The 71849-nt window shown below is 52.9% G+C and overlaps 2 protein-coding genes across 2 annotated transcripts in view; one reads left to right on the top strand and one right to left on the bottom strand.

Annotated features, from left to right (window-relative positions):
* Positions 1–2786, bottom strand: part of LOC143936254 (E3 ubiquitin/ISG15 ligase TRIM25-like) — a 3332-nt gene extending 546 nt beyond the window's left edge. Inside the window, exon 1 of the mRNA XM_077460690.1 lies at positions 1–2786. This exon is cut by the window's left edge and continues 546 nt beyond it. Coding sequence (XP_077316816.1) covers positions 1124–2695 — 1572 coding nt within the window. The 5' untranslated portion in view covers positions 2696–2786 and the 3' untranslated portion in view covers positions 1–1123.
* Positions 2787–18646: 15860 nt separating this feature from the next.
* AMZ2 (archaelysin family metallopeptidase 2) lies at positions 18647–59693 on the top strand. The gene is made up of 7 exons (XM_077458441.1): positions 18647–18731; positions 45585–45851; positions 51723–51896; positions 52200–52328; positions 54007–54167; positions 54270–54446; positions 59280–59693. Exons 1-7 carry the CDS (start codon positions 18647–18649, stop codon positions 59409–59411), a joined length of 1125 nt encoding a protein of 374 aa, XP_077314567.1. The 3' UTR covers positions 59412–59693.
* The last annotated feature ends 12156 nt before the right edge of the window (positions 59694–71849 follow it).

Raw genomic sequence — 71849 nt, 5'->3', positions numbered from 1 at the left:
ATGTATCAGACACCGTCAGTTCATGTCTACCCCCAGAAGATGTATCAGACACCATCAGTTCATATCTACCCCCCAGAAGATGTATCAGACACCGTCAGTCCATGTCTACCCCCAGATAATGTATCAGACACTATCAGTTATATCTACCCCCAGAAGATGTATCAGACACCGTCAGTTCATGTTTACCCCCAGAAGATAAATCAGACACTGTGTGACATAGATTTACTAAAACTGGAGCAGACGGAATCTGATGTATCAGACACCATCAGTCCATGTCTACCCCCCAGAAGATGTATCAGACACCATCAGTCCATGTCTACCCCCCAGAAGATGTATCAGACACCATCAGTTCATATGTACCCCCAGAAGATGTATCAGACACCGTCAGTCCATGTCTACCCCCCAGAAGATGTATCAGACACCATCAGTCCATGTCTACCCCCCAGAAGATGTATCAGACACCGTCAGTCCATGTCTACCCCCCAGAAGATGTATCAGACACCATCAGTTCATATCTACCCCCAGAAGATGTATCAGACACCATCAGTCCATGTCTACCCCCCAGAAGATGTATCAGACACCATCAGTCCATGTCACCCCCAGAAGATGTATCAGACACCATCAGTCCATATCTACCCCCAAGTAAATGCTAGAGAGATTGACCCTTTCGGATCTTCCAGGTCACCATTGTCACCAAGACTAAAAATTATATTAAATATTAAAGCTGCAACTGATGCAATTTTCAGGTAACAACTGTTTTAGATGGGAAATGCCCTGAGTGTAGGTAGATTTCCTCACATCTCCAGGATAGGAAGTGAAGGGAGATCTCCCCAGAGGGGCACAAACCTCAAATATACCCTGAGAGGGATTATTAACCCTTCCATAAGTTTTGGCGATGAATCCACTTCATAGGGGTAATGTGGGGGGTGACCCGATTGCCAGTCTTTAGTTTAGATTAAGATGATGAATCTTTGAAAACAATGTGAACCATTAAACCTGCCAAGTTCTACCTGCTGAAGAACCACAAAGCCCAGCATGTCTTGTAGGTGGGATTGTTGGTGATCACTGGGAGCTCCCACGGAACTGTCTGGGAGGGGATTGGGTTATTCCTATAGGGCCATTCCTAGCTTCTGATCCGTACCCACGACTTGTAGACGCTGAATGCAGCATGAAGGGGCTCGATGAAGGTGGCGGAGAAGGTGTGGAGGTGTCGGATTGGGTCACAGAGCTCGTAGAAGGACAGTTGCCCAGCCTCGTAATCCATGTAGATCCCCAGCAACTGGCAGGACACAGTGTGGGGTAACTGGATCCACTTCCCGTCATGTATGACGGAATATTGGACGTTATCGTATCTGCGCAGGCACCAAGACTTGTCATTGTCCCCGATCCATGACTGGCGCCCCTTTCTGTTGATAGTAGGGTAACTCACCCCTAAGAACCACACCCCAGAATCGCTGGTCTCCACCTCCCAGTAATGTCGCCCGGAGGAGAAGCTTTTGGTGCTCAGGACTTGATCGTACTGGAACCTCCCTGGCAGATCGGCGCGGTCCTGGTTGATATGTGACCAGGTGGCAGTTTTCAGGTCCCCGGATATGTGTACATCGTTCCCGGCGCTGTTCATGTCCAGTAATATGTCGGTGGCCCCTTGCAGATTGAGCCTCTTCCTGACGTTGGTGACTATACTGGACAGGCCCGTGTGTACGCTGACGGAGATCAACCCCTCATCTAGGCCTCTCTTCCAAATCTCTTTATAATATCTCTCTCTGCTGTCGTTTTCTTCCTCCGAGTTACAGAAGGCCTCGCTCTCCGATTCCTCTTCTTGGATGACCATGAAGGAGTCCGCCATGTCACACAGCTCTTCCAGGTGTTGGATCTTCCTGGACAGCTCCTGGTTCTTGACTTCCATCTGTTGGACCAGACTGGAGACGGAGAGAGACACCTGATCCTCCTGCCTGGAAATCTCAGCATGGACTCTCTTCTCCAGGGTGTCCAGCTGTCTGCGGATGTCTCTGAAGAGGGAGCTGACCCGGTCCGTCACCGAGGCCGCTTTCTCCTGGGCCTCTTTCTTACGCTCCTGCCCACTCTTCACTCTTTTCTCGGTCTCCTCTCTCTTGGAGGTCAAGCTTTTCAGAAAAATTCTCAGCCGCTCCTTCTTCTTGTCGGAGACCATGTCCAGGGTTTCCACGCGGTGACCCTGGTGAGGCCCGAAGAGCAGGCAGGACACGCAGATACAAGTATTGTCCTCCGTGCAGTAATACTCCAGGATCTTCTTGTGGGTGGAGCATTTCCGGTTGGCTAAGTGAGTGGTGGGCTCAAGTAGGATGTGCTCGGCTGACTTGCTGTGGACTTGCAAGTGGACCTCACACAGAGATGCTTCGCACATCAGACAAGACTTCACCGCCGGTACCTGACTGGTGACGCAGTAAGTGCAGAAGATCCCGCTCCGCTCGGTGGGAGAACTTTGGAGGAACTCCGACCTGCTCAGGAGGCTCACAGCCCTTTGCATTATAGGGTGCTGATGACTCTCCCCCTGGCACTCCAGGCACTTGAAGCCTCCGGAGCCTTTCTGAGTGTCCAGCACGCAGTCAATGCAGACCCAGCAGAAGTTGTGTTCACATTTCACCTTCAGCGGATCCTCGCTGGTGTTGTGGCAGTTGGAGCAGACGAGTTTCTCCTCGGTGTCGGTGGACGCCATGGCGGAGGAGAGACTGTGAGCAGAAGTGGAGGAAGAGCCTGCAGGGAGATTTTATCTGCTTGTACAGTTTCGATCAGCTGGACTTTAGCTTGTTTGGATAATGAGAAGTGAGCTGCACCTTTAGTCAAGTTGAAGTTCAGGGTAATATTTGTTTGCGTTTGTCGTCCCGGGATACGGAGAGGGAGATAAGGTCACCATTCTGCATCATGAAAATAAAATAAAAAAGAGTTGTCACTGCCAACCTGCTGCTGAATACATGTGAAGGACACGGAAAAACCTCAACCTGCAGGCTGCACAGAGGAGTAGAACCCGCCAGCAGCTGCCTGGAGGGGCCTTTCTCAGGGGCGTCCTTATCCTTCAAGTGTTTTGGGTGTTTTTTGTTGTTTGTACATGCGTTTTTCAGGCTCTCCCATTGAAGTTTATCAGGACCAAAAACGCGTGATTGCTCCAAACAATGTACTTTCCAGCTTCCAGTGACACAACCCTCAGGTGTGAGTGGGCACCATGTAGAACACGTGTATCATACACAAGATCTGCGGGCCAAATCCGGCCCTCCAGGCCATTTCATGTGGCCCTCGCACCTCTCCTGCAGCTGCTGCAACCCCTTTGTTTTTGCACCCCCATCTGTCTCAGCGGTCGGCAGCAGAGAGGAGGACAGAACTCCGCCAGACCCTGTGCTTCTCTGCTCTTGACTTTGCTCATCTCTGCCTCCCTTTCCCCTTCTCAGCAATCGGAAGAATAGAGGACAGAACTTCCCCGCCAGATCCTGTGGTTCTCTGTGTTCAGCCACTGAGAGGCTCATCTCTGCCACCGAGTCCGGGGATGGAGATGATTCGCTGGTCTCCGGCTACAAAGTGTTAATGTTCTGAAGATCAATAAATTCCACTGGAGAGGAGAGGAAGGAATTTCTACAGAACAAACAGTTCTCCGACTGACACGGAAGGACAGAGAGAGAGGAGGACCTGATGGAGGACAGAGAGAGAGGAGGACTTGATGGAGGACAGAGAGAGGAGGACCTGATGGAGGACAGAGAGAGAGGAGGACCTGATGGAGGACAGAGAGAGGAGGACCTGATGGAGGACAGAGAGAGGAGGACCTGATGGAGGAGAGAGAGAGGAGGACCTGATGGAGGACAGAGAGAGGAGGACCTGATGGAGGACAGAGAGAGAGGAGGACCTGATGGAGGACAGAGAGAGAGGAGGACCTGATGGAGGACAGAGAGAGGAGGACCTGATGGAGGACAGAGAGAGGAGGACCTGATGGAGGACAGAGAGAGGAGGACCTGATGGAGGACAGAGAGAGAGGAGGACCTGATGGAGGAAAGAGAGAGGAGGACCTGATGGAGGAGAGAGAGAGGAGGACCTGATGGAGGACAGAGAGAGAGGAGGACCTGATGGAGGACAGAGAGAGGAGGACCTGATGGAGGACAGAGAGAGGAGGACATGATGGGTGACAGAGAGAGAGGAGGACATGATGGAGGACATTATGGAGGACAAAGAGAGAGGAGGACCTGATGGAGGACAGAGAGAGAGGAGGACCTGATGGAGGACAGAGAGAGGAGGACTTGATGGAGGACAGAGAGAGGAGGACTTGATGGAGGACAGAGAGAGGAGGACCTGATGGAGGACAGAGAGAGAGGAGGACCTGATGGAGGACAGAGAGAGGAGGACCTGATGGAGGACAGAGAGAGGAGGACCTGATGGAGGACAGAGAGAGGAGGACCTGATGGAGGACAGAGAGAGAGGAGGACCTGATGGAGGAAAGAGAGAGGAGGACCTGATGGAGGAGAGAGAGAGGAGGACCTGATGGAGGACAGAGAGAGAGGAGGACCTGATGGAGGACAGAGAGAGGAGGACCTGATGGAGGACAGAGAGAGGAGGACATGATGGGTGACAGAGAGAGAGGAGGACATGATGGAGGACATTATGGAGGACAAAGAGAGAGGAGGACCTGATGGAGGACAGAGAGAGAGGAGGACCTGATGGAGGACAGAGAGAGGAGGACTTGATGGAGGACAGAGAGAGGAGGACTTGATGGAGGACAGAGAGAGGAGGACCTGATGGAGGACAGAGAGAGAGGAGGACCTGATGGAGGACAGAGAGAGGAGGACCTGATGGAGGACAGAGAGAGGAGGACCTGATGGAGGACAGAGAGAGGAGGACATTATGGAGGACAGAGAGAGAGGAGGACCTGATGGAGGACAGAGAGAGGAGGACCTGATGGAGGACAGAGAGAGGAGGACATGATGGAGGACAGAGAGAGAGGAGGACTTGATGGAGGACAGAGAGAGGAGGACTTGATGGAGGACAGAGAGAGGAGGACTTGATGGAGGACAGAGAGAGGAGGACCTGATGGAGGACAGAGAGAGGAGGACATGATGGAGGACAGAGAGAGAGGAGGACTTGATGGAGGACAGAGAGAGGAGGACTTGATGGAGGACAGAGAGAGGAGGACCTGATGGAGGACAGAGAGAGGAGGACCTGATGGAGGACAGAGAGAGAGGAGGACCTGATGGAGGACAGAGAGAGGAGGACCTGATGGAGGACAGAGAGAGGAGGACCTGATGGAGGACAGAGAGAGGAGGACATTATGGAGGACAGAGAGAGAGGAGGACCTGATGGAGGACAGAGAGAGGAGGACATTATGGAGGTCAGAGAGAGAGGAGGACCTGATGGAGGACAGAGAGAGGAGGACATGATGGGTGACAGAGAGAGAGGAGGACCCGATGGAGGACATTATGGAGGACAGAGAGAGGAGGACAGACAGTATGGTCACCCAAAAACAGTCCTTTTAATCTATTAATCCAGCAAAGTTCCAGCAAACGTCAGTATATTGTTCCAAAATAAAGAATCCTCATCCATGCACCCCTTGCACCCCCCCTGTGCCCCCTTGCGCCCCCCCCTGTGCCCCCTTGTACCCCCCTGTGCCCCCTTGTACCCCCCTCTGTATCCCCTTGTACCCCCCGTGCCCCTGTAGCTCAGTGAGCCCTGAGTGCCGCTAGAGTGCGTCTAGAGCGATCCTCCACCCTGCACTGCTGGTTTCTGTCCACTAGAGGACAGCACAGATCTGCCCCTCGCTGTCTTTATGGGTGCTGCAATCTGGATCTTGTTGGCTGAGCTGTCTGGGTTGGATGGAGGAGATCGTCCTGGGGAGGGGAGGGGAGGCCAATGCAGGTGTGTCCTCTCCGGGCCCCATTTTTATAATGAGTGTAAAGCCTCGCACACACGATCAGATTTTCCGCAGACAAAACGCCAGACATTTATCTGAAGGTGTGTGCCAGGAACTTGTCTTGCATACAAACGGCACACAATTGTCGGCCAACAAACGTGAACGTAGTGATGTACTACAAGGTTCTTCAGCTCTTGAGCGCCACCCTTTGGGCGCCTTCTGCTAATGTCATGTTTGGTGGGCATCGATTCCGATCATGTGTGTTTGTACTTTGGACTTTTGTGTGACGGACTTGTGTACAAACGATAGGAAAATCTGACAACAGACATTTGTCTGCGGAGAATCTGACAATTGTCCGATATGGAGCGTACTAAGCGGAAAGTCCGATCGTGTGTACGAGGGCTGTGAGTGGGGGCTCCAGCACACGGGGGGTCTGCACAGAGGGGCGATTTGTGAGTAGATTTCATATTTATTGCCCTGTAGTACTCTATGTGAGAGTTCTTGTTTGGCGGGGGTGGGGTGGTGGTGACGGATCCTCCATACACAGGCAGATGGGGATCGTTGTTCCTCTCTGGAGAGACGATCGCTGTCAGGTGAGTGGAGATCTGTGGGGATCCTCTGTGGATTGGGGAACACGGGGTGGAGGAGGGGCGCGTCACACGGGTCGGGTTGCTGCATTTTTGGTCACGTAAAGAAAAAAAAACAATCAAAAACGCAGAAAAACGCACCTCCCATTGAAATGAATGGGAAGTCGCGGAATTCGTTGATATTGGGAGATGAGAGAGAAATGGACACTTTGTATCTCTTATAAATGAAGATTTTTGCAGGTTTGATCTTAGGTGGGGGTGGGGCACCGGACACTATACAGGGGGGTGGGGCACCGGACACTACACAGGGGGTGGGGCACCGGACACTACACAGGGGGGTGGGGCACCGGACACTATACAGGGGGGTGGGGCACCGGACACTACACAGGGGGTGGGGCACCGGACACTACACAGGGGGGTGGGGCACCGGACACTACACAGGGGGGTGGGGCACCGGACACTACACAGGGGGGTGGGGCACCGGACACTACACAGGGGGTGGGGCACCGGACACTACACAGGGGGGTGGGGCACCGGACACTACACAGGGGGGTGGGGCACCGGACACTACACAGGGGGTGGGGCACCGGACACTACACAGGGGGTGGGGCACCGGACACTACACAGGGGGTGGGGCACCGGACACTACACAGGGGGGTGGGGCACCGGACACTACACAGGGGGGTGGTGCACCGGACACTACACAGGGGGTGGGGCACCGGACACTACACAGGGGGGTGGGGCACCGGACACTACACAGGGGGGTGGGGCACCGGACACTACACAGAGGGGGGGGGCACCGGACATTACACAGAGGGGGGAACCAGACACTATACAGGGGGTGGGGCACCGGACACTACACAGAGGGGTGGGGCACCGGACACTATACAGGGGGTGGGGCACCGGACACTACACAGAGGGGTGGGGCACCGGACACTATACAGGGGGTGGGGCACCGGACACTATACAGGGGGTGGGGCACCGGACACTATACAGGGTGGTGGGGCACCGGACACTATACAGGGGGGTGGGGCACCGGACACTACACAGGGGGGTGGGGCACCGGACACTATACAGGGGGGTGGGGCACCGGACACTATACAGGGGGGTGGGGCACCGGACACTACACAGGGGGGTGGGGCACCGGACACTATACAGGGGGTGGGGCACCGGACACTACACAGGGGGGTGGGGCACCGGACACTATACAGGGTGGTGGGGCACCGGACACTATACAGGGGGGTGGGGCACCGGACACTACACAGGGGGGTGGGGCACCGGACACTATACAGGGGGGTGGGGCACCGGACACTATACAGGGGGGTGGGGCACCGGACACTACACAGGGGGGTGGGGCACCGGACACTATACAGGGGGGTGGGGCACCGGACACTACACAGAGGGTGGGGCACCGGACACTACACAGAGGGGTGGGGCACCGGACACTACACAGAGGGTGGGGCACCGGACACTACACAGGGGGTGGGGCACCGGACACTATACAGGGGGGTGGGGCACCGGACACTATACAGGGGGGTGGGGCACCGGACACTATACAGGGGGGTGGGGCACCGGACACTACACAGAGGGGTGGGGCACCGGACACTATACAGGGGGGTGGGGCACCGGACACTATACAGGGGGGTGGGGCACCGGACACTATACAGGGGGTGGGGCACCGGACACTACACAGAGGGGTGGGGCACCAGACACTACACAGGGGGTGGGGCACCGGACACTACACAGGGGGGTGGGGCACCGGACACTACACAGAGGGTGGGGCACCGGACACTACACAGGGGGTGGGGCACCGGACACTACACAGGGGGTGGGGCACCGGACACTATACAGGAGGTGGGGCACCGGACATTATACAGAGGGGTGAGGCACCGGACACTACACAGGGGGGTGGGGCACCGGACACTACACAGGGGGGTGGGGCACCGGACACTACACAGGGGGGTGGGGCACCGGACACTACACAGGGGGGTGGGGCACCGGACACTACACAGGGGGTGGGGCACCGGACACTACACAGAGGGGTGGGGCACCGGACACTACACAGGGGGTGGGGCACCGGACACTACACAGGGGGGTGGGGCACCGGACACTACACAGAGGGTGGGGCACCGGACACTACACAGGGGGGTGGGGCACCGGACACTACACAGGGGGGTGGGGCACCGGACACTACACAGGGGGGTGGGGCACCGGACACTACACAGGGGGGTGGGGCACCGGACACTACACAGGGGGTGGGGCACCGGACACTACACAGAGGGGTGGGGCACCGGACACTACACAGGGGGTGGGGCACCGGACACTACACAGGGGGGTGGGGCACCGGACACTACACAGAGGGTGGGGCACCGGACACTACACAGGGGGTGGGGCACCGGACACTACACAGGGGGTGGGGCACCGGACACTACACAGGGGGTGGGGCACCGGACACTATACAGGGGGTGGGGCACCGGACATTATACAGAGGGGTGGGGCACCGGACACTACACAGGGGGGTGGGGCACCGCACACTACACAGGGGGGTGGGGCACCGGACACTACACAGGGGGGTGGGGCACCGGACACTACACAGGGGGGTGGGGCACCGGACACTACACAGGGGGGTGGGGCACCGGACACTACACAGGGGGGTGGGGCACCGGACACTACACAGGGGGGTGGGGCACCGGACACTACACAGGGGGGTGGGGCACCGGACACTACACAGAGGGGGGGGGGCACCGGACATTACACAGAGGGGGGAACCAGACACTATACAGGGGGTGGGGCACCGGACACTATACAGGGGGGTGGGGCACCGGACACTACACAGAGGGGTGGGGCACCGGACACTACACAGGGGGGTGGGGCACCGGACACTACACAGAGGGGTGGGGCACCGGACACTATACAGGGGGGTGGGGCACCGGACACTACACAGAGGGGTGGGGCACCGGACACTACACAGGGGGTGGGGCACCGGACACTACACAGGGGGGTGGGGCACCGGACACTACACAGAGGGTGGGGCACCGGACACTACACAGGGGGTGGGGCACCGGACACTACACAGGGGGTGGGGCACCGGACACTATACAGGGGGTGGGGCACCGGACACTACACAGGGGGGTGGGGCACCGGACACTACACAGAGGGGGGGGGGCACCGGACACTACACAGAGGGGGGAACCGGACACTATACAGGGGGTGGGGCACCGGACACTACACAGAGGGGTGGGGCACCGGACACTATACAGGGGGTGGGGCACCGCACATTATACAGAGGGGTGGGGCACCAGACACTACACAGGGGGGTGGGGCACCGCACACTACACAGGGGGGTGGGGCACCGGACACTACACAGGGGGGTGGGGCACCGGACACTACACGGGGGGTGGGGCACCGGACACTACATGGGGGGGGCACCGGACACTACATGGGGGGGCACCGGACACTACATGGGGGGGCACCGGACACTACACAGGGGAGTGGGACACCGGACACTACACGGGGGTTGGAGCACCGGACACTACACGGGGGTTGGAGCACCGGACACTACACAGGGGGGTGGGGCACCGGACACTACACAGAGGGTGGGGCACCGGACACTACACAGGGGGTGGGGCACCGGACACTACACAGGGGGTGGGGCACCGGACACTATACAGGGGGTGGGGCACCGGACATTATACAGAGGGGTGGGGCACCGGACACTACACAGGGGGGTGGGGCACCGCACACTACACAGGGGGGTGGGGCACCGGACACTACACAGAGGGTGGGGCACCGGACACTACACAGGGGGGTGGGGCACCGGACACTACACAGGGGGGTGGAGCACCGGACACTACACAGGGGGGTGGGGCACCGGACACTACACAGAGGGTGGGGCACCGGACACTACACAGAGGGGTGGAGCACCAGACACTACACGGGGGGTGGAGCACCGGACACTACAGGGGGGTGGAGCACCAGACACTACACGGGGGGGTGGAGCACCAGACACTACACGGGGGGTGGAGCACCGGACACTACACGGGGGGGTGGAGCACCAGACACTACAGGGGGGTGGAGCACCGGACACTACACGGGGGGTGGAGCACCAGACACTACACGGGGGGTGGAGCACCGGACACTACAGGGGGGTGGAGCCCCGGACACTACACGGGGGGGTGGAGCACCGGACACTACACGGGGGGTGGGGCACCAGACACTACACGGGGGGTGGGGCACCGGACACTACACAGGGGGGTGGGGCACCGGACACTACACAGGGGGGTGGGGCACCGGACACTACACAGGGGGGGCACCGGACCCTACACAGGGGGTCACAGAGGTCATTTCCATCATCCAATGTCATGGAGCCCAGTGGGGTCATCATCCGTCCCTTGACCGTCGGCCTCCGAGGGGAGAGGATCTGATCGTCTCCGAGCCTACCGACTGCTCCTGTGAGCGGCAGAGACGTCTGAAACGCGGTGGGGGGGGGGTTTGGGCACCTCTCCCGCTGCAGATAAAAGTAATCTTGTGGTGAATCCACCGCAGAGACCACTTTTATCCTAAAGAGGACTGCCCGCCATTTCAGAAAATACCGGGGATATGGCCGCTATCTGCCGCCATGACGTCAAAATACCGACGTACAACTACGGCGGGAAGTGGTTATAATGACACCAAACGATATCCGATTTCTCCAAATATCACCCAGAATCCTCTCCACTGACCAATGAGCTACAAGTCCTGTATATAAATTATGCCTTGACTCTACACTGCCTCCCTGTGGCCAAAGGTGAAACTGCAGGTATTTTCTTATTTTTATTATTACCTGGCTCCACACTACCACCCTGTGGCCAAAGGGGAAACTGCAAGTAATTTCTTATTTTTATTATTACCTGGCTCCACACTACCACCCTGTGGCCAAAGGGGAAACTGCAAGTAATTTCTTATTTTTATTATTACCTGGCTCCACACTGCCACCCTGTGGCCAAAGGTAAAACTAACTGCAGTTAAAGTGGAGCTCCACCGAAAAATGTAATTTCCGCTTTAAGTAATGGTGACCCCCTGACATGCCACCACTTCCAGACCGCCGCACGCCGATATACGTCATAACTTTGAAGAGGGACATCTTTGTTATGGCAGCAGCTAGCTGCCATAACCCCGGTATCCTCTTCTTCGTCCGGCTTCCGATAACAGTGCTTTCTGCGGCGGATTCGCCGTGAGAGCACTTTTATCGGTGGCAGGAGAAGGCGCCCCCCCCCCTCCCGCTGCACTCCAGTGCCCTTACCGGAGCCGACGGTAGCGGTGGAGGCGATCGAGTGAGGGGAAGACGGCCCCCACCAATCTCCATACCATTGCAGGGCAGAAGCGACATCAAAACATCACTTCCGCCCATATGTCTTAAAGGGCTCATTTAAAAATAAAAAATTAAAATCACTTTTTTTTTTTTATTGCATTTTAGTGTAAATATGAGAGGTGAGGTCTTTTTGACCCCCCCCCCCCGGATCTCACACTTAAGAGGTCCTGTCATACTTTTTTCTATTACAAGGGATGTTTTCATACTTTGTAATAGAAATAAAAGTGACACAATTTTTATTTATTTTTTTAAAGAACAGTGTAAAAATAAAAGATAAAATAAATAATAATAAAAAACGAAGTACCTGGCTCCACACTGCCATCCTGTGGTCACTGTAAGTGCTGCAATTATTTTTATTATTTTTCATTATTTATAAGTATTACCTTTATTATAAATGACCAACTCCTAAATATTCCTGCATTATTGATTATATATCTCGTATGATCTTCTCCATCGGGGGCACTTTTTTACCTGTCGGTAACAGTCAGACATCTTCTCTATGTGAGTTATGTGGTCCTCTAATGTGTATTGTAATGAGTGGTAAAACGTTCTTATCCTCTTCGTAGTACATGGGATATTCCTCCCGTATCTCCTAGGTTAGTGTGAAGCTGTGATAAGAGCTGTGATTGGTCTGCTGGAGAACTGAGTTTCAATCCCTGTGGCCCCAGGGGCCGGGCAGGGGCCGATCTCCCTGATGGTGGGGAATGTTTGAGGCCCACCACTTCAGGTTCTGTGCAGCTCCTTGGGGTGTGTAGATAGATAGATAGATAGGGGATGGGACCATGAAAAGATAAGTTCCTGCTTTTGGCATGGAGGAAGGGGTGGCTCTTCCATACACGGGGCCCTGGACAAGTAGGTACTTAGCTTTGGATTGGCTTTGATGATGAGGCAATAATTAGAAGTAGAGTAGACAAAGGTCCTGTACAAACGTAAGGCGGGATATTCAGAGTCCTGCATGAGTCCCGCCATGCCTGGTTCTCTTTCCATACACCTACCAGTCTTATCCATTACAAGTCTCCTCCATATGGGGGCGCTCTTCAATCAGCTTATTGAAGGAGAGGAAACAATCTGGTGCTGGAAAATATTTTTCAAATCTAATATTTGCTGTCATTTAAAATGTCTTTTTCAGCTCGATATGCTCAATGAGTGAAAGTCTTCTACATGAACATCTCAGTGGAAATGATTGCCGTGTCCTGTCTTCCTGTCCGCAGCCTGGAAATGGACGGGAGTAATGTATCGCCAGCACTGGCTGGGGAGATGTACAAACTCAGATTTTTCTACAGAGCGCCATACGAAAATAAAGAGGATGTAATACAGAACAGTGTGTGTGTGGTCACTTCTACAAGTCACATTCTCACAGATAAATGCACCGATCCTCCAACCCACCGAGGATCCTCCAAACCACCGAGGATCCTCCAACCCACCGAGGATCCTCCAGCCCACCGAGGATCCTCCAGCCCACCGAGGATCCTCCAGCCCACCGAGGATCCTCCAGCCCACCGAGGATCCTCCAACCCACCGAGGATCCTCCAGCCCACCGAGGATCCTCCAGCCCACCGAGGATCCTCCAGCCCACCGAGGATCCTCCAGCCCACCGAGGATCCTCCAACCCACCGAGGATCCTCCAACCCACCGAGGATCCTCCAGCCCACCGAGGATCCTCCAGCCCACCGAGGACCCTCCAGCCCACCGAGGACCCTCCAGCCCACCGAGGATCCTCCAGCCCACCGAGGATCCTCGAATATCATCCCAAGGCTTTTATTACAGAACGATCACATGACAAGAGAGAGAGCGACGTTTCTGAGCCGCTCAGGACCCCTTCATCAGGCATGTGATGACCAAGAGGTCCTGTGTGGCTCAGAAACGTGGTACTCGCTCTTGTGATGTTTCTGCAATAAAAAACCTTTGGAGGATATTGATATGAGGATCTCTTGGTGTTCCGGAGGATATGTGCATTTATCTGCGATGTCTCCAGTAATCCAGTACTGATGAGCCTTGTTTCCAGGAACGTGTGTGATGGGAATATAGACCTTCTCATAGCTTGGACCTAACCTCCTAATCCCAACTCACACAGCGCACAAGGAACACACTACCACCATTCAAATGTCAATCTACTAACCTAGACCCGGCCTCTGGCTACTCATCTGACACGGGTCCCTGGTATCAGATATAGGCCAGGCTAGCTGGGCTAATGAACACAAGGCTGACTTCTGAGGTGTGGAGAACCAGGTCCTCTTCTATATTCCCCTCTATTCCAGGATAACGGGATGTAGAATTTTTTCCTCTATTCCAGATGGTGAGATTTAAAATATTTCTTCTACTTTCAATGGTTGGGTTTAAAAAACAAAAAAACCCTTACCTAACAGGACAGCAGACTAAGACGTCTGCCCCCCAGTGGAGTGCTCAGGAACTGATGCGGATGGCTCTGGAATTTGAACTCTTGGAATATTTCTGGTATTTCGGATTGTACCCGATGTATATAAAATAGGAGGAAGAGAACATTGGCTGGTGGAACCTCCTGCCTCGTGGTTCAGGTCATTGGTGTGCCTATATTCTGGTGAAAGTTCTGGAGACATGGGATGGAATCCTGGGGCTGACAGCTCATTATTTCCTTTGTATTGTACAATGTGGGTGATGACACTGAGAACCATCTGAATCAGGCGTCTCCTCCAGCCAGGTAGGTGGCTCTGAGGTTTAGTTGTCAGCCGGTGACCTACCAGAGGTTTTGGAGTCGCAGGTTCAAGGCTTGGTCTCTTGTTATGTATTTGTAGCAGATTAATACCTGAACTATGAGAAGGAACACCTTGGTGTCTGAGTGCAGGTGATGGCTCAGAGAATAAGGACTCAGACTGGTGTGATGGAGACGTGAGTTCAAATCCCTCTGGTGGAGGTTGGTGTGTTCCAGGTGTTGGGCAGTCCATGGACCCCTGTTGGTGGTAGATGGGGGATGTTTCAAGCCCACCACTATGTCCTTCAGCTTTGTTATAATGTCAGTAAACTGTGGAAAATGTCACATTTGGCCACCTATTACAGTACCAAGCTTATGTTCCCTGAGCTCCAGAGAGCGACCCATTCCTCCACAAATGTCTGTAGAAGCCGTCTGCATGCCGAGGTGCTGATTTTCTACACCGGGGCCATGGAAGGGATTCAAACGCCTGAATACAATGGTTTGGAGGGTGTCCTAATGCTATTCTCTATTCTGCATGGTGGGAATATTCTCCTCTAATTTTGGATGATGGGACTTGGCGTGTGTCCTCTGTTTTTGCTCGTACCCGATGTATAGGAAATAGGAGGATGAGAACATTGGCTGGCAGAACCACGTGGTTCAGGTAGTTGGTGCGCCTGTATTCTGGTGAAAGTTCTGGAGACATGGAATGGAATCCCGGGGCTGGCAATTCGTTATTTCCTTTCTATTGTACAATGTGGGTGATAACAGTGAGAACAATCTGAATCAGACATTTCCCCCAGCTAGTAGGTGGCTCTGAGGCTCAGTCATCAGCTGGTGACCCCCCAGAGGTTTTCGAGTTGCAGGTTCAAGGCTTGGTCTCTCTTTGTTTATTTGCAGCAGATTAATACCTGAACTATGAGAAGGAACACCTTGGTGTCTGAGTGCAGGTGATGGCTCAGAGAATAAGGACTCAGACTGGTGTGATGGAGACGTGAGTTCAAATCCCTCTGGTGGAGGTTGGTGTGTTCCAGGTGTTGGGCAGTCCATGGACCCCTGTTGGTGGTAGATGGGGGATGTTTCAAGCCCACCACTATGTCCTTCAGCTTTGTTATAATGTCAGTAAACTGTGGAAAATGTCACATTTGGCCACCTATTACAGTACCAAGCTTATGTTCCCTGAGCTCCAGAGAGCGACCCATTCCTCCACAAATGTCTGTAGAAGCCGTCTGCATGCCGAGGTGCTGATTTTCTACACCGGGGCCATGGAAGGGATTCAAACGCCTGAATACAATGGTTTGGAGGGTGTCCTAATGCTATTCTCTATTCTGCATGGTGGGAATATTCTCCTCTAATTTTGGATGATGGGACTTGGCGTGTGTCCTCTGTTTTTGCTCGTACCCGATGTATAGGAAATAGGAGGATGAGAACATTGGCTGGCAGAACCACGTGGTTCAGGTAGTTGGTGCGCCTGTATTCTGGTGAAAGTTCTGGAGACATGGAATGGAATCCCGGGGCTGGCAATTCGTTATTTCCTTTCTATTGTACAATGTGGGTGATAACAGTGAGAACAATCTGAATCAGACATTTCCCCCAGCTAGTAGGTGGCTCTGAGGCTCAGTCATCAGCTGGTGACCCCCCAGAGGTTTTCGAGTTGCAGGTTCAAGGCTTGGTCTCTCTTTGTTTATTTGCAGCAGATTAATACCTGAACTATGAGAAGGAACACCTTGGTGTCTGAGTGCAGGTGATGGCTCAGAGAGTAAGGACTCAGACTGGTGTGATGGAGACGTGAGTTCAAATCCCTCTGGTGGAGGTTGGTGTGTTCCAGGTGTTGGGCAGTCCATGGACCCCTGTTGGTGGTAGATGGGGGATGTTTCAAGCCCACCACTATGTCCTTCAGCTTTGTTATAATATCAGTAAACTGTGGAAAATGTCACATTTGGCAACCTATTACAGTACCAAGCTTATGTTCACTGAGCTCCAGAGAGCGACCCATTCCTCCACGAATGTTTGTAGAAGCCGTCTGCATGCCGAGGTGCTGATTTTCTACACCGGGGCCATGGAAGGGATTCAAACGCCTGAATACAATGGTTTGGAGGGTGTCCTAATGCTATTCTCTATTCTGCATGGTGGGAATATTCTCCTCTAATTTTGGATGATGGGACTTGACGTGTGTCCTCTGTTTTTGCTCGTACCCGATGTATAGGAAATAGGATGAGGACATTGGTTGGCAGATCCTCGTGGCTCAGGTAGTTGGTGCGCCTGTATTCTGGGGTAAGTTCTGGAGATGTGTGATGGAATCCCGGGGCTGGCAGCTTAGTATTTCCTTTGTATTGTACAATGTGGGTGATGACAGTGAGAACCATCTGAATCAGACTTCTCCTCCAGCCAGGTAGGTGGCTCTGAGGGTTAGTCATCAGCCAGTGACCCAGTAGATGTTTTGGAGTTGCAGGTTCAAGGCTTTGTGTCTCTTTATTTATTTGCAGCAGATTAATACCTGAACTATGAGAACGAACACCTTCCTGTCTGAGTGCAGGTGATGGCTCAGAGAGTAAGGACTCAGACTGGTGTGATGGAGACTGTGAGTTCAAATCCCTCTGGTGGAGGGTGTTCTAGGTGCTGTGGAGTTCCTGAGCCCTCTGTTGGTTGGAAGAGAGTAGTGGTAATGTTTCAAGACCATTACTATGTCCCACCAGTAGAAAGTTTAAGGTACTGAGTTGGCCCAGATATTGGGAGATGCTTTTGAGGAAAAAGTGAAAATTTCGGCTAGGTATAGGTTTTTGGAATGGGCTGCCCCGGTAAGACAGCCCATTCTATTTATATATGTTGCAGTGATGTCACAGACCATGGATGGAAGAAGCAGGGGATGTCCACAACCTAACGTGATGCCCACACATGTTACAGGCCTGTGGGGACCTGGGACTGGAGCAGACTGGTGGGTTGTCCATGGCCTCCAAGCTTTCACTCAGCAATTTGAGCATGGGGTCTGCAGGATATGATGGTGGGTCTACGGTCCTTCCATCACTGAGTGATTCTCATCCGCCCAATTCACTCAGAGATCTGAACTCAAGGCTGCCTCTGTCAGTGATTCCTTCTGCCCAATTCACTCAGAGACTTGACCTGGGGACTATGGGATTTGAACTCAAGTCCATGGCGCCCTGGTTGCTGCTCTTATCCACTGAGCTACTCGCCTCTGCTCAGAGAGTTCTGTGCTTGTTCTTCTATTTCAAGAATAAAAGTCATGAAGGAGTAAAAAAACACAAAAAGTATTAACTGAGATTTGAACCTGAAATTTCAAGATCATTGCTGGGCTGCCAAACCCCCCAGACCAGAGCAAAGCTCGGACTTCAATGTGTTTAGCAGCCAATCCCTTAACATCAACGCTTAGTAAATCAGATGTGATCCCGACTTCTACCAATCAAAATGGTCTGCAGTGTACATGCCAATAATTGTACCGGCTGTCTAACCCGGGTGACTGAAAAGTGGGACTTAGAATGTGTTTTCTTCTAGATTAGGTTCTGGCCCGGAGGTCACCAGTGAGCTTTACATCAACTGATCGCTGATTCCTTATAGTCAATGCTGACGCTGTGCTGAGCCATGGAGTGGCCTTCAATGGTGGCCTTGGATCCATGGCAGGTCATCATACCAGGAGGGGGAATGGATGAGACTCATCGTTCTCAGACTCATTTGATCGCTGATTCCTCATAGTCGATGGTGATTGGTGGTATGGTAACTCATGGAGTGGCCTGGGATCCATGGAAAGCCTTTACAGTAGATGGCAGGATCGAGGGGGGAGTAAGGAGACTCATTGGATTTACATATCAGGGCAGTTTATTGCTGGGGCTTTGGAGACCCGGGTTCCAATCCCAACGCCGGACATTCTGACTCATATGGTCAGTAGAGGGTGTGATGACTTTCAATACGGCAGTCTTGTTTTTTTTTTGGCGAAGAAAATCAATACCACACCAAAGGGTCTGATGGGGGGAACCCCACGCCAATTTTTTTTCATTTGGCGGGGTTCCCCTTCATCCTCGGCACACAAGTCGCACGCATGTCGGATCACGATGATCAGACTTCTGGTGCGACTTCTATTCTAATCAATGGGCTCCCATAGGGAACCGCTGATTTTGAATAGAGGCAGAAAAACGCTGATAAAAGCCAACGCCGCTGAACATACAACGATGGCGACACAAGACGCCGAGGAAATCACGTTTTCTGCCAGCGACCCGCGTCCTGCGTGCCTGGAGCCTAAAGACTCTCAGCTCAGTCAGTGACCTGTCCGTGGTGCGATTGTGGGAATTGTGGAAACTGCAGCCCTTTGCTGGGCTTCATCCAGCCATCAACAATGATGGGGCACTATTCATCCCACTGACACCAACGATGGGGCACTATTCCTCCCAATGATGGGGCACTATTCCTCCTACTGACACCAATGATGGGGCACTATTCCTCCCACTGACACCAATGATGGGGCACTATTCCCCCCACTGACACCAATAATGGGGCACTATTCCTCCCACTGACACCAATGATGGGGCACTATTCCCCCCACTGACACCAATGATGGGGCACTATTCATCCCACTGACACCAATGATGGGGCACTATTCATCCCACTGACACCAATGATGGGACACTATTCATCCCACTGACACCAATGATGGGGCACTATTCCTCCTACTGACACCAATGATGGGGCACTATTCCTCCCACTGATACCAATGATGGGGCACTATTCCTCCCACTGACACCAATGATAGGGCACTATTCCTCCCACTGACACCAATGATGGGACACTATTCCTCCCACTGACACCAATGATGGGGCACTATTCCTCCTACTGACACCAATGATGGGGCACTATTCCTCCCACTGACACCAATGATGGGGCACTATTCCTCCCACTGACACCAATGATGGGGCACTATTCCTCCCACTGACACCAATGATGGGACACTATTCCTCCCACTGACACCAATGATAGGGCACTATTCCTCCCACTGACACCAATGAAGGGGCACTATTCCTCCCACTGACACCAATGATGGGGCACTATTCCTCCCACTGACACCAATGATGGGGCACTATTCCTCCCACTGACACCAATGATGGGGCACTATTCCTCCCACTGACACCAATGATGGGGTACTATTCCTCCCACTGACACCAATGATGGGGCACTATTCCTCCCACTGACACCAATGATGGAGCACTATTCCTCCCACTGACGCCAACGATGGGGCACTATTCCTCCCACTGATACCAATGATGGGGCACCATTCCTCCCACTGACACCAATGATGGGGCACTATTCCTCCCATTGATACCAATGACGGGGCCCTATTCCTCCCACTGACACAAATGATGGGGCATTATTCCTCCCACTGACACCAATAATGGGGCACCATTCCTCCCACTGACACCAATGATGGGGCACTATTCCTCCCACTGACACCAATAATGGGACACTATTCCTCCCAAATTCTGAGGGTCAGTAAATTGGATCTTTGGAACATTTGGAGACCCCAGGGTTATGCAGAACGGAGAGAAGCTCAGTTTGACGTCTCGCCTCCCCCCGGCGGTCTCACTTCTCCTCCATGGAGATATGAGGGGTTTACAGTAACTGAATGAGGTGGAATAAATTCACCAATAATCTGCCCCTCCCCCTATTGTGGTACTTAGAAAGGAGACTCATCCAGGAAATACTTGCAGGGTACAGAATGATAACCAATGAATGACGACATTTCGGGAAGAGCGGCGCTCAGCCCTCTCCGGAATCCACCGACGCGGATTAAATAAAGTTTACATTTTATTGCATATAAAACTCGTTCCAATAAAAGATCTGCAAATAACAAACGGGGTGTAGCAGACACAGACCGCGCTGTGCCCGCTGTACCCGCCCACACACCATCATCACAAGCAGACATCAATAAATATGTTTGTAACATTGACGTCACAGGAACTTCAACAGCTGTGAGATCTCAACGCGTTTCAGGATAGTCGCTTCTTCAGGAGGTATGGTGCTGGTGACATCACAATGAATCACCATAAAACATGAAAATCCGATAACGGCACAGAAATTACTCACACCTGGTATAATATCGCCCCCGACAACCGCAGGAGGAAAAACGCACAAAAGACACTTGCAGGATACAACCTCAGATCTCAGCAAGTTTTTACCCCACAGTCATTGTTAGCGACACAACCGGCTCCAGTCTGTCCCATCCCCCGAGTATATACAGGAGATACAATGCAGCCAGTATGGCCAATCAAACCTCCAGTATCTTCAGCTGAATCTTCTCTGGTGGAAGGTGTTGGGCCCTCGGGCCGGGCTCAACCTACTGGGAATTGGAAGAGGGTTTCCCAGCATCCAATTGGGATAGCAGGAGGGAGAGGGTGACCGGCTCTCTATGGAGCTCCGATGGAGCCGATTCCCACATCTCCGGAGCGAAGTCCACAGGAGTCCTGTGCATTTCAGGTCCAAACTCAGCCAAACGTTCGGGCTGAAATCAGACCGGAACCGGCGAATGGAGACGCACCGGACCCCCCCCCCCCCCGCTACTTGCTCCAGTGTGAGCCCCACCTTCGAGACCTCCGTGATCCAAGCCCCCATCCCCCTCAAGAGAGCAGAGAATTTACCCCCCACTGTCCCCTAGCTGAATGGCAGATAATTTACCATACCGTCCCCTCTCACAAATGAGAAAACCTCAACCTACCTTACCATGTCTTCTCCTAATGGTAGAGAACCTACCTTACCGTGTCCTCTACTAATGATAAATACCTTGCCTTACCATGTCCTCTCCTAATGGCAGAGAACCTACCTTACCATGTCCTCTCCTAATGGTAGAGAAGTAGAGAACCTACCATACCCCCCCATGTACATACCCACCCCTCCATGAACAAACTGCCCCCCACCCCGAGCAGCAACCCCCATCATACCCCCACCTCAACCCACTGTGAGCACCCACCATGATCACCACTCCCCCCCACTCACCATGAACATACCCCACCATAACCCCCTCTCCCTTACCACAAACATAACCCACCGTGACCATACCCCACCGTAACCCCCCCTCACCATGACCATACCCCACCGTAACCCCCCCCACCATGAACTAACCCCCCACCCTCACCATGAACATACCCCACCGTAACCCCCCACCCTCACCATGAACATACCCCACCGTAACCCCCCACCCTCACCATGAACATACCCCACCGTAACCCCCTCTCCCTTACCACGAACATAACCCACCGTGACCCCCCCCCCCTCACCATGAACATACCCCACCGTAACCCCCCCCCTCACCATGAACATACCCCACCGTAACCCCCCCCCTCACCATGACCATACCCCACCGTAACCCCCCCTCACCATGACCATACCCCACCGTAACCCCCCCACCCTCACCATGACCATACCCCACCGTAACCCCCCCCACCCTCACCATGAACATACCCCACCGTAACCTCCCACCCTCACCATGAATATACCCCACCGTAACCCCCCACCCTCACCATGAACATACCCCACCGTAACCCCCCACCCTCACCATGAACATACCCCACCGTAACCCCCCACCCTCACCATGAACATACCCCACCGTAACCCCCCTCACCATGAACATACCCCATCGTAACCCTCACCATGAACATACCCCATCGTAACCCCCACCCTCACCATGAACATACCCCACCGTAACCCCCCCCTCACCATGAACATACCCCACCGTAACCCCCCACCCTCACCATGAACATACCCCACCGTAACCCCCCTCACCATGAACATACCCCATCGTAACCCCCACCCTCACCATGAACATACCCCATCGTAACCCCCACCCTCACCATGAACATACCCCACCGTAACCCCCCCTCACCATGAACATACCCCACCGTAACCCCCCACCCTCACCATGAACATACCCCACTGTAACCCCCCCTTCACCATGAACATACCCCACCGTAAACCCCCCCCCCCCACCATGAACACACCCCAGCATAACCCCCCCTCACCATGAACACAATAATCTATATGCAGTAAAAACCTCGGACTGTGAGCAGCATTCATTCCAGGAACACGCTTGTAATCCAAAGCACTCGTATATCAAAGTGAATTTCCCCATAAGAAATAATAGAAACTCTGATGATTCGTTCCACAACCGTTTATTTATAAGTCCTTCAGTTTATAGTCCATATAAAAAGATTGTAGCGATGTGATTGGTTGTGTAACCATAAAATTTCCATCCTCAAATGGAATCCTCCACAAGGGGATTACAAGCAAAATCCAACAGGAGCTCCAGAGTAAGAGAAGAGAGGAGCCTCTAAGACCCCTTTCACACTGGGGCGTTTTTCAGGTGCTTTAGCGTTAAAAAAAGCACCTGAAAGAAGCCTCATCCGCAATCCCAATGTAAAAGCCGGAGTGTTCTCACACTGAGGCGCTGCACTGGCAGGGGGCGTCAAAAAAAGTCCTGCAAGCAGCTTCTTTGCATCTCTTTTGGAGCGGTGAATACACCACTTCTACAGCGCCCCTTCCCATTGAAATCAGTGAGAAGCGCCTGCAAAATGCCTGAAAAGTGCTTTAGGCAGCGGCGCTTTGTGGGCGCTTTTAACCTTTTATTTGGCCACTAGCGGGGGTTAAAAGCGCTCGAAAAACACTGGTAAAGCACCGCTAGTTTAAGTGGCGCTTTATGAGGTGCTGGCAGTGTGAAAGGGCAATCGGGCTTTCCCATTGGGATTGCAGATGAGGCTTCTTACAAGCGCTTATTTTAACGCTAAAGCACCTGAAAAATGCCCCGTGTGAAAGGGGTCTAAGTGTAGTAATGTGGTTACATTTCATGAAGGTCCAACATTTAGCAACTCACATGGATTATGATCAAAAGAGGCTCATCTAAGGATGCCGACCTCCGGGGGAAAGAGGACCCCATACACCGTCCTCCGACGCCGCCTCTCACCGCTCTCAGTCTGCAATGGTAAGTGGGAAGACTCCCCTGCGGGAGACGATCGGGAAGTGAGGCTCGGAGTGCTTGTGGAGCTCAGCGTGGAAGAGACAATGGCGGTGCGGGGGATGGTCTATGTGGACAGCTTTACCCCGGAGGTCTCTATACTTAGATGTTGGGCCTTCATTAAATGTAACCATATTACTACACTTAGAGGCGCCCTCTCTTCTCTTTTATACTCAGTTGTGACGCTGCTCATTTATCTCCCAAATTTTTGAGATGGAAATCAGCAAAAGTATGCAGGCCTGAGACACGCCACTGAGAAGAAAGAAAGGAATCAGTCAAACACACAAAAGGTTTTTTTTTAACCTCTTATCAGGGATGGCCTAACGGTTCGCCCGGCGGTCGTTTCGCGGCGAATTTCGGCTGTTCGCCGTCTGCCCGATCGGCGGACTTTTGGCGCCGTTCGCCCGGCGGACTTCCGTGTTTACTGTGTAAAAGAACTTTGACCTATGATGACACATCCATCATGGGGTACAGGACAGCCAATTGAGACATTACAGCACATGGACACTTGGACATTCCCCCCAACTTATAAATACACCCGATCCGGCGGCCATTTTACATTCTTTCTTCTGTCACTATAGGAAGAGGTTGCTGTGTGGAGCAGGGAGAGATTGCAGTGACCCAAATCGCTAGCTATTAGGTCCACAAAAGTTCTTTTCAGGACTGGTATAGGTGTTAGGTGTAGTTCAGGATCTAGGTTTGAGGCAGTGCTGTGCTAGTGATTGTTGCAGCAGCCTGAGTGTCTTTTGTCAGTGTAGAGAGAGGGACAGGACGCTGTGTGCTGCAGGGACAGTCAGTTTAGTTATTAGCTGTTACTATCAGGTCCACAAAAGTGCTATTCCAGTTATTGTTCCAGTCTCCTCTGTTTTGTCAGTTTATATAGGGACAGGCAGGAAGCTGTGTGTGAGGCAGTGAGGGTCAGTTTAATCAGTAGCTGTTACTATATTAGGTCCACAAAGGTTCTTTTCAGGACTGGTATGGTAATAGGCTTGTACACGTATAATATTCTTTCTTCCAAATATAGAAAGAATATTATACTTGACTGCTGCCCTTCTGCTGCAGTCTGCTAATCATTCACAACCTACTTGATCCACAAAGGTCCTTATAAGGACTGGTAAGGTATAGGGTACTACAGTACATAGGGTTGAGTGAGGTACAGTCTGCTATTCTATAAGGACTGGTATAGGTCCACAATACATAGGGTTGAGGTGCACTACTGCTGACCGCTGCCCTATACTGCAGCAGTCCTTCATCGGTATAGGGACTGAGAGTTTTGTCACAGGGTCATTTAAAAAATGACAGGCAGAGGAAGAGGCAGGCCCTTCCGCAGGGGTGGTAGGGGTAGGGCAGGAGCAACAGGCTTGAGCCAAAGTGGGAAGTTGCAGAAGGTGCGTTCAATTACTTTAAAGGACGCACCAGACTTGGTTGAGTGGCTCGCTCAGCCATACTCTTCTGCACCCTCCTCATCCTCTCGATCTGCACCCTCTTCTTCACTCTCTGCTATGTGCACCCCCAAAGACACTACCACCAACAACACCACCACCACCACATACCTTCCGCCGGAGTCACAGGAATTATTTTCCGATCCATATCAAGACATTTCTGATGCGCAGCCACTCTTGGTATTGGATCAGGAAGAGGAGGAAGCAACAACCGCCACTCAGCAGTCTGATGACAGTACCCAGATCAGCCCAAGGAGGAGGTTGGTCCCCGGTGTTGCTGCCTACTCCGAGATCTCTACTTATAGCGGGGGGGAAGGTGACGTCGATGATGACGTGTCTAGTGATGTCACGTGGGTGCCCACAAGAGAGGAAGAGGAGGGGAGTTCAGAGGGAGATATGGACCAGCAGATAGGGAGGAGAAGCAGCAATGACTTACATTGCACAGCAGGGACAAAGCAGACTGCAAATGTATCAGGAGCGAGTCATCGACCATGTACGGTCACATCTGGCGCTCCCAGGACACCAGCACATGGCTCCGCAGTGTGGGCTTTTTTTAACGTGTCCGCTGCTGACAATAGTGTTGCCATCTGCAATCTTTGCAGTCAACGCATTAGTCGCGGTAAGCCCAACACTCACCTAGGGACGACCGCCTTAAGAAGGCACATGAGCAGCCATCACCGAGCCCAGTGGGAGCAACGGAACACACAAAGCCACACTGCAGGCTCTCACCGTCCAGCCTCGTCTTCTACTTCTCCTTCTCCTCTCTCCTCACAATTGTCCTCCACTCCACCTTCCATCACGCCAAGCTCACATTTTTCTGCAAAAAGGCAGGCTTCCGTGGGCCTAATGTTCGAGCGTAAAAAAATGATGACGCCGGATAACCCTCTTGCCCAACGGTTGACGGCTGGCTTGTCAGAACTGATAGCCCGCCAACTACTGCCATATAAACTGGTGGACTCGGAGGCCTTTCGAAAATGTGTGGCCATTGGCAGAGGCGGCTCTAGGATTTGTGAGGCCTTAGGCAAAACTTACACATGAGGCCCCAATCACGCCCATAATGTGAAAAAAATTCAAGCAATAAAAATGGCTGCAAAAAGATGCACAGATCTAGCAAACAGTTCATCTGCACCACTTCCAGGGCACCCTCCTCACCCATCAGACATATGCAGCCATTAAAACATCTGGGGCCCACCAAGGTGGCAACCCCTCTAAGAATTTCCTGTGTCTTGGGAGAATGGGGAGGAGATGTCACTGAGCCATTCCATATCCGCAGAGAAGTAGAGCGGGGGGATCCCAGCACAGTGCAGGGGGAGCAAGAGTGGGGAAGGGAGACAGAGAGGAGAGGAGAGAGAGGGGAGGGGAAGAGAGAAATTGTGAGAGATAGGGGGTGGGAAAGAGAGGGAGGGGAGCAAGACATTGTGAGTGAGAGGGGGAGAGGGGGGTGAGAGAGGGGTAGATAAAGGGTGCACAAAAGGGGGAGAGAGTGGTGGAAAGAGGAGAGGAGGGGAGGGGGAGAGAGAGGGAGGAGAGAGAGAGGGGGGGAAGAGAAAGGGTGGGCAAAAGGGGGAGAGAGGGGGAAGAGGGAAGGTAGAGAGGGAAGGGAGGAGAGAGGGAGGAAAGGGAGAAGAGAGGGAGGAGAGAGGGAGGGAGGAAAGGGAGGAGAGAGAGAGGGAGGAGAGAGGGAGGGAGGGAAGGGAGGAGAGAGGGAGGGAGGGAAGGGAGAAGAGAGGGAGGGAGGGAAGGGAGAAGAGAGGGAGGGAAGGCAGGAGAGAGGGAGGGAAGGGAGGAGAGAGGGAGGGAGGGAAGGGAGGAGAGAGGGTGGGGAGGAGAGAGGGAGGGATGGAGAGGGAGGGATGGAGAGGGAGGGATGGGGAGGGAGGGATGGGAGGATAGAGGGAAGGGAGGAAGGGAGAAAAGGGAGGAAGGGAGGAAGGAAGGGAGGGAGGGAGGAAGGGAAGGAAAGGGAAGGGGAGGGAAGGAAGGGGAGGGAGGGGGAGAGAGGGAAGGAAGGAGAGAGGGAAGGGAGGAGAGAGAGAAGGGAGGGAAGAGAGAGGGAGGAAAGGGAGGAGGAAGAGAGGGAGGAAAGGGAGGGGGAAGAGAGGGAAGGAAGAGGGAAGGAGAGAGCGAGGGAAGGGGGGGAAGAGAGGGAGGGAAGGGAGGAGAGGGGAAGGGAGGGAAGGGGGGGAAGGGAGGGAAGGGAGGGAAGGGAGGAGAGAGGAAGGGAGGGAGGGGGGAGGGAGAGAGGGACGGAAGGGAAGGGACAGAGAGAGGGAAGGAAGGGAAGGGACAGAGAGAGGGAAGGAAGGGAGGGGAGAGGGAAGGAAGGGAGGGGAGAGGGAAGGAAGGGAGGGGAGAAGGAAGGAAGGGAGGGGAGAGAGGGAAGGAAGGGAGGGGAGAGGGAGGGAAGGAAGGGAGGGAGGGAAGGAAGGGAGAGAGAGAGGGAAGGAAGGGAGAGAGAGAGGGAAGGAAGGGAGAGAGAGAGGGAAGGAAGGGAGAGAGAGAGGGAGGGAAGGAAGGGAGAGAGAGAGGGAGGGAAGGAAGGGAGAGAGAGAGGGAGGGAAGGAAGGGAGAGAGAGAGGGAGGGGAGAGAGGGAGGGAAGGAAGGGAGAGAGGGAGGGAAGGTAGATAGAGAGGTAAGCAAGGGAGAAGAGAGGGAAGGGAAGGGGAGGGAGGAGAAGAGAGGGAAGGGGAGGGAGGAGGAGAGAGGGAGGGAAGTGGAGGGAGAGAGGGAAGGAAGGGAGAGTGGGAGGGAGAGAGGGAGAGAAGGGAGGGAAGGGAAGGAGGAAGGGAAGGAGGGATAGAGGGAAGGGAGAGAGGGGGAAGGGAGAGAAGGAGGGGAGAGAGCGAGGGAGGGGAGAGAGCGAGGGAAGGGAGAGAGCGAGGGGAAAGAGCGAGGGAAGGGAGAGAGCGAGGGAAGGGAGAGAAGGGAAGGGAGAGAGGGAGGGAAGGGAGAGAGAGAGGGGTGGTGAGAGTGTGGTGAGAGAGGGGGAGGGAGAGGGGGTAAGAGAAAGAGGGGGAGGGAGGGAGAGGGGTAAGAGAGAGGGGGGAGAGAGCGGGTAAGAGAGAGAGGGGGAAGTGAGAAAGAGGGGTTGGTGAGGGAAAGGGGGTGAGAGAGATCTGTCCCTGTCTGTAGCCCCTGGGGGGGCAAAGAGCAGGGAGAAGCTGTAGAGTGCTGGGGGGTGGGGACCAGAGAGTGCTGGGGGGTGGGGACCGGAGAGTGCTGGGGGGTGGGGACCGGAGAGTGCTGAGGGGTGGGGACCGGAGAGTGCTGGGGGCCAGAGAATGCTGGGGGCCAGAGAATGCTCGGGGTGGGGGGCGGAGAGTGCTGGGGGCCAGAGAATGCTCGGGGTGGGGGGCGGAGAGTGCTGGGGTCCAGAGAATGCTCGGGGTGGGGGGCGGAGAGTGCTGGGGGCCAGAGAATGCTCGGGGTGGGGGGCGGAGAGTGCTGGGGGCCAGAGAATGCTCAGGGTGGGGGGCGGAGAGTGCTGGGGACCAGAGAATGCTCAGGGTGGGGGGCGGAGAGTGCTGGGGGCCAGAGAGTACTGGGGGGTGGGGACCAGAGAGTGCTGGGGGGTGGGGACCGGAGAGTGCTGGGGGGTGGGGACCGGAGAGTGCTGAGGGGTGGGGACCGGAGAGTGCTGGGGGCCAGAGAATGCTGGGGGCCAGAGAATGCTCGGGGTGGGGGGCGGAGAGTGCTGGGGGCCAGAGAATGCTCGGGGTGGGGGGCGGAGAGTGCTGGGGTCCAGAGAATGCTCGGGGTGGGGGGCGGAGAGTGCTGGGGGCCAGAGAATGCTCGGGGTGGGGGGCGGAGAGTGCTGGGGGCCAGAGAATGCTCGGGGTGGGGGGCGGAGAGTGCTGGGGGCCAGAGAATGCTCAGGGTGGGGGGCGGAGAGTGCTGGGGGCCAGAGAATGCTCAGGGTGGGGGGCGGAGAGTGCTGGGGGCCAGAGAGTACTGGGGGGTGGGGGGCAGAGAGTGCTGGGGGCCAGAGAGTGCTGGGGGTGGGGGCCAGAGATTACTGGGGGTGGGGGCAGAGAGTGCTGGGGGCCAGAGAGTGCTGGGGGGTGGGGCCAGTGATTGCTGGGTGGTGGAGGGCGGGGAGTGCTGAGGGCCAGAGAGTATCGGGGGGTAGGGCGGAGAGTGCTGGGGGCCAGAGAGTGCTTGGTGTGGGGGCCAGAGATTACTGGGGGTGGGGGCAGAGAGTGCTGGGGGCCAGAGAGTGCTGGGGGGTGGGGGCCAGAGATTGCTGGGGGGTGGGGGGCGGGGAGTGCTGGGGGCCAGAGAGTGCTGGGGGGTGGGGGCGGAGAGTGCTGGGGGTGGAGAGTGCTGGGGGCAAGAGAGAGCCGCAGGGGGTGTAGGGTGGAGAGTGCTGGGGGCCAGATAGTGCTAAGGGTGGGGGTGAAGAGTGCTGGGGGGGAGCTTGAGAGGGGAGGCAGAAAGAATTGGAGAGCAGGGGGTGCTGGCGAAATGGGGGTGGAGCCAGGGAGGACAAGAATGGGCTGGAGAGCAGGAGGGATGGAGCCAGAGAGCAAAGGGAGGGGGTGAAGAGCAGGATGCGTAGAGAAAGGGAGTACAAGAAGGGGCGGAGCCAGGGAGCACAAGGAGGGGCTGGAGAGCAGGAGGGGTGCAGCCAGTGAGCACACGGAGGGGCTGGAGAGCAGGAGGGGCGGGGCCAGGGAGTGCACGGAGGGGCGGAGCCAGGGAGCACACAGAGGGGCGGAGCCAGGGAGTACAAGGAGGGGTCGGAGAGTATGGAGGATGCAGAAAAAGTTAGATAGGAGTGGTGGAGAGACTGCACATAGATAGTGGAATTGATTTTTCCATATTCCTCCATGCAACCGCTGAATGATCACCTCTCCTCCCTGCAGATATTCAGTGGCTGTATGGAGTAATATGGAAAAATCAATTCCACTATCTATGTGCAGTCTCCCCACCGCTCCTCCTATTCAGGCACACAGGGAAGGCTGCACGGCACGGGCACTCACCTTTGCTCTGGTCGGCAGCATAAGAGTTCCTCCCTCTTTACACTCATGGTGGGACTATCCAGCTGGGTGTTTTTTCAGCAACCCCCCCCCCCCACTCCAGAACCAAATAGGAGGCAGGTGCGGAGGAGAGTTCTGGTGAGCGGCACAAGAGAGAAGCTCAGGTGAGGGTCCCACATGGACATGCCGTCTGTCATCCAGCCACTGCGCCACCTAGAGGACTCTACTGTCCCGCTCCCCGCACTTTCTGCCACCGCATTGATCACAGGCAAATTAGTCGATTGCGAGGCCCTTGAGACTGCGGGGCCTTAGGCAATCGCCTAATTTGCCTAATTAGAGAGCCGCCTCTGGCCATTGGAACACCACAATGGAAGGTCCCAGGAAGGAAGTATTTCTCAGAGAAGGGCATCCCAGAGCTATATGGCCATGTTCAGCGGCAAGTGAATATATCTCTGGCACACAGTGTCGGTGCCAAGATACATCTGACCACAGACACGTGGTCTAGCAAACACGGGCAGGGAAGGTATATCACTTTTACTGCCCACTGGGTGAACCTTCTAACGACCGTCAAACATGTAACCCGTGACACCCGTGTAGATTTGGTTTTACCGCCACGGATTGCATGCAGGCCTGACTCTTCTTCTCCTCCTCCCTCTCCTCCTCGGCTGACTCCTCCTTTTCCGCTGCTAGCGTCTCTTCCGCTGCACCGCCCAAGCTCCCCAGAACCTATTCGACATGCCAGGTGAGACGTTGCCATGCAGTGCTGCGTCTGTTGTGCCTGGAAGCAAAGAGCCACACTGGCCCGGCACTCCTTTCAGCTTTGCGTTCACAGGCAGATGAGTGGCTAACACCGCTCAATTTGACAGTTGGTAAAGTGGTGTGTGACAACGGTGCCAATCTGCTTAGCGCATTGAAACAGGGCAAAATCACGCACGTGCCATGCATGGCACACGTCTTAAACTTGGTCGTGCAGCGATTCGTTGTCAAACACCCTGGGGTCCAGGACATCTTGCGGCAGGCAAGGAAAATCTCGGCCCATTTCAGAAGATCTTACACGGCCATGGCTCGCCTTGCGGACATTCAGCGGCGACACAATCTGCCGGTCAGACGTCTTATTTGCGATTGCCCGACGCAATGGAACTCAACCTTCTATATGCTTGATAGGCTGCTCCAGCAGAAACGTGCAGTTAACGTCTACCTGTATGAACTCTGCGAAAGAAACGGTTCTGGGAGCTGGGGTTTTTTCACCGCGCCAGTGGCTGTTTATGCACGATGCATGCAGACTTCTGCGCCCATTTGATGAGATCACCAAACTGGTCAGTCGCAGCCATGGCGCCATCAGTGACATGGTACCTTATGCCTTCTTTATGGAGCGTGCATTGCGTCGTGTCATTGATCAAGCTGTGGAGGAGCAGGAGCGGGAAGATGAGGAAGTCGCAATGCTGGATGAATTCCCAGGGGGGGGCTACTCTATCTGAGACAAGTCAACAACAGGAGTCTGAAGAGGAGTCAGAGGAGGATGGTGTCGGGGCGGATGAGGAGGAGCAAGAAGAGCATGCTTTAAACCTTTCTGGGACCCCTGTTGTTGTGCGTGGATGGGGAGAGGAGAATGAAGAGGACGACATTATCCTGGATGATGAGCAGGAGCCAGGCCACCACACCGCTTCCAGTTTAGTGCAAATGGGGGCCTTCATGCTCCAGTGTTTTAATAGGGACCCCCGTATAAGCATAAGGGTCAAGGACCAGTACTGGGTGGCAACGTACTTAGACCCCCGGTACAAACACAAAATGGCGGAAATGCTACCGCCGTCACAGAGGGCTGTCAGAATGCAGCACTTCCAGGCCTTGCTTCGAGAAATGCTGCATTCTGCTTTTGCGTGCGCTGGCAGAGGAGCAATTCCCACTCCCAGAGAAGGAGTTGCGGGTACCAATCCAACAGCGCCTGCAAGAAGAGGCCGGTTTGAAGATGTGTTGGTGACTTTGGATATGAGGTCATTCTTTCAGCCGACCCATCGACAGGTGTCATCCGGATCCAGCATCAGGGAACGCCTAGACCGTCAGGTGTCCGACTACATCGGGTTAACGGCCGATGAGGACGCTCTGAGGAGTGATGAACCCCTAGACTACTGGGTGGGCAGGCTTGACCTCTGGCCAGAGCTTGCCCAATTTGCAATCGAACTGTTGGCTTGCCCCTCATCCAGTGTCCTGTCCGAAAGGACGTTCAGCGCAGCAGGGGGGATCGTGACCGATAAGCGTACTCGCCTAGCTCACCACAGTGTTAACTACCTCACATTTCTAAAAATGAATGAGGCATGGATCTCGGAGGAATTCAACACATGTGACCAGTAGACCATGTATATGTCTATAAACTATTTTTTGAATCAAGCACACAGACCTTCTTTCTTCATTTGGCTCACTTCCTTGTCCCAAAAAAGCACACCGTACTATATGCCTGTACCCTCCTCTTTGAAGAGGTTGAGCGGTGTCATATTTCTACTGGGGCTGCTTATTATGAGGGGCTCACACCATCCCTGTGCTGTGCTGACTTCCTCCTGGGGCTGTACCTCTGCTGTGCATATTATGAGAGGCTCCCACCATCCCTGTGCTATGCTCATTATGAGGGGCTCCCACCATCCCTGTGCTATGCTGACATCCTCCTGGGGCTGCTTATTATGAGGGGCTCACACCATCCCTGTGCTGTGCTGACTTCCTCCTGGGGCTGTACCTCTGCTGTGCATATTTTGAGGTGCTCCCACCATCCCTGTGCTATGCACATTATGAGGGGCTCCCACCATCCCTGTGCTGTGCTGACTTCCTCCTGGGGCTGCTTATTATGAGGGGCTCCCACCATCCCTGTGCTATGCAGACATCCTCCTGGGGCTGCTTATTATGAGGGGCTCCCACCATCCCTGTGCTATGCTCATTATGAGGGGCTCCCACCATCCCTGTGCTATGCAGACATCCTCCTGGGGCTGCTTATTATGAGGGGCTCCCACCATCCCTGTGCTGTGCTGACTTCCTCCTGGGGCTGTACCTCTGCTGTGCATATTTTGAGGTGCTCCCACCATCCCTGTTCTATGCTTATTATGAGGGGCTCACACCATCCCTGTGCTATGCTGACTTCCTCCTGGGGCTGTACCTCTTCTGTGCATATTATAAGGGGCTCCCACCATCCCTGTGCTATGCTTATTATGAGGGGCTCCCACCATCCCTGTGCTATGCTGACTTCCTCCTGGGGCTGCTTATGGTGCAGGTGTCAGTGCTGTATATCACGGTGCTGGTGTCAGTGGTTTATGTCACGCTGCTGATGTCAGTGCTCTCTATCACGGTGCTGGTGTCATTGCTGTATGTCACGCTGCTGATGTCAGTGCTCTCTATCACGGTGCTGGTGTCAGTGCTCTCTATCACGGTGCTGGTGTCAGTGCTCTCTATCACGGTGCTGATGTCAGTGCTCTCTATCACGGTGCTGGTGTCAGTGCTCTCTATCACGGTGCTGGTGTCAGTGCTCTCTATCACGGTGCTGGTGTCAGTGCTCTCTATCACGGTGCTGGTGTCAGTGCTCTCTATCACGGTGCTGGTGATCATCTCCTGCACCCTCTTCTTTGCCTACCCTGACCTTCCCTCTCCTCCATTGCCTTCATGCGCTCCACAGTCCTGAATTGTCACAACAATTTCCCATATAAAAAAAGAATGCTTGTAGTTGTCGATCCCAAATTCCCCTCATACATGTGTTATGTCATTGGCCATGTGGTGGGACTATATTTGCACAGCTAGTAATTATTTTGTGGCTGCAAATTTGACCTGTAGGTTTGCGAAGTTCACCTCCCATTGAAGTCAATGGGGCCCGCCGCGAACGTTGCGGTTCGCGAACCTCTTATATTCCTTTATATCGGCTTTTGGAATTTACAAATGTCCCCCCTGTCTCCAATATGGTGTAATGTCCCTCTGTCCCTGATATGGGGTAATTACCCCATATCGGGGACAGGGGGGCATTACCCCATATCAGGGACAGGGGGGCATAACCCCATATCAGGGACAGTTGTGAGCGATGTTCTCTTATAATATAATATATATGATCACTTTCTGTGTCTCAGAGGGGTAAATAAATCCTCACTTCCTGTCCTAGTGACCCCTGTCACCTCTTTATAGACAAGGTGTCACACAGACAGGAAGTGGAGGAATATAACAATATTACCGCAAAGGACTGGAGTGTGACCCCTCCCCTCCCCCCTGCATGGATGGATGGGCTGTGTCACATCTTGGAGCTCCAAGAAGCCCCTTCTGATGGTTCTCTGGCCATTGGGGGTCCTGCGGGGGAGGGGAAAGAGACAAAACAAGACTCACTGCCTGAGGCGGAGCCCCCTGATACTGGTCAGTGCGGGGTCCTCTCCTGGACCGACGCCAACAGGAATAAAGGGGTCCACAGACTGCCCTCTGAAGATGCTCACCGCCTGGCTGCCAGACCGATCCTCTCACCAGAGAAGTCACTACAACCGATCCCCAAACATCACCCCAGATAGACAGGGGCCCCATAAAGGGTAGATAGACAGGGCCCCCATAGCAGGAGGGGGGGGACAGACAGGGGCCCCCATAGCAGGAGAAGGGGGGATAGACAAGGGCCCCCATAGCAGGAGAAGGGGGGATAGACAGGGGGCCCCATAGCAGGAGAAGGGGAGATAGATGGACCCCCCCATAGCAGGAGAAGTGGGGAATAGACTGGGGCCCCCATAGCAGAAGGAGGGGATAGACGGGGCCCCCATAGCAGGAGAAGTGGGGGATAGACCGGGCCCCCATAGCAGGAGAAGGGGGGATAGATGGACCCCCCCATAGCAGGAGAAGTGGGGAATAGACTGGGGCCCCCATAGCAGAAGGAGGGGATAGACGGGGCCCCCATAGCAGGAGAAGTGGGGGATAGACCGGGCCCCCATAGCAGAAGGGGAGATAGACAGGGTCCCCGTAGCAGGAGAAGAAACAGAAACATGAAATACACAGATCACCTGACCTCCATCCAATGACTGCACTCACCTGTACACCTGAGAGCACACCTACAGGGGCGGGGCTACACGTCATCACTCCCAGCTTTCTGATTGGCTTCACTTATACTGAACTGGGAGAGAGCGATACTCTGCAGATCTGTAGAGAGGTCAGTGATGGGATAATCTGCAGAATATATCAATATGGATCTGTCAGGATGGGGAGGGAGCGATGTTCTGCAGAATATATCAGTAGGGATCGGGGAGGGAGGGAGCAATGTTCTGCAGAATATATCAGTAGGGATCAGTGAGGAGAGGGAGGGAGCGATGTTCTGCAGAATATATCAGTGAGGAGGGGGAGGAAGTGATGATCTGCAGAATATATCAGTAGGGATCAGTGAGGAGAGGGAGGGAGTGATGTTCTGCAAAATATATCAGTAGGGATCAGTGAGGAGAGGGAGAGAGCGATGTTCTGCAGAATATATCAGTAGGGATCAGTGAGGAGAGGGAGGGAGTGATGTTCTGCAAAATATATAAGTAGGGATCAGTGAGGAGAGGGATGGAGCGATGTTCTGCAGAATATATCAGTAGGGATCAGTGAGGGAGCCATGTTCTGCAGAATATATCAGTGAGGAGAAGGAGGGAGCGATGTTTTGCAGAATATATCAGTAGGGATCAGTGAGGAGAGGGAGCGATGTTCTGCAGAATATATCAGTAGGGATCAGTGAGGAGGGAGGGAGTGATGTTCTGCAGAATATATCAGTAGGGATCAGTGAGGAGGGAGGGAGCGATGTTCTGCAGAATATATCAGTAGGGATCAGTGAGGAGAGGGAGGGAGCGATGTTCTGCAGAATATATCAGTGAGGAGGGGGAGTGAGGGAGCGATGTTCTGCAGAATATATCAGTAGGGATCAGTGAGGGAGCGATGTTCTGCAGAATATATCAGTGAGGAGGGAGCGATGTTCTGCAGAACATATCAGTGAGGAGAGGGAGGGAGCGATGTTCTGCAGAATATATCAGTAGGGATCAGTGAGGGAGCGATGTTCTGCAGAATATATCAGTGAGGAGAGGGAGGGAGCGATGTTCTGCAGAATATATCAGTGAGGAGAGGGAGGGAGCGATGTTCTGCAGAATATATCAGTAGGGATCAGTGAGGGAGCGATGTTCTGCAGAATATATCAGTGAGGAGGGAGCGATGTTCTGCAGAACATATCAGTGAGGAGAGGGAGGGAGCGATGTTCTGCAGAATATATCAGTAGGGATCAGTGAGGGAGCGATGTTCTGCAGAATATATCAGTGAGGAGAGGGAGGGAGCGATGTTCTGCAGAACATATCAGTGAGGAGAGGGAGGGAGCGATGTTCTGCAGAATATATCAGTAGGGATCAGTGAGGGAGCGATGTTCTGCAGGAGGTGGGTGTTGGTAGACGCTCCCTCGGTCAGGTCATGTGACGTACGATGCGTTGTGCACACGGTGTGGGAAGTTCTCTCTGATTGGCTGTTATGGGAGATTCTGACTGTATACAGTGTGACAGCTCAGAGCATGACAGAGAACGAGAGGTAGGAGGGTCCGATCATTCCATCTAGTAGGGATCAGGAGGTAGGAGGGTCCGATCATTCCATCTAGTAGGGATCAGGAGCTACGGGTGTCTGATCATTCCTTCTAGTAGGGATCAGATTATTCCCTCTAGTAGGGATCAGGAGGTATGGGGTCTGATCATTCCTTCTAGTAGGGGTCTGATCATTCCCTCTAGTAGGGATCAGGAGGTAGGAGGGTCTGATCATTCCATCTAGTAGGGATCAGGAGGTAGGAGGGTCTGATCCTTCCCTCTAGTAGGGATCAGATCATTCCCTCTAGTAGGGATCAGGAGGTACGGGGGTCTGATCATTCCATCTAGTAGGGATCAGGAGGTAGGAGGGTCTGATCCTTCCCTCTAGTAGGGATCAGGAGGTAGGAGGGTCTGATCATTCCCTCTAGTAGGGATCAGGAGGTACGGGGTCTGATCCTTCCCTCTAGTAGGGATCAGGAGGTAGGAGGGTCTGATCCTTCCCTCTAGTAGGGATCAGGAGGTAGGAGGGTCTGATCCTTCCCTCTAGTAGGGATCAGGAGGTAGGAGGGTCTGATCCTTCCCTCTAGTAGGGATCAGGAGGTAGGAGGGTCTGATCATTCCCTCTAGTAGGGATCAGGAGGTACGGGGGTCTGATCATTCCATCTAGTAGGGATCAGGAGGTAGGAGGGTCTGATCATTCCCTCTAGTAGGGATTAGATTATTCCTTCTAGTAGGGATCAGGAGGTACGAGGGTCCGATCATTCCCTCTAGTAGTTACATAGTTAGTAAGGTTGAATAAAGACACCAGCCCATCCAGTTCAACCTGAGAGTATCCACAATTGTCCCTATCCCTGTACATTGTACACTCACATCGCTCCCTACCCTCAAGGAGCCCACAATCCAAGGTCCCCATTCATATTCTAGGGGCCAATTTTGGACAGAAGCCAATTAACCTCCCTGCATGTCTTTGGATTGTGGGAGGAAACCGGAGTACCCGGAGGAAACCCACACAGGCACAGGGAGAACATGCAAACTCCAGGCAGGTAGTGTCGTGGTTGGGATTTGAACCAGTGACTTTTTTACTGCTAGACAAGAGTGCCGTCCACTACACCACTGTGCTGCCCAGTAGGGATCAGGAGGTATGGGGTCCGATCATTTAATCTAGTAGGGATCAGGAGGTACGTCCGATTATTCCCTCTAGTAGGGATCAGGAGTTAGGAGGGTCTGATCATTCCATCTAGTAGGGATCAGGAGGTAGGAGGCTCTGATCATTCCGTCTAGTAGGGATCAGGAGGTACGGGGCTCCCGATCATTTCCTCTAGTAGGGATCAGGAGGTAGGAGGGTCTGATCATTCCATCTATTAGGGATCAGGAGGTACGGGGTCTGATGATCATTCCCTCAAGTAGGGATCAGGAGGTAGGAGGTTCCGATCATTCCCTCTAGTAGGGATCAGGAGGTAGGAGGGTCCGATCATTCCCTCTAGTAGGGATCAGGAGGTAGGAGGGTCTGATCCTTCCCTCTAGTAGGGATCAGGAGGTAGGAGGGTCCGATCATTCCCTCTAGTAGAGATCAGGAGGTAGGAGGGTCCGATCATTCCCTCTAGTAGGGATCAGGAGGTAGGAGGGTCCGATCATTCCCTCTAGTAGGGATCAGGAGGTAGGAGGGTCTGATCCTTCCCTCTAGTAGGGATCAGGAGGTACAGGGTCTGATCATTCCGTCTAGTAGGGATCAGGAGGTAGGAGGGTCCGATCATTCCCTCTAGTAGGGATCAGGAGGTAGGAGGGTCCGATCATTCCCTCTAGTAGGGATCAGGAGGTAGGAGGGTCCGATCATTCCCTCTAGTAGGGATCAGGAGGTATGGGGTCTGATCATTCCCTCTAGTAGGGATCAGGAGGTAGGAGGGTCCGATCATTCCCTCTAGTAGGGATCAGGAGGTAGGAGTGTCCGATCATTGCCTCTAGTAGGGATCAGGAGGTATGGGGTCCGATCATTCCCTCTAGTAGGGATCAGGAGGTATGGGGTCTGATCATTCCCTCTAGTAGGGATCAGGAGGTAGGAGAGTCTGATCATTCCCTCTAGTAGGGATTAGGAGGTATGGGGTCTGATCCTTCCCTCTAGTAGGGATCAGGAGGTATGGGGTCTGATCATTCCCTCTAGTAGGGATCAGGAGGTATGGGGTCTGATCCTTCCCTCTAGTAGGGATCAGGAGGTATGGGGTCTGATCATTCCCTCTAGTAGGGATCAGGAGGTATGGGGTCTAATCATTCCCTCTAGTAGGGATCAGGAGGTATGGGGTCCGATCATTCCCTCTAGTAGGGATCAGGAGGTATGAGGTCTGATCATTCCCTCTAGTAGGGATCAGGAGGTAGGAGGGTCTGATCATTCCCTCTAGTAGGGATCAGGAGGTAGGAGGGTCTGATCATTCCCTCTAGTAGGGATCAGGAGGTATGGGGTCTGATCATTCCCTCTAGTAGGGATCAGGAGGTATGGGGTATGATCATTCCCTCTAGTAGGGATCAGGAGGTAGGAGGGTCTGATCATTCCCTCTAGTAGGGATCAGGAGGTATGGGGTCTGATCATTCCCTCTAGTAGGGATCAGGAGGTATGGGGTCTGATCATTCTGTCTAGTAGGGATCAGGAGGTATGGGGTCTGATCATTCCCTCTAGTAGGGATCAGGAGGTAGGAGGGTCTGATCATTCCCTCTAGTAGGGATCAGGAGGTATGGGGTCTGATCCTTCCCTCTAGTAGGGATCAGGAGGTACGGGGTCCGATCCTTCCCTCTAGTAGGGATCAGGAGGTAGGAGGGTCTGATCCTTCCCTCTAGTAGGGATCAGGAGGTAGGAGGGTCTGATCCTTCCCTCTAGTAGGGATCAGGAGGTATGGGGTCTGATCCTTCCCTCTAGTAGGGATCAGGAGGTGGGAGGGTCCGATCCTTCCCTCTAGTAGGGATCAGGAGGTGGGAGGGTCTGATCATTCCCTCTAGTAGGGATCAGGAGGTGGGAGGGTCCGATCCTTCCCTCTAGTAGGGATCAGGAGGTGGGAGGGTCTGATCATTCCCTCTAGTAGGGATCAGGAGGTATGGGGTCTGATCCTTCCCTCTAGTAGGGATCAGGAGGTGGGAGGGTCTGATCCTTCCCTCTAGTAGGGATCAGGAGGTATGGGGTCTGATCCTTCCCTCTAGTAGTGATCAGGAGGTGGGAGGGTCCGATCCTTCCCTCTAGTAGGGATCAGGAGGTGGGAGGGTCCGATCCTTCCCTCTAGTAGGGATCAGGAGGTACGGGGTCTGATCCTTCCCTCTAGTAGGGATCAGGAGGTAGGAGGGTCTGATCCTTCCCTCTAGTAGGGATCAGGAGGTAGGAGGGTCTGATCCTTCCCTCTAGTAGGGATCAGGAGGTATGGGGTCTGATCCTTCCCTCTAGTAGGGATCAGGAGGTGGGAGGGTCCGATCCTTCCCTCTAGTAGGGATCAGGAGGTGGGAGGGTCTGATCATTCCCTCTAGTAGGGATCAGGAGGTATGGGGTCTGATCCTTCCCTCTAGTAGGGATCAGGAGGTGGGAGGGTCTGATCCTTCCCTCTAGTAGGGATCAGGAGGTATGGGGTCTGATCCTTCCCTCTAGTAGGGTTAAGGAGGTGGGAGGGTCCGATCCTTCCCTCTAGTAGGGATCAGGAGGTGGGAGGGTCCGATCCTTCCCTCTAGTAGGGATCAGGAGGTACAGGGTCTGATCCTTCCCTCTAGTAGGGATCAGGAGGTATGGGGTCCGATCCTTCCCTCTAGTAGGGATCAGGAGGTGGGAGGGTCTGATCCTTCCCTCTAGTAGGGATCAGGAGGTGGGAGGGTCCGATCATTCCCTCTAGTAGGGATCAGGAGGTATGGGGTCTGATCATTCCCTCTAGTAGGGATCAGGAGGTGGGAGGGTCCGATCCTTCCCTCTAGTAGGGATCAGGAGGTGGGAGGGTCCGATCCTTCCCTCTAGTAGGGATCAGGAGGTATGGGGTCCGATCATTCCCTCTAGTAGGGATCAGGAGGTGGGAGGGTCTGATCCTTCCCTCTAGTAGGGATCAGGAGGTATGGGGTCTGATCCTTCCCTCAGGAGGTAGGAGGGTCTGATCCTTCCCTCTAGTAGGGATCAGGAGGTGGGAGGGTCTGATCATTCCCTCTAGTAGGGATCAGGAGGTATGGGGTCTGATCCTTCCCTCTAGTAGGGATCAGGAGGTACGGGGTCTGATCCTTCCCTCTAGTAGGGATCAGGAGGTGGGAGGGTCTGATCCTTCCCTCTAGTAGGGATCAGGAGGTATGGGGTCTGATCCTTCCCTCTAGTAGGGATCAGGAGGTATGGGGTCTGATCATTCCCTCTAGTAGGGATCAGGAGGTGGGAGGGTCCGATCCTTCCCTCTAGTAGGGATCAGGAGGTGGGAGGGTCTGATCATTCCCTCTAGTAGGGATCAGGAGGTATGGGGTCTGATCCTTCCCTCTAGTAGGGATCAGGAGGTGGGAGGGTCTGATCCTTCCCTCTAGTAGGGATCAGGAGGTATGGGGTCTGATCCTTCCCTCTAGTAGGGATCAGGAGGTGGGAGGGTCCGATCCTTCCCTCTAGTAGGGATCAGGAGGTGGGAGGGTCCGATCCTTCCCTCTAGTAGGGATCAGGAGGTACGGGGTCTGATCCTTCCCTCTAGTAGGGATCAGGAGGTGGGAGGGTCTGATCCTTCCCTCTAGTAGGGATCAGGAGGTATGGGGTCCGATCCTTCCCTCTAGTAGGGATCAGGAGGTGGGAGGGTCTGATCCTTCCCTCTAGTAGGGATCAGGAGGTGGGAGGGTCCGATCATTCCCTCTAGTAGGGATCAGGAGGTATGGGGTCTGATCATTCCCTCTAGTAGGGATCAGGAGGTGGGAGGGTCCGATCCTTCCCTCTAGTAGGGATCAGGAGGTGGGAGGGTCCGATCCTTCCCTCTAGTAGGGATCAGGAGGTATGGGGTCCGATCATTCCCTCTAGTAGGGATCAGGAGGTGGGAGGGTCTGATCATTCCCTCTAGTAGGGATCAGGAGGTATGGGGTCTGATCCTTCCCTCTAGTAGGGATCAGGAGGTAGGAGGGTCTGATCCTTCCCTCAGGAGGTAGGAGGGTCTGATCCTTCCCTCTAGTAGGGATCAGGAGGTATGGGGTCTGATCCTTCCCTCTAGTAGGGATCAGGAGGTGGGAGGGTCTGATCCTTCCCTCTAGTAGGGATCAGGAGGTATGGGGTCTGATCCTTCCCTCTAGTAGGGATCAGGAGGTATGGGGTCTGATCATTCCCTCTAGTAGGGATCAGGAGGTGGGAGGGTCCGATCCTTCCCTCTAGTAGGGATCAGGAGGTGGGAGGGTCTGATCATTCCCTCTAGTAGGGATCAGGAGGTATAGGGTCTGATCCTTCCCTCTAGTAGGGATCAGGAGGTGGGAGGGTCTGATCCTTCCCTCTAGTAGGGATCAGGAGGTATGGGGTCTGATCCTTCCCTCTAGTAGGGATCAGGAGGTGGGAGGGTCTGATCCTTCCCTCTAGTAGGGATCAGGAGGTGGGAGGGTCTGATCCTTCCCTCTAGTAGGGATCAGGAGGTATGGGGTCCGATCCTTCCCTCTAGTAGGGATCAGGAGGTGGGAGGGTCCGATCCTTCCCTCTAGTAGGGATCAGGAGGTATGGGGTCCAATCCTTCCCTCTAGTAGGGATCAGGAGGTGGGAGGGTCCGATCCTTTCCTCTAGTAGGGATCAGGAGGTGGGAGGGTCCGATCCTTCCCTCTAGTAGGGATCAGGAGGTGGGAGGGTCCGATCCTTCCCTCTAGTAGGGATCAGGAGGTATGGGGTCCAATCCTTCCCTCTAGTAGGGATCAGGAGGTGGGAGGGTCCGATCCTTCCCTCTAGTAGGGATCAGGAGGTATGGGGTCCGATCCTTCCCTCTAGTAGGGATCAGGAGGTGGGAGGGTCCGATCCTTCCCTCTAGTAGGGATCAGGAGGTGGGAGGGTCCGATCCTTCCCTCTAGTAGGGATCAGGAGGTACGGGGTCTGATCCTTCCCTCTAGTAGGGATCAGGAGGTAGGAGGGTCTGATCCTTCCCTCTAGTAGGGATCAGGAGGTAGGAGGGTCTGATCATTCCCTCTAGTAGGGATCAGGAGGTATGGGGTCTGATCCTTCCCTCTAGTAGGGATCAGGAGGTATGGGGTCCAATCCTTCCCTCTAGTAGGGATCAGGAGGTGGGAGGGTCCGATCCTTCCCTCTAGTAGGGATCAGGAGGTATGGGGTCCGATCCTTCCCTCTAGTAGGGATCAGGAGGTGGGAGGGTCCGATCCTTCCCTCTAGTAGGGATCAGGAGGTGGGAGGGTCCGATCCTTCCCTCTAGTAGGGATCAGGAGGTGGGAGGGTCCGATCCTTCCCTCTAGTAGGGATCAGGAGGTGGGAGGGTCTGATCATTCCCTCTAGTAGGGATCAGGAGGTATGGGGTCCGATCCTTCCCTGTAGTAGGGATCAGGAGGTGGGAGGGTCTGATCATTCCCTGTAGTAGGGATCAGGAGGTGGGAGGGTCCGATCCTTCCCTCTAGTAGGGATCAGGAGGTATGGGGTCCGATCCTTCCCTGTAGTAGGGATCAGGAGGTGGGAGGGTCCGATCCTTCCCTCTAGTAGGGATCAGGAGGTGGGAGGGTCCGATCCTTCCCTCTAGTAGGGATCAGGAGGTGGGAGGGTCCGATCCTTCCCTCTAGTAGGGATCAGGAGGTGGGAGGGTCCGATCCTTCCCTCTAGTAGGGATCAGGAGGTGGGAGGGTCCGATCCTTCCCTCTAGTAGGGATCAGGAGGTGGGAGGGTCTGATCATTCCCTGTAGTAGGGATCAGGAGGTGGGAGGGTCTGATCATTCCCTGTAGTAGGGATCAGGAGGTATGGGGTCTGATCCTTCCCTCTAGTAGGGATCAGGAGGTGGGAGGGTCCGATCCTTCCCTCTAGTAGGGATCAGGAGGTGGGAGGGTCCGATCCTTCCCTCTAGTAGGGATCAGGAGGTGGGAGGGTCCGATCCTTCCCTCTAGTAGGGATCAGGAGGTGGGAGGGTCTGATCATTCCCTGTAGTAGGGATCAGGAGGTATGGGGTCTGATCCTTCCCTCTAGTAGGGATCAGGAGGTGGGAGGGTCTGATCCTTCCCTGTAGTAGGGATCAGGAGGTACGGGGTCTGATCCTTCCCTCTAGTAGGGATCAGGAGGTATGGGGTCTGATCCTTCCCTCTAGTAGGGATCAGGAGGTATGGGGTCTGATCATTCCCTCTAGTAGGGATCAGGAGGTGGGAGGGTCCGATCCTTCCCTCTAGTAGGGATCAGGAGGTACGGGGTCCGATCCTTCCCTCTAGTAGGGATCAGGAGGTGGGAGGGTCTGATCCTTCCCTCTAGTAGGGATCAGGAGGTGGGAGGGTCCGATCCTTCCCTCTAGTAGGGATCAGGAGGTACGGGGTCCGATCATTCCCTCTAGTAGGGATCAGGAGGTATGGGGTCCGATCCTTCCCTCTAGTAGGGATCAGGAGGTACGGGGTCCGATCCTTCCCTCTAGTAGGGATCAGGAGGTGGGAGGGTCCGATCCTTCCCTCTAGTAGGGATCAGGAGGTGGGAGGGTCTGATCCTTCCCTCTAGTAGGGATCAGGAGGTGGGAGGGTCTGATCCTTCCCTCTAGTAGGGATCAGGAGGTGGGAGGGTCTGATCCTTCCCTCTAGTAGGGATCAGGAGGTGGGAGGGTCTGATCCTTCCCTCTAGTAGGGATCAGGAGGTGGGAGGGTCTGATCATTCCCTGTAGTAGGGATCAGGAGGTATGGGGTCTGATCCTTCCCTCTAGTAGGGATCAGGTGGTATGGGGTCCGATCCTTCCCTCTAGTAGGGATCAGGAGGTACGGGGTCTGATCCTTCCCTCTAGTAGGGATCAGGAGGTGGGAGGGTCTGATCATTCCCTGTAGTAGGGATCAGGAGGTATGGGGTCTGATCCTTCCCTCTAGTAGGGATCAGGAGGTGGGAGGGTCTGATCCTTCCCTATAGTAGGGATCAGGAGGTATGGGGTCTGATCCTTCCCTCTAGTAGGGATCAGGAGGTGGGAGGGTCTGATCCTTCCCTGTAGTAGGGATCAGGAGGTATGGGGTCTGATCCTTCCCTCTAGTAGGGATCAGGAGGTATGGGGTCTGATCCTTCCCTCTAGTAGGGATCAGGAGGTGGGAGGGTCCGATCCTTCCCTGTAGTAGGGATCAGGAGGTGGGAGGGTCTGATCCTTCCCTCTAGTAGGGATCAGGAGGTGGGAGGGTCCGATCCTTCCCTCTAGTAGGGATCAGGAGGTGGGAGGGTCTGATCCTTCCCTCTAGTAGGGATCAGGAGGTATGGGGTCTGATCCTTCCCTCTAGTAGGGATCAGGAGGTGGGAGGGTCTGATCCTTCCCTCTAGTAGGGATCAGGAGGTATGGGGTCCGATCCTTCCCTCTAGTAGGGATCAGGAGGTACGGGGTCCGATCCTTCCCTCTAGTAGGGATCAGGAGGTGGGAGGGTCCGATCCTTCCCTCTAGTAGGGATCAGGAGGTAGGAGGGTCCGATCCTTCCCTCTAGTAGGGATCAGGAGGTGGGAGGGTCTGATCCTTCCCTCTAGTAGGGATCAGGAGGTACGGGGTCCGATCCTTCCCTCTAGTAGGGATCAGGAGGTGGGAGGGTCCGATCCTTCCCTCTAGTAGGGATCAGGAGGTACGGGGTCCGATCCTTCCCTCTAGTAGGGATCAGGAGGTGGGAGGGTCTGATCCTTCCCTCTAGTTGGGATCAGGAGGTACAGGGTCTGATCCTTCCCTCTAGTAGGGATCAGGAGGTGGGAGGGTCTGATCCTTCCCTCTAGTAGGGATCAGGAGGTATGGGGTCTGATCCTTCCCTCTAGTAGGGATCAGGAGGTGGGAGGGTCTGATCCTTCCCTCTAGTAGGGATCAGGAGGTATGGGGTCTGATCCTTCCCTCTAGTAGGGATCAGGAGGTGGGAGGGTCTGATCCTTCCCTCTAGTAGGGATCAGGAGGTATGGGGTCTGATCCTTCCCTCTAGTAGGGATCAGGAGGTGGGAGGGTCTGATCCTTCCCTCTAGTAGGGATCAGGAGGTATGGGGTCCGATCCTTCCCTCTAGTAGGGATCAGGAGGTGGGAGGGTCCTGCTGATCACATGATTGGTGTCTTCGGGGGGCTCTGATATCCGGAGACCCCAAATTACGGGATCTTTATGATGGTTTTTCACCCGCTGAGAAGAAGCTGCTGAATGAGGCCTTCAACCCGCACAGCGCCCTCTTCAGGCCGGTCACCGTCTCCTCCTCTTCTGATTGGATCCCATCGCACCCCGAGCCTGCCGAGACCTTCCAGGAGTTTTATGGGAAGTCTGAGAGGCGGATCCCCTCCCCCCAGAGGAGGACCATCTATGTGCAGACCATCGGTGAGCAGGTCACATGACCCGAGGACCCCTGTAGATGATTGGTATAGAACGGTCACATGACCCCATCGCATCATATACACCCCGGACACTTTATTAGGTCCCCATCCTAGTCCCAGGTTGGAACCCCTTCACCCTTCATTCTTGGTGGCGGAGATACAACAAGGTGTTGGGAACGTTCCTCAGAGATTTTCCTCCATAGTGACCTGATGACATCACACAGTCACTGCAGATTTGTCAGCTGCACATCCATGATGCCAAATCTCCCGTTCCACCACATCCCAAAGGTGCTCTATTGGATGAGATGTGATGAGTGTGGAGGCCATTGGAGGACAGGGACCTCATTGTCCAGTGGTGAGATGATTGGAGGACAGGGACCTCATTGTCCAGTGGTGAGATGATTGGAGGACGGGGACCTCATTGTCCAGTGGTGAGATGATTGGAGGACGGGGACCTCATTGTCCAGTGGTGAGATGATTGGAGGACAGGGACCTCATTGTCCAGTGGTGAGATGATTGGAGGACGGGGACCTCATTGTCCAGTGGTGTGATGATTGGAGGACAGGGACCTCATTGTCCAGCGGTGAGATGATTGGAGGACAGGGACCTCATTGTCCAGTGGTGAGATGATTGGAGGACAGGGACCTCCTTGTCCAGTGGTGTGATGATTGGAGGACAGTGACCTCATTGTCCAGTGGTGAGATGATTGGAGGACGGGGACCTCATTGTCCAGTGGTGTGATGATTGGAGGACAGGGACCTCATTGTCCAGCGGTGAGATGATTGGAGGACAGGGACCTCATTGTCCAGTGGTGAGATGATTGGAGGACAGGGACCTCATTGTCCAGTGGTGAGATGATTGGAGGACAGGGACCTCATTGTCCAGTGGTGTGATGATTGGAGGACAGGGACCTCATAGTCCAGTGGTGAGATGATTGGAGGACAGGGACCTCATAGTCCAGTGGTGAGATGATTGGAGGACAGGGACCTCATTGTCCAGTGGTGAGATGATTGGAGGACAGGGACCTCATTGTCCAGTGGTGAGATGATTGGAGGACAGGGACCTCATAGTCCAGTGGTGAGATGATTGGAGGACAGGGACCTCATTGTCCAGTGATGAGATGATTGGAGGACAGGGACCTCATAGTCCAGTGGTGAGATGATTGGAGGACAGGGACCTCATTGTCCAGTGGTGAGATGATTGGAGGACAGGGACCTCATTGTCCAGTGGTGAGATGATTGGAGGACGGGGACCTCATAGTCCAGTGGTGAGATGATTGGAGGACAGGGACCTCATTGTCCAGCGGTGAGATGATTGGAGGACAGGGACCTCATTGTCCAGTGGTGAGATGATTGGAGGACAGGGACCTCCTTGTCCAGTGGTGTGATGATTGGAGGACAGTGACCTCATTGTCCAGTGGTGAGATGATTGGAGGACGGGGACCTCATTGTCCAGTGGTGTGATGATTGGAGGACAGGGACCTCATTGTCCAGCGGTGAGATGATTGGAGGACAGGGACCTCATTGTCCAGTGGTGAGATGATTGGAGGACAGGGACCTCATTGTCCAGTGGTGAGATGATTGGAGGACAGTGACCTCATTGTCCAGTGGTGAGATGATTGGAGGACAGGGACCTCATTGTCCAGTGATGAGATGATTGGAGGACAGGGACCTCATTGTCCAGTGGTGTGATGATTGGAGGACAGGGACCTCATAGTCCAGTGGTGAGATGATTGGAGGACAGGGACCTCATAGTCCAGTGGTGAGATGATTGGAGGACAGGGACCTCATTGTCCAGTGGTGAGATGATTGGAGGACAGGGACCTCATAGTCCAGTGGTGAGATGATTGGAGGACAGGGACCTCATTGTCCAGTGATGAGATGATTGGAGGACAGGGACCTCATAGTCCAGTGGTGAGATGATTGGAGGACAGGGACCTCATTGTCCAGTGGTGAGATGATTGGAGGACAGGGACCTCATTGTCCAGTGATGAGATGATTGGAGGACAGGGACCTCATAGTCCAGTGGTGAGATGATTGGAGGACAGGGACCTCATTGTCCAGTGGTGAGATGATTGGAGGACAGGGACCTCATTGTCCAGTGGTGAGATGATTGGAGGACGGGGACCTCATAGTCCAGTGGTGAGATGATTGGAGGACAGGGACCTCATTGTCCAGTGGTGAGATGATTGGAGGACAGGGACCTCATTGTCCAGTGATGAGATGATTGGAGGACAGGGACCTCATAGTCCAGTGGTGAGATGATTGGAGGACAGGGACCTCATTGTCCAGTGGTGAGATGATTGGAGGACAGGGACCTCATTGTCCAGTGGTGAGATGATTGGAGGACAGGGACCTCATAGTCCAGTGGTGAGATGATTGGAGGACGGTGACCTCATAGTCCAGTGGTGAGATGATTGGAGGACAGGGACCTCATAGTCCAGTGGTGAGATGATTGGAGGACAGGGACCTCATAGTCCAGTGGTGAGATGATTGGAGGACAGGGACCTCATTGTCCAGTGGTGAGATGATTGGAGGACAGGGACCTCATAGTCCAGTGGTGAGATGATTGGAGGACGGTGACCTCATAGTCCAGTGGTGAGATGATTGGAGGACAGGGACCTCATAGTCCAGTGGTGAGATGATTGGAGGACAGGGACCTCATTGTCCAGTGGTGAGATGATTGGAGGACAGGGACCTCATTGTCCAGTGGTGAGATGATTGGAGGACAGGGACCTCATTGTCCAGTGGTGAGATGATTGGAGGACGGGGACCTCATTGTCCAGTGGTGAGATGATTGGAGGACAGGGACCTCATTGTCCAGTGGTGAGATGATTGGAGGACAGGGACCTCATTGTCCAGTGGTGAGATGATTGGAGGACAGGGACCTCATTGTCCAGTGATGAGATGATTGGAGGACAGGGACCTCATTGTCCAGTGATGAGATGATTGGAGGACAGGGACCTCATAGTCCAGTGGTGAGATGATTGGAGGACAGGGACCTCATTGTCCAGTGGTGAGATGATTGGAGGACAGTGACCTCATAGTCCAGTGGTGAGATGATTGGAGGACGGGGACCTCATAGTCCAGTGGTGAGATGATTGGAGGACAGGGACCTCATTGTCCAGTGGTGAGATGATTGGAGGACAGTGACCTCATAGTCCAGTGGTGAGATGATTGGAGGACGGGGACCTCATTGTCCAGTGGTGAGATGATTGGAGGACAGTGACCTCATTGTCCAGTGGTGAGATGATTGGAGGACAGTGACCTCATAGTCCAGTGGTGAGATGATTGGAGGACAGGGACCTCATAGTCCAGTGGTGAGATGATTGGAGGACAGGGACCTCATTGTCCAGTGGTGAGATGATTGGAGGACAGGGACCTCATAGTCCAGTGGTGAGATGATTGGAGGACAGTGACCTCATAGTCCAGTGGTGAGATGATTGGAGGACAGTGACCTCATTGTCCAGTGGTGAGATGATTGGAGGACAGGGACCTCATTGTCCAGTGGTGAGATGATTGGAGGACAGTGACCTCATTGTCCAGTGGTGAGATGATTGGAGGACAGGGACCTCATTGTCCAGTGGTGAGATGATTGGAGGACAGTGACCTCATAGTCCAGTGGTGAGATGATTGGAGGACAGGGACCTCATAGTCCAGTGGTGAGATGATTGGAGGACAGGGACCTCATTGTCCAGTGGTGAGATGATTGGAGGACAGGGACCTCATTGTCCAGTGGTGAGATGATTGGAGGACAGTGACCTCATTGTCCAGTGGTGAGATGATTGGAGGACAGTGACCTCATAGTCCAGTGGTGAGATGATTGGAGGACAGGGACCTCATAGTCCAGTGGTGAGATGATTGGAGGACAGTGACCTCATAGTCCAGTGGTGAGATGATTGGAGGACAGTGACCTCATTGTCCAGTGGTGAGATGATTGGAGGACAGGGACCTCATTGTCCAGTGGTGAGATGATTGGAGGACAGTGACCTCATTGTCCAGTGGTGAGATGATTGGAGGACAGGGACCTCATTGTCCAGTGGTGAGATGATTGGAGGACAGTGACCTCATAGTCCAGTGGTGAGATGATTGGAGGACAGTGACCTCATAGTCCAGTGGTGAGATGATTGGAGGACAGGGACCTCATAGTCCAGTGGTGAGATGATTGGAGGACAGGGACCTCATTGTCCAGTGGTGAGATGATTGGAGGACAGGGACCTCATAGTCCAGTGATGAGATGATTGGAGGACAGGGACCTCATTGTCCAGTGGTGAGATGATTGGAGGACAGGGACCTCATTGTCCAGTGGTGAGATGATTGGAGGACAGTGACCTCATAGTCCAGTGGTGAGATGATTGGAGGACAGTGACCTCATAGTCCAGTGGTGAGATGATTGGAGGACAGGGACCTCATAGTCCAGTGGTGAGATGATTGGAGGACAGTGACCTCATTGTCCAGTGGTGAGATGATTGGAGGACAGGGACCTCATTGTCTAGTGGTGAGATGATTGGAGGACAGGGACCTCATTGTCCAGTGGTGAGATGATTGGAGGATAGTGACCTCATTGTCCAGTGGTGAGATGATTGGAGGACAGTGACCTCATTGTCCAGTGGTGAGATGATTGGAGGACAGGGACCTCATTGTCCAGTGGTGAGATGATTGGAGGACAGGGACCTCATAGTCCAGTGGTGAGATGATTGGAGGACAGGGACCTCATTGTCCAGTGGTGAGATGATTGGAGGACGGTGACCTCATTGTCCAGTGGTGAGATGATTGGAGGACAGGGACCTCATAGTCCAGTGGTGAGATGATTGGAGGACGGTGACCTCATTGTCCAGTGGTGAGATGATTGGAGGACAGGGACCTCATAGTCCAGTGGTGAGATGATTGGAGGACAGGGACCTCATTGTCCAGTGGTGAGATGATTGGAGGACGGTGACCTCATTGTCCAGTGGTGAGATGATTGGAGGACAGGGACTTCATAGTCCAGTGGTGAGATGATTGGAGGACGGGGACCTCCTTGTCCAGTGGTGAGATGATTGGAGGACGGGGACCTCCTTGTCCAGTGGTGAGATGATTGGAGGACGGTGACCTCATTGTCCAGTGGTGAGATGATTGGAGGACGGTGACATGGTGCACCAACCACAATGTCACGTTCCAAGTCACCCAGATCCTCTTTCTTCCCCATTCTGATGTTCGGTTTGAAATTCAGCAAGTTGTCTTCACCACGTCTAGATGACTAAATGCATTGAGTTGCTGCCATGTGATTGGCTGATTAGCAATTTGTGTTACCGACCAATAGAACAGGAGTACCTAATAAAGTGTCCTGTGGGTGTACATGGAGGACCATAGAGACCTCACCTTGGCCTCTGATTGGTGGATGTGTGGGAGGCGGAGCTTCTCATTGGTGGGAAATTATACAAATCTCTTCCTGTAACAATTATAAGAGGAAATGAGAACATTGTGAAGATAGAGCCGTCCTCCTGGCAGTCATGCCGATCCTCTGACTTCAGTATTCACTGGCCACACCGAGATTAGAGGATCGGCATGACAGCCAGGCGACCCGCATTCCCAGGAGGCCTCTGGTCTCCCCAATCTCAGTGGGGCCAGAGAATACTGAAGTCAGAGATCCTGAGGCCTCCTGGGAATGCAGCTCGCTTGGCAGTCATGCCGATCCTCTGGCCAGGGAATCACAGTACTGAAGTCAGAGGATCGGCATGACTGCCAGGCGACTTGCATTCCCATGAGGCTCCCGGTCTCTGCGATCTCAGAGTGTAGCCAGAGATCCCGAGGCCTCCTGGGAATGGGGCTCGCCTGGCTGTCATGCCGATCCTCTGACTCTCTGAATAACGAGTCTTCCTCTTGGTTTTCCTCAGGTCAGTTCGGGGACTCGGACCGGCATACTCAGGAATACATCGCCTGGCTGTCGGGATACTGCCAGGCCTTCTTCCATGGCCTCCCGGTGAAGGTCCAGGGGCCAATCAGCATATCACAGACTGGCTGCCGCTTCCGGGTCAATGACTCCACCCACAATCTGCAGATCCACGCAGGTAACGTGTGTGACGTCACACCGATCCCCGCCCCCCGAGGGAGGGGCCAGTCCACCCAAAGTCATGCCTGTTCCCAGCTCCGCCCACTTCCTCACAACCCTGATGAAGGCGGCTGACTTCCACCAATCACAAATAATGTGTAACGCCAGCCAATAGTGGAGTTCTGAGTAAGAGAAGACTCCGCCCACAATGATAACATCAGCTTTGTGTGGACTGACCCTTTAAGTCAGTAGATTCCCCTGGGGCACTATCAGCGCGCACTGTGCGCACCCCACACCTAATCAGGCTGTGATTTCTCCTCAGGTGATCTCCTCCGATATCTGAAGACGATAAAGCCGCCCGACGCGTTCTGTATAGTGGGGGCCACCATGATAGACCTGTACCCCCAGAGCTCCTGGAACTTCGTCTTCGGGATGGCGTCACTCACAGAAGGTGGGAGGAGCTCCAAGTGTCTGTTTATTGTCCTACAGGGTTCCGTTGGGGGACACATGGAGGGGACACGTTGTCAGTGTTTCGGCAGGGGACGGAGTCTCTAGTTGGGGGACACATGAAATGACCTCTCTGGTCTATGTTGGGGACACGTTGTCCGTGTTTCGGCAGGGGGCGGAGTCTCTAGTTGGGGGACACATGAAATGACCTCTCTGGTCTATGTTGGTGACACGTTGTCTGTGTTTTGGCAGGGGGCGGAGTCTCTAGTTGGGGGACACATGAAATGACCTCTCTGGTCTATGTTGGTGACACGTTGTCTGTGTTTCGGTAGGGGGCGGAGTCTTTAGTTGGGGGACACATGAAATGACCTCTCTGGTCTATGTTGGTGACACGTTGTCCGTGTTTCGGCAGGGGGCGGAGTCTCTAGTTGGAGGACACATGAAATGACCTCTCTGGTCTATGTTGGTGACACGTTGTCCGTGCTTCGGCAGGGGGCGGAGTCTCTAGTTGGGGGACACGTGAAATTACCTCTCTGGTCTATGTTGGTGACACGTTGTCCGTGTTTCGGCAGGGGGCGGAGTCTTTAGTTGGAGGACACATGAAATGACCTCTCTGGTCTATGTTGGTGACACGTTGTCCGTGTTTCGGCAGGGGGCGGAGTCTTTAGTTGGAGGACACATGAAATGACCTCTCTGGTCTATGTTGGGGATATGTCCGTGTTTCGGCAGGGGGCGGAGTCTCTAGTTGGGGGACACATGAAATGACCTCTCTGGTCTATGTTGGGGACACGTTGTCCGTGTTTCGGCAGGGGGCGGAGTCTCTAGTTGGGGGACACATGAAATGACCTCTCTGGTCTATGTTGGTGACACGTTGTCTGTGTTTCGGCAGGGGGCGGAGTCTCTAGTTGGGGGACACATGAAATGACCTCTCTGGTCTATGTTGGGGACACGTTGTCCGTGTTTCGGCAGGGGGCGGAGTCTTTAGTTGGGGGACACATGAAATGACCTCTCTGGTCTATGGAAGGCGACACGTTGTCCGTGTTTCGGCAGGGGGCGGAGTCTCTAGTTGGGGGACACATGAAATGACCTCTCTGGTCTATGTTGGGGACACATCCGTGTTTCGGCAGGGGGCGGAGTCTCTAGTTGGGGGACACGTGAAATTACCTCTCTGGTCTATGTTGGTGACACATTGTCCGTGTTTCGGCAGGGGGCGGAGTCTTTAGTTGGAGGACACATGAAATGACCTCTCTGGTCTATGTTGGGGATATGTCCGTGTTTCGGCAGGGGGCGGAGTCTCTAGTTGGGGGACACATGAAATGACCTCTCTGGTCTATGTTGGGGACACGTTGTCCGTGTTTCGGCAGGGGGCGGAGTCTCTAGTTGGGGGACACATGAAATGACCTCTCTGGTCTATGTTGGTGACACGTCTGTGTTTCGGCAGGGGGCGGAGTCTCTAGTTGGGGGACACATGAAATGACCTCTCTGGTCTATGTTGGGGACACGTTGTCCGTGTTTCGGCAGGGGGCGGAGTCTTTAGTTGGGGGACACATGAAATGACCTCTCTGGTCTATGGAAGGCGACATGTTGTCCGTGTTTCGGCAGGGGGCGGAGTCTCTAGTTGGGGGACACATGAAATGACCTCTCTGGTCTATGTTGGTGACACGTTGTCCGTGTTTCGGCAGGGGGCGGAGTCTTCAGTTTCGCTCGTTACGATTATGATTTTTACAGCTCCAGCTACAAAGGTCGATTGAAGGGGAGGAGTCCAGCGACGGGGGATTACTCCGTATTTAATGGATATTACACTCCGCCCATCACTAGCACTCTCCTCGTCCGATCCTGCAAGGTAAGGTCCTCCATGTTTGTACAGCGCCATGGCGCCTGGCGGCGTGATCGTGTAGCTTTGTTGCAGTGATTGCCTCCTCCGCGATTGTACTTTGTGTTTCAGACGCTGACACATGAGATCGGTCACATGTTCGGCCTCCGCCATTGCCAGTGGCTGCAGTGTGTGATGCAGGGATCCAATCACCTGGAGGAGTCCGATCGGAGTCCGCTGGACCTCTGCCCCATCTGCCTGCGCAAACTGCACTCCGCCATCGGCTTTCCCATGGCGGAGAGATACAAGGTGAGTTCTCCGCCCCTCTGCACACCTCTACCTGTCTATCATTAGCTGCTTTGCACAAAAACAAGCCAGTTGTTTACAGAGCTCAGTAGCTCCAGGTGAAATTTACACTCACAGTTGATTGGGTAAGCTGGGCGACTCCGCCCCCCCCCTTTTCACTTATTACACGGCTTTGTAGGGGGTTCCAAGACACAGTCCACCTTTAAATACCAGCCTGCAGAGCATTGCAACTCTGATCAGTGCGTCATGGGTGCAATGTGCAGGTGCTGCGCTGTTTATGCGTAGAGTCCTGTGCTGAATTCAAATAATGACGACAAGCTGCAGGAAGAAGCCCCCCCACAATTTTGGTAAATGGGGGGTGATGTGAGAGGTGGGGGGGGGCTGTATGCTCCCACGTTTCATGTTACACCCTAAGTCTGGTATCAATGATGGACTATACCATTCAGGTCAGGAAGAGATAATCCGAAGGCAATCGGCTACTGCTCTGCTCTCTCCTTACACATCAGTGTCACAGCTCCTCCCTCTAATATTTGTTTATTATCATTTATATTAATATTAATAAATAGTTAAAGCGCCATTAACTTGAAAAGCAAACGTTTATCATATCGCAGCTTACTAATTCTTCGATGTGACGGCTGCATTCGTTTTTCTTTCCTTTATTTTCCCCTGAGGATCCAGCCAGTAGTTTTCTTATTCTTCAACAGAACAAGCTGTCCTGCAAATGTAGCAGTTGAGGGGGGGGGGGGGAGACAAACCATTCACCACTGACAGGGGTGCTTACAGTCATCAGCTTTAAAAATCAATGGGGAAAAAAATGTTTTTTCCCCAAAAGGAACAAACGTGTGACCTGGAGTTTGGCTTCAGGTTGTTGGTGTATCTAAATCTGCTAGTCCATCTAACACTCCCCTCCCCCCCCCAGACTGACAATACTGCCAACCACAAGTGCCCCCCCTGTGCTCCTTCATCCAGATTGGGGGGGGGGAGGGGGTGCTTTAATACAGGAGGTGTGTTACTGGCCAGATCACCAGGTGAAACGGGGAAAGGGGGGGGGAGGGGGAGCCTAAAAAAAAGAAAACGAATGCAGCCGCCCCATCTAACGATCGGTCAGCTGAGATATATACGGCGGCCGCGGCTGGTTTGGGGTTTAACCATTTCCCGCCAGCGGGGGGCGTACATGGAGGTCCTCGGGTTTCCGTGGTTATCCCGGGATGGTGGGCGCACCTGCAGGCATCATCCCGTATCGATCTTCTCAGCCGGCGATTCTCTTCAAGGCAAAAGTGATGATCGGAGTGGCTAATTAGCCGATCGGTCGCTTCCGCGGGTGGCGGAAGGGGGAGGGGATCCCATCCCCCTCCTGCAGCCGCCTCTCCCGCCACTCCGGTCCCAAATCTCTCCATAAAGAGGACCGGACACCAGGGATGTCGTTCATCACAGGTGATAGCAATAAAGTTCGTACAAAAAAAAGTGTAAAAAAACAAATAAATACATTTAAAGCGCCGCCGTCCCGCCGTACTTCCACACGACCGCATACGTTACTCCCGCGATGGAACCACGCATGTGAGGTATGGCCGCGATCGTTGGAGCGCGAGCGATTATTCTGTCACCAGATCTCCTCTGTAACAATAAGCTGGTAACCTGTAAAGGCATTTAAAACGTCACCTGTGGAAATTTTTAAGTACTGCAGTTTGCCGCCATTCCACAGGCGGGCGCAATTTTACAGTCTGACCTGTTAGATTTCATCGTCTTTTATATTATATAACAACTTTTTTTTTTTAATTCATGAAATTATTTTATCATTTCCCCCCCCCAAACAAATTGCGTTTGGCACAAATGCCGTGTGACGTAAAATATTGCGGCACCCACCATTTTATTCCCTGGGTCTCTGCTAATATATATATAATATTTGGGGTTCAGAATCGGCCTGGGTGGTCGGGGGTTAATACCGCCTTAAATAACAGAAGAAAGAAGATGAATTTACGACTCAAAACTGTAAAGAGTTCCCCTTTAAGTGACGGGAGAAGTCGGCCTACCTTCATCCCGGAGATGGCCCTTGGGGCTCCCGGCTGTTGGGGCGAGTCCCGGTGACCCGCCAGCGTTCTCCTGCGGGGGGCGGGGTCACAGCACGGAATCATGGGAGGAGAGGCTGCAGTCCCACCCAGAAGCACCTGACTTTGAGCTTGTCTCCTCAGCCTACAGGGGGCCCAGTCCGTTGGATCGATCGCAGCAGCTGTTCAGTAGTGGGTGCTGATTGCACTACCTTACCCACGCCTATGGCCTGATCTTGTGGGGGGAGGGGGATTTTCTTAGTAGTGAATATCAGACCTGCAGCCAGTGGGGGAAGAACTCGGTTTGGTTTGTTTCCAACATGTAAACAATATAAACATAAAGAAGAAACAGAAATCACAGCAAACAACACAAAACAAAATCATTTCTACTACAGAAAACAATAACAAAAAAATGAAAAGGAGCGGGAAGAAGCTGAACCCCGCCGGTAACACGGCTGCTCTCGGCACAGCCCGACCTCCCGGCACCGAGGCCCACCGAGCGGCGCCCAGAGGGTTACCCGCTTCCAGTCTGGCCCAAAAATCCCGCCCCCCTCCCCCCCCCCTTCATGTAAAAAAACAGCTTTTGTTTTGTCAGAAAATAGCTTTACCCCCCTAAACACATATATATATATTAGCAGAGGCCCTGGAGAATAAAACGGGGGTCGTTGCCTATTTTTTATGTCGTTCAATATTCGCGCGGCAGTTTTTCAAACGCAATTTATTTTTGGGGAAAATAATACATTATAATGAATTTTAATGCACAAAAACGCAATATAAGGTATATATATATATATATGGTATAATGTGAAAGATATATACATAGTTACAAAAAAAAAAAAGACACAAATAATCAATATTAATAAAATATTTTTGTGCCATCTATGTGTGTGATGTGAAAGATGATGTTACGCTAATTAAATAGATCCCCAGCGTGCCACGCTTTAAAATTGCCTGATCCTAAAAATCTCCATAAGCGAGGCTTTACAGATAAAGGCTCCTCCCCGACGCGTTGCGTCACTGCACATCTCTGTCAGTGGCTGGCAGTGTGTTGTAATGAATTATTATTTATATTTTGTTTATTTTTAGTTGGCGCCCCCTACCTCCTTATCTACACGACTTATTTCTGTGTGGGAAGACTTATCTATGCTGGCGGCTTCTCACATCCTTATTTTCCATTCGTAGTGAGTTCTGGTTTTGCGCATTAGTTCACCCCTCCCCCATATTTTTCAAAAGCCTTTACAGGTTTACCAGTTTAAGCCCCTGTACACACGGGTCGGACATTCCGACAACAAAATCCGTCGGATTTTGTCTGAAACTGGTGTTGCATACACACGGGTCGGACAAAGTTGTCGGAAAATCCGATCATTCAGAACGTGATGACGTTATTTCTTTTACGATGGGACTACGTTCAGGCTAGTAGCCAATAGCTTTGGCCTAGGAATTTGATCTGAGCATGCATGGCACTTTGTCTGATCGGAATTCTCTACACATGATCGGACAAAGTCATGTTGTCGGAAAGTTTTATAGCCCAGCTCTAAAACTTTGTCGGTCGGATATTCCGACGGAAACAGTCTGATGGAGCCCACACACGGTCGGATTATCTGACAACACGGTCCGATCGGACATTTTCCATCGGAATATCCGACCGCGTGTACAAGGGGTTAGAGTTACAGAGGAGGTCTGGTGATAGAATTATCGCTCTCGCTCCGACGATCGCGGCGATACCTCACATGTGTGGTGTGAACACCGTTTACATATGTGGGGGCGGGACCGACGCGCGCCTTCGCATTTGGCACGGCGGGGACGGAGGGCACTATTATTGATATACTTTTTTTGGTCTTTTTGTTTTTTGTTTTTTTATTTAAAACTTTCATTTACAATTTTTGATTTTTTATCTAATTTTTTTTTAACACTGTCAGTTGAAACTTTTTTTTTTATCAACTTTATTGATATTACAAGGGATGAACAACTTCCCTCGTAATAGGATGGGCCGGGACAGGTCCTCTTTATGGAGAGATCTGGGGGGGGGACCCCAAATCTCTCCTCTGGCCTCCAATGCAGCCAATCAGACACAGATCCGTCTGATTGGCTGGCTTCCCTGGTCAGGTAAACAAGCAACCGAAACAGGAAGTGATGAAATTCTCGTTGTTTCCTGTCTCTGATGTCACACAGTGGGAGGAGCAACATCACTGAGTGCCTGGAGGCCGCCAGTCGCAGGACAGAGCGTGGTAAAGGTGGCGGGAGGGGGGGGGAGGGGGTGGTACCTCCTTGTGCCGCCTGGTTGGCTCTTTTTCCTCTTGGCCTTTGGGGGTGTTTTCGATGCCGGTTCCCCTGATTCGGGTTCCATTGAGATCGATGAGCTGCGACTTGTCATGTGACTTTATGTGCAGAAAGTCGCATTGATGGAAACGGAGCCGGAAATGAATCCAGCGGCTCGGAAAACTTCCATTTTGTAGGGAATCGCCGGCCCTAAAGAATGAGATCTCCATCGAGCCGGGATGTCGCCCTTCCCCCTCCAGGGGTGGACAGGAAGTGGTTAACCCCGCCCCCTTCCCCGCCATTAATAATAATAAATGATCTGGCTCTTCCCGTCAGTATAAAATCCATTCTAATATATTATACAGATGACTACGAATGAGCTCTGCGCATTTCTATGTGAAGCAGAATATGGAAATACGGGACAGCAAAGATGTCAGTGTTACTCTAATACAGTTCACACCCCGCCTGCTTGTATGACAATCCGCTGACAGCCCCTCCCCCGTCATCTAACCCCCCTGTGGTGTGTGTCTAGGCTCTGCTCCGCTGGATGGAAGACGATGGAAGGGAATCGGAAGTTTCCGGGGAAAAGGAAATCTTCAAGCCGTTGGAGAGTTTCCAGGAGCACAGAGAGTGGATCAGAACCTGTCTGGACATCTTATTATAAAGCCTGGAGTGGTCAGCCATGGGACAACCACCAAAGTCTGACTCCGCCCCAGGACATGGAGCTGGGAGGGGTCAGCACTGCGGTCAGGTTACTATCACCATCTGAGGCCTCCTCGGGGGAGATTTTGCCTCACTTCCTGTCCCAGGGGAAATGTTGTCACCCACACAGGAAGTGATGAATAAACCCCTAACAGGGACACGGCGATAAGAAGCTGATGGGGGTTGTAGTCTTCCTCTGTTCTCCGACAAATTGTAGCAAAATGAATAAAATGAGTCGGTGCCACAGATGTGTAATGTGTCGTTTTGAGGTTCAGAACAATTTGTTGCTCTATATATATAAATAATTGGAGATTCGAAGGATGAAGAATATAAAATGATTCATTTATTTAGTCATAATGGAAAAATGTTTCATGTTAAAAAACATATCTACTCGTAACACCATCACACGAGTTCATCATATCAGAGGGGTGTAAAGATCTGGATTTCTAACATGTTTCACCCACTTAGGGCTTCTTCAGGGGAAGAACACGATAACCTGCTACTATTCTAAAACCTTATTAAAAAAAAATAAAAAAATACACCAAATAAGTCCCAAGATGACGTCACATGACAGCGTCTTTCTGAGCCGCCGTCACCAAAGGGGTGTGAGAATCAAATATTAAATTGTGACTGCGCCACCCAACATGAAAAGACCGAGGAGCCCATCCAGTCTGCCCATTTCTTTTGTTGGGTTTTTATTGTTTTGTTTTTTTTGTTAACTTTATTGTCTGACTAGAGATCTATGTTTATCACAAGCATGTCTGATGCTGTTTACTACTGACTGTCTGACTACCTCTGCTGGAAGTTTATTCCAATCACCAACCAGCAAAAGGGCAGAGCAACAGAAATAAATAATCGCATCAATATTGTCATAAACAAAAGAAATCAATGAAAAATAAAACCTTCACAAAGTCCATCAATAGTGTCAAATATTCCAAACGTGTCCTCCCCTCCCCTCCCCCTCCACCCCCCCGAATCGCATATAAAAGTGCAAATCCTTTTCCTTCACCACAAAAGTATAAAAAGTATAAATATATTCTGCAAAAAAAGGGGAACTGGGAGAAAAAAAAAAAAAGACAAATGTCTCGCCTCTCCAAATGATCAATCATCGTCCTGGGAAGTTGCTGCATACACAATCCAATCCTCGGCAGATCTGATCGCATCAATAAGGCTCCGTTTAAACGAATGTGACCTGTCATGGAACTTTGGACACATAAAGTCGCATGACAAGTCGCAGCCCATTGATTTCGATGGCGCCCGTTCCCATCTATGCGACTTAAAGTTGCAGTGACTTTGAAAAGGTTCCTGCGCTACTTTGATGCAGCTTTGGTTCTGGAGGCTGTAAAGTTGGATCAAAGCTGCACTCAAAGCCGCACCCTAAATCGCACGACATTTTGGTCGCAAACATGGAAACGTAGCCTAAGTCATTCCATTCAATCTTTACACTCCATTCACACTTCTACTACTCCAAAGTCGCACCGTTTTTGGAGTGCAGATTTGGATGGGTGCGACTTGGATACGACTTTTGGCTTTGACCAGTGATAAGGGACAGCTGTTGCACACAAGTTGCATTGTAGAACATTCAGGAACGACTTTCCTGCAAATTTTGAGGGTTAACATTGAAGTCTGTGGCCCTCAAGTTACATGAAAGTTGGACCAAAGTAGAGCGTGGACTACTTCCAAATCGCTGCAACTTTAAGTCGCACAAAGACGAAAGGTGATCATCGTCCTGGAACTTTAATTTCCAAAGTTGCACAACAAGTCGCACAAATGTGTATGGAGCCTATCGCAGCTTTGGATAGGTGTGGCTTGGATGCGACTTTGGTTTCGCCCCGTGATAACGGACAATTGTCGCATAACATTCTAACATTATTATAACATTGTATAGCATTCAAATGCGACTTTCAAGCAACTTTTTGAAGGTTTAAATTGCCGTCTAAGTTGCATAAAAGTCAGACCAAAGTATTACATGAACTACTTTAAAGTCGCTGCGACTTCTCACATATAGGGTCGGTTTCCACTACTGAGGCCTGAAAATCACACAATTTTGCCGCAAATTATTCCTGAGGTCTATGTTAGTCGGGGGGGGGGGGGGGGGGGTTGGTTTAGTAAACCTGCAGAGGGCAAAATCTGCTGCAGCTGTGCAAAGCGGCCAATCAGCTTCTGACTTCAGCTTCCTTGTTTAGGCTTTGACAAAAAAACCTGGAAGCCGATTGGTTCCTATGCAGAGCTGCACCAGGTTTTGCACTCTCTGGTTTTAGTAAATCTCCCCCAATGTGTCAGTTATCATATTTCCTCCCGAGAGCCTCGCCTAGTCTGGTGTGACCAGTGCAGATCTCAGTGCAGATCTCAGTGCAGCGCTCAGTGCAGATCTCAGTGCAGATCTCAGTGCAGCGCTCAGTGCAGAGCTCAGTGCAGAGCTCAGTGCAGATCTCAGTGCAGATCTCAGTGCAGCGCTCAGTGCAGAGCTCAGTGCAGAGCTCAGTGCAGAGCTCAGTGCAGATCTCAGTGCAGAGCTCAGTGCAGAGCTCAGTGCAGAGCTCAGTGCAGAGCTCAGTGCAGATCTCAGTGCAGCGCTCAGTGCAGATCTCAGTGCAGATCTCAGTGCAGCGCTCAGTGCAGAGCTCAGTGCAGAGCTCAGTGCAGAGCTCAGTGCAGATCTCAGTGCAGAGCTCAGTGCAGATCTCAGTGCAGAGCTCAGTGCAGATCTCAGTGCAGTGCTCAGTGCAGAGCTCAGTGCAGAGCTCAGTGCAGAGCTCAGTGCAGATCTCAGTGCAGATCTCAGTGCAGAGCTCAGTGCAGATCTCAGTGCAGAGCTCAGTGCAGAGCTCAGTGCAGCGCTCAGTGCAGAGCTCAGTGCAGAGCTCAGTGCAGAGCTCAGTGCAGATCTCAGTGCAGAGCTCAGTGCAGATCTCAGTGCAGAGCTCAGTGCAGATCTCAGTGCAGAGCTCAGTGCAGATCTCAGTGCAGTGCTCAGTACAGTGCTCAGTGCAGTGCTCAGTGCAGATCTTAGTGCAGATCTCAGTGCAGATCTCAGTGCAGATCTCAGTGCAGAGCTCAGTGCAGAGCTCAGTGCAGATCTCAGTGCAGAGCTCAGTGCAAATTTAGGTTGCAGCAGGCCACCTGTAGGGGTATAACCCTACCCCCTAAATAGTAACTGTATAAAAATCAAACAAAATGGTGTTGCGCTACCTCATAAAATCAAATTATACTATAATCTCTTAAAATAAAAAAATATTGTGCTACCAAAAATGTAATTTCTGCCTATTAAATAGGTAAAATATACCTTCATTTAAACAGTTATATATTATACAGTGTATCAAAATAGTTCCAACTATATAAAGTGCCTTAAACAAATGCAATTGTGAATGATCAAATAAATGAATGTAAAGTGTCCAGTGCTTAAATTAACCACTTGAGATCCGCGCTATAGCCAAATGATGGCTACAGGGCGGATCTCCTTTTCCGGGACTACGTCTATTGACGTCGTCCCGTGTACGAGCGGCCTGCGCGCCCCCTGAGGGGCGCGTGCGGCGTGCTTTGTGATCGGTGAGTCCATGAGACTCGCCTGATCACCGATCCGTGCAAGGGGTCAGCCATTGACAGCTGATCATGTGATATAACGGAGCCGGTAATTGGCTAGTATTCCTCCTCGCGCTGACAGCATCAGTCCCGATCACGGCCAGCCCTGCCAGTGCCCACCTGCCCCCTGCCAGTACCCACCTGCCCCCTGCAGTGCCACCCTAATAAAAAGTAAGTGCCCCCCGTCAGTGCCACCCAGCAGTGCCCATAGTGCCACCCAGCAGTGCCCACAGTGCCACCCAGCAGTGCCACCCACAGTGCCCACAATCTGCCTCAAAGGTGCTGCACCCCAGTGCCGCCCATCAGTACCCAGCAGTGCCGCCCATCAGTGCCCAGCAGTGCCACCTATCAGAGCCACCTATCAGTGCCCATCAGTCCCATCTATCAGTGGTACCTATCAGTGCCCATCCGTGCCACCCATCTGTGCCATCTTATCTGTGCCCATCAGTGCCACCTTATCTGTGCCCATCGGTGCCGCCTTATCTGTGCCTATTAGTGCCGCCTTAACTATGCCTATCAGTGCCCACCAGTGCAGCCTATCAGTGCCCACCAATGCAGCCTATCAGTGCCCACCAGTGCCGCCTCATCAGTGCCGCCTAATCAGCGCACTTCAATGAAGGAGAAAAATGACCTGTTTGCAAAATTTTATAACAAACTATTAAACATGATTATTTTTTTTTTGCATCTTTTTTTGTTTGTTTAGCAAAAAATAAAACTCCGAGCTGTAACTAAATACCACCAAAAGAAAGCTCTATTTGTGGGAAAAAAATGATAAAAATGTCATTTGGGTACAGTGTTGTATGACCGCGTAATTGTCATTCAAAGTGCATCAGCGCTGAAAGCTGAAAATTGGTCTGGGCAGGAGGGGGGTTTAAGTGCCCAGTAAGCAAGTGGTTAAATAGCAGCAATAAATATCAAAGTGTCTCGTGCATCCAAAACATCTATAAAGATAATTCAATCAAAGGACTGTGTACATTCCACACGTGGAACACAGCGTGCAAAATCCACCAAAAGAAACCAGCAATAAAGAAAATAGCTGAAGAAATGGAGTCTATGTTGTGAACTTGGGGTGAGTAAAGTGAGCAGTGATTGGTTCAGTGCTTCTCCAAAAGGTTGCCAGAAAACGTGTCTAGTCCTTATTCTGAGTGTTTCCACAGCACATCAGGTGAAATGGCCACTTACCTCACTGCTGTAAGGTAAACAGCAGAACAGCCCAGTACAAGAATTCAGGGATTGTACCCCCCTTTCCTGGCAGGTAAGTGCTGCCCCCCCACGGCTGATATTTTCCACACAGCTCTTATTGCTCAATGTTATTCCATAGTTGTTTCATAGGAAAGAGGTAAAACTGGTAAAAATTGGAAATGACATTCCCTGAGGAAGTCACGTGATCGGAGACGATACGCGTCGGAATTTGGATGCCGGAAGTGACGTTCGTATTGCAAGTGGAACGCTCGTTTGTTTGTGTCTTGAAGGCTGTTTTTTTTTTTCTTCCGCTGTGTGAGTACCCGTCTAATGTATTTATATAAATACATTTTATTACATATTTCACTATTGGAGCATACTTCTCTCTTTCCTATAAAGCAACTATGGAATAACATTGAGCAATAAGAGCTGTGTGGAAAATATCAGCCGTGGGGGGGCAGCACTTACCTGCCAGGAAAGGGGGGTACAATCCCTGAATTTTTGTACTGGGCTGTTCTGCGGTTCACCTTACAGCAGTGAGGTAAGTGGCCACTCCACCTGATGTGCTGTGGAAACACTCAGAATAAGGATTAGAGACGTTTTCTGGCAACCTTTTGGAGAAGCACTGAACCAATCACTGCTCACTTTACTCACCCCAAGGTCACACATAGACTCCATTTCTATTTCCATTTCTTCAGCTATTTTCTTTATTGCTGGTTTCTTTTGGTTGATTTTGCACGCTGTGTTGCCACGTGTGGAATGTACACAGTCCTTTGATTGAATTATCTTTATAGATGTTTTGGATGCACAAGACACTTTGATATTTATTGCTGCTGTTTAATTTAAGCACCGGACACTTTTATATTCACCAGATTCCGCTCTCTCCAGTTTTAGTAAATCCCCCCCCCCCCCCCGATAGTTACAGAGGTCACCCCCGTGTGATGGAACCATTGGTGGGGCTTGAGCTACGCCTATGACAAAGGATGGAGATATCCGGACCCTACAAAGCATCATCCCTATAGGAGAGATTCTCTACAGTAAAAGCATTAAACCCACAGGAAGCACCAATGTTACAATCAATAGCGGAATGTAATAATAACAAGTATACTTTTCTTACACATAGGAGGATCCACAATCATGGTGACCACAGGAAGGTTGCGGAATATTTTGGCATAATCTATCAATCACCCTCCCTCCTAGGGTTGCCGCCTGTCCGGGATTCACCCGGACAGTACGGGTTTGGAACCATGCGTCCAGGTTTCAGACTGCCTGATACCCGGACACATGATTCAGACTGGACTATGGCCTCCCATCGGGGTTTCTGGCTGCAGTTGTCTAAGCCAAGAGTGTCTCCCCACACTCCAATCCCCGGGGATGTGCCTCAGAAAAGGAAAGTGCAGCCCAGAAATTGTCCAGCAGTCTCAGATATATCTGATGAGAGGTGCTGACTGCCAAGGGTGAGTGAGCTCACCATCCATCCCCGTCTGCGACTGATGTCTCCCCCTCCCCCCTTCTCTCTCTTCCTGAGTACACTTATGCCCCCACACACAGATCAGAGTTCTCAGTGTTACCCCTTACATCAGAGTTCTCAGTGTTACCCCTTACATAAGAGTTCTCAGTGTTCCCCCCTTACATCAGAGTTCTCAGTGTTCCCCCCTTACATCAGAGTTCTCAGTGTTCCCCCCTTACATAAGAGTTCTCAGTGTTCCCCCTTATATCAGAGTTCTCAGTGTTCCCCCTTAGATCAGAGTTCTCAGTGTTCCCCCTTAAATCAGGGTTCCCAGAGCATCCCTTATGTCAGAGTCCCCAGAGTTCTCCCTTACATCAGAGTCTGCATGGTCCCCCCTTACAGTGTAAGGGAACTCTGCGAGTTCAGATGTAAAAGGGGAACTCTGTGGAATCTGATGTAAAGGGAGACTCTTGTTATTAACTTCATATGATTAGAAATGTTATTCAATAGAAAAATATACGTATAGTTTATACTAGAAAGAAATATTGCCATGCCCCGCTGAAGTGTTCGGGTTGGACTTGATGAAAAGGTGGCAACCCTAGCTGGGCCCCTCCCCCCGTTAGGTCAGATTTGCCCCAGGGGAGGGGAGAGGGGGTGGAGGCTTCCTCTATGTAGATCAGTCCATGAATCTCACCCATGTGGGGCATTGCAGTTCCTCACCACAGACGTAGATGGCGGCGTGGAGGGGCTGGGTGAAGGTGGTGGTGAAGGTGTGGAGGTGTCTGATTGGGAGTCTCAGCTCATAAAAGGAGAGTCGCCCCGCCTCATAATCCAGATATATCCCCAGCCTGTCACAGGAAGGACTGACAGGTAGAGCGGTGCCTTCTTTGTCGTGCATGGCTGCATGGGAGAAGAGGCTGTCCCCGGTCCGACACACACACCAGGATTTGTCGTTATTCCCAATGACAGAAGTGTCTCCTCCGCGCCCCATACTGGGGTAACACACCCCGACTCTCCAGCTCCCCGAGCCGCTGGTCTTCACCCTCCAGTAATATCGCCCCAAGGGGAAGGCTGTGCTGCTGAGAACCTGGAAGGACTCAAAGCGCTGAGGAGCCGCCGGCCGCTTCTGACTCAATACGGACCAGGAAGCGGCTTGCAGATCTTCCGAGATGTAGAGATTATCCGCCGCCGTGTCCAAGTCCAGCCGAACCCTCGCCAGCGACTGAGTGCGAATCTCCGGACTCACCGCCGTCATCATCTCATATAAACCTTCATGGATGATCTCCGAGAGACACTCTTCATCCACATCCCCGGCCTCATCGCCCCCCGGCTCCTCGTCTGCATACCCCGCCTGGCCGATGTCCCAGAAAGCCTCATCTCGTAGGTCATGTGACGGGTCGTGTGACGGGTCGTGTGACGGGACGTGTGACGGGTCGTGTGACGGGTCGTGTGACGGGTCGTGTGACGGGACGTGTGACGGGTCGTGTGACGGGACGTGTGACGGGTCGTGTGACGGGTCGTGTGACGGGTCACGTGACGGGTCACGCAAGGCCCAGAGCTCCTGAATATGATGGACCTTCCTGGACAGCTCTTCCATCTCCATCTCCCGCCTCCGGATCAGATCCGCGATGGACTGTGAAACCTTCTTCTCCTGCCGGGACGTCTCTTGTAGGACCCGGTTCTGGATTTTCTTCAGTCGTTTCTGGAGTCTTCTGAAGAGGACGTTGACCCCGTCCGTCACCCCCCCGGCCTTCTCCCTCACCTTCTCCCGGTGCTCCCGCAGCCTCCGCACTCCTTTCTCCATCTCTTCTCTCTTGGTGGTCAGTTTCTCTAGAAGGAGGTCTATCATCACCTCATCGGACCCTTTGTGGGTGAGGGCGCTGTACTTATGGGGGGACGTGGTGGGATCACATAAGACGTGTTCTGGTGACACTTTGTGGACTAGAAGGTGTTGACCACACAGAGAAGCTTCACAACGCAGGCAATATTTCACAGCCGGGACGGAGGAGTCTATACAAAACGTACAGAATGCCCTGGATCCCTCGACTCCCGATTGGGAAGAGTCCGGGGTTGGTTCTGATTGTGAAGATTTGGGGTTCGGTCCTGATTGTGAAGAGTCCAGGTTCAGTCCTGTTTGTAAAGAGTCCGGGTTCAGTCCTGATTGTAAAGAGTCCGGGTTCAGTCCTGATTGTAAAGAGTCCGGGTTCAGTTCTGATTGGGAAGAGTCCAGGTTCAGTCCTGATTGTAAAGAGTCCAGGTTTGGTTCTGACTGCAAAGAGTCCGGGTTCTGTTCTGATTGGAAAAAGTCCAGGTTCAGTCCTGATTGTAAAGAGTCCATGTTCTGTTCTGACTGCGAAGAGTCCAGGTTTAGTTCTGGCTGGGAAGAGTCTGAGTTCAGTTCTGATTGGGAAGAGTCCGGGTTCAGTTCTGATTGGGAAGAGTCCGGGTTCAGTTCTGACTGGGAAGAGTCCGGGTTCAGTTCTGACTGGGAAGAGTCCGGGTTCAGTTCTGACTGGGAAGAGTCCGGGTTCAGTTCTGATTGGGAAGAGTCCGGGTTCGGAAGCTCTTCTTTTTCCTGCTGTTCCTGGAGCCATTCCTGGCATTCTGTGCAGACTGACACCCCGAACTCCTCTGGAGCGCCGAGCACACTGGTGACACATTCTTGACAGAAGTTGTGTCCACAGCGGAGTGTCACCGGCTCGGGCTTGGTGTCCAGGCAGACGGAGCAGCTCATCTTCTGGCCGCACCAGGAAGAGGAATGAAAATGCAGCCTGAGATCTGGAGAGCGAAGTCTTAAAAAGAGTGTTGGGGGAGGGGCGGGTGTCATTTCACGGACAAGGCGTAGAATTTACGGGAAGGGAATTCGAGAACTTTTCACCTTTTAGAATCTTGCAGTGCTGGGGATGCTTTCAGGGTGGGAGGCGGGTGAAGGACACATTTACCGCCCCCCTTCCTGAATAGAGCCAGCGATCCGCAACAATCACCGACTCTGTTCATTCATAACTGAGGCAGGTAAGCTGTTCAGGGGGGGGAGGGGAGGAACCGGATTAACAAAATATAAAATGTGAGTAAAGTTCCTCTTAAATGCAAATGGCAAAAAAGAAAAGGAATGCAGCCGCCACATTTAGTGACTGGTGAGCTGCAATCAGTTACATTGTTGGATTCAGTATATATAGAGATACACAGAAAAGACCAATCATGACTTACCTCCACCGTCCAATGACGTCTCCACCGAGGCCTACGCTTCTGGGTGTGTCCATCTCCTGTGTCCCCCACTGTGTGCTGTGCTTCCTTTTTCTGGCCCCTACTGCCCTATAGGGCCACAGTACAAGGACACGATATAGGGCCACAGTACAAGGACACGATATAGGGCCACAGTACAAAGACACGGTAGAGGGCCACAGTACAAGGACATGAGTACAGGAACATAGTAAGGACCAGGGTACAGGGACATAGTAGAGGGACATGGTAAGGACCAGGGTACAGGGACATGGTAGAGGGACATGGTAAGGACCAGAGTACAGGGACATGGTAGAGGGACATGGTAAGGACCAGGGTACAGGGACATGGTAGAGGGACACGGTAAGGACCAGGGTACAGGGACATGGTAGAGGGACACGGTAAGGACCAGGGTACAGGGACATGGTAAAGAGACATGGTAAGGACCAGGGTACATTGACATGGTAGAGGGACATGGTAAGGACCAGGGTACAGGGACATGGTAGAGGGACATGGTAAGGACCAGGGTACAGGGACATGGTAGAGGGACACGGTAAGGACCAGGGTACAGGGACATGGTAGAGGGACATGGTAAGGACCAGGGTACAGGGACATGGTAGAGAGACATGGTAAGGACCAGGGTACAGTGACATGGTAGAGGGACACGGTAAGGACCAGGGTACAGGGACATAGTAGAGAAACATGGTAAGGACCAGGGTAGAGGGACATGGTAAGGACCAGGGTACAGGGACATGGTAGAGGGACATGGTAAGGACCTGGGTACAGGGACATGGTAGAGGGACATGGTAAGGACCAGGGTACAGGGACATGGTAGAGCGACACGGTAAGGACCAGGGTACAGGGACATGGTAGAGGGACATGGTAAGGACCAGGATACAGGGACATGGTAGAGAGATATGGTAAGGACCAGAGTACAGGGACATGGTAAGGACCAGGGTACAGGGACATGGTAGAGAGACACGGTAAGGACCAGGGTACAGGGACATAGTAGAGGGACATGGTTAGGACCAGGGTACAGGGACAAAGGAAGGACTGGGGTAGAGGGACATAGTAGAGGGACATGGTAAGGACCTGGGTACAGGGACATGGTAGAGGGACATGGTAAGGACCAGGGTACAGGGACATGGTAGAGCGACACGGTAAGGACCAGGGTACAGGGACATGGTAGAGGGACATGGTAAGGACCAGGATACAGGGACATGGTAGAGAGATATGGTAAGGACCAGAGTACAGGGACATGGTAAGGACCAGGGTACAGGGACATGGTAGAGAGACACGGTAAGGACCAGGGTACAGGGACATAGTAGAGGGACATGGTTAGGACCAGGGTACAGGGACAAAGGAAGGACTGGGGTAGAGGGACATAGTAGAGGGACATGGGAAGGACTGGGGTACAGGGACATAGTAGAGGGACATGGTAAGGATCAGGGTACAGGGACATAGTAGAGGGACATGGTAAGGACCAGGGTACAGGGACATAGTAGAGGGACATGGTAAGGACCAGGGTACAGGGACATAGTAGAGGGACATGGTAAGGACCAGGGTACAGGGACATAGTAGAGGGACATGGTAAGGACCAGAGTACAGGGACATAGTAGAGGGACATGGTAAGGACTGGGGTACAGGGACATGGTAGAAGGACATGGTAAGGACCAGGGTACAGGGACATGGTAGAAGGACATGGTAAGGACCAGGGTACAGGGACATGGTAGAAGGACATGGTAAGGACCAGGGTACAGGGACATGGTAGAAGGACATGGTAAGGACCAGGGTACAGGGACAAAGGAAGGACTGGGGTAGAGGGACATAGAAGAGGGACATGGGAAGGACTGGGGTACAGGGACATAGTAGAGGGACATGGGAAGGACCAGAGAACAGGGACATAGTAGAGGGACATGGTAAGGACCAGGGTACAGGGACATGGTAGAAGGACATGGTAAGGACCAGGGTACAGGGACAAAGGAAGGACTGGGGTAGAGGGACATAGTAGAGGGACATGGGAAGGACTGGGGTACAGGGACATGGTAGAAGGACATGGTAAGGACCAGGGTACAGGGACATGGTAGAGGGACACGGTAAGGACCAGGGTACAGGGACATGGTAGAAGGACATGGTAAGGACCAGGGTACAGTGACATGGTAGAGGGACACGGTAAGGACCAGGGTACAGTGACATGGTAGAGGGACACGGTAAGGACCAGGGTACAGGGACATAGTAGAGAAACATGGTAAGGACCAGGGTAGAGGGACATGGTAAGGACCAGGGTACAGGGACATGGTAAGGACCAGGGTACAGGGACATGGTAGAGGGACATGGTAAGGACCAGGGTACAGGGACATGGTAGAGGGACATGGTAAGGACCAGGGTACAGGGACATGGTAGAGCGACACGGTAAGGACCAGGGTACAGGGACATGGTAGAGGGACATGGTAAGGACCAGGGTACAGGGACATGGTGGAGAGATATGGTAAGGACCAGAGTACAGGGACATGGTAAGGACCAGGGTACAGGGACATGGTAGAGAGACACGGTAAGGACCAGGGTACAGGGACATGGTAGAGGGACATGGTAAGGACCAGGGTACAGGGACAAAGGAAGGACTGGGGTAGAGGGACATAGTAGAGGGACATGGGAAGGACTGGGGTACAGGGACATAGTAGAGGGACATGGTAAGGATCAGGGTACAGGGACATAGTAGAGGGACATGGTAAGGACCAGGGTACAGGGACATAGTAGAGGGACATGGTAAGGACCAGGGTACAGGGACATAGTAGAGGGACATGGTAAGGACCAGGGTACAGGGACATAGTAGAGGGACATGGTAAGGACCAGAGTACAGGGACATAGTAGAGGGACATGGTAAGGACCAGGGTACAGGGACATGGTAGAAGGACATGGTAAGGACCAGGGTACAGGGACATGGTAGAAGGACATGGTAAGGACCAG

The sequence above is a fragment of the Lithobates pipiens genome, unplaced genomic scaffold (genome assembly GCF_037356315.1).
Source record: "Lithobates pipiens isolate NorthernLeopardFrog02 unplaced genomic scaffold, aLitPip1_a1.2 Scaffold_28, whole genome shotgun sequence".
Classification (NCBI taxonomy): Eukaryota; Metazoa; Chordata; class Amphibia; order Anura; family Ranidae; genus Lithobates; species Lithobates pipiens.
Note: the sequence above shows the minus strand (reverse complement) of the source record. Positions and strands in the feature narration are given on the sequence as shown.

What these genes read in the sequence shown, in the direction of transcription:
- AMZ2 (XM_077458441.1), top strand. Translation starts at nt 18,647, where the DNA reads ATGGCGACACAAGACGCCGAGGAAATCACGTTTTCTGCCAGCGACCCG. An exon ending in CATCTATGTGCAGACCATCG is followed by an intron (nt 45,852 to 51,722) that starts GTGAGCAGGTCA and finishes GGTTTTCCTCAG; the next exon opens with GTCAGTTCGGGGACTCGGAC. An exon ending in CAATCTGCAGATCCACGCAG is followed by an intron (nt 51,897 to 52,199) that starts GTAACGTGTGTG and finishes ATTTCTCCTCAG; the next exon opens with GTGATCTCCTCCGATATCTG.